The 72089-nt window shown below is 38.0% G+C and overlaps 3 protein-coding genes across 6 annotated transcripts; 2 read left to right on the top strand and 1 right to left on the bottom strand.

Moving 5' to 3' along the window:
- The first annotated feature begins 32042 nt into the window (after positions 1 to 32042).
- On the top strand, positions 32043 to 37086 carry LOC107792404 (uncharacterized). Of its 3 annotated transcripts, none has more exons than XM_016614614.2 (6): positions 32043 to 32404; positions 33047 to 33832; positions 34081 to 34139; positions 34570 to 34698; positions 35023 to 35158; positions 36561 to 37086. In XM_016614614.2, the coding sequence occupies exons 2-6, from the start codon at positions 33125 to 33127 to the stop codon at positions 36879 to 36881; spliced, it is 1353 nt and encodes a 450-aa protein (XP_016470100.1). In that variant the 5' UTR covers positions 32043 to 32404; positions 33047 to 33124; the 3' UTR covers positions 36882 to 37086. The 3 variants fall into 3 exon arrangements, with proteins under 3 accessions (XP_016470100.1, XP_016470102.1, XP_016470101.1); XM_016614616.2 differs by having other exon boundaries at positions 32104 to 32241; XM_016614615.2 differs by having other exon boundaries at positions 32132 to 32368.
- A 6344-nt stretch (positions 37087 to 43430) lies between these two features.
- On the top strand, positions 43431 to 46713 carry LOC107792403 (putative prolyl 4-hydroxylase 12). Of its 2 annotated transcripts, none has more exons than XM_016614613.2 (7): positions 43431 to 43623; positions 44249 to 44356; positions 44590 to 44647; positions 44740 to 44829; positions 45244 to 45301; positions 46012 to 46184; positions 46275 to 46713. In XM_016614613.2, the coding sequence occupies exons 1-7, from the start codon at positions 43553 to 43555 to the stop codon at positions 46623 to 46625; spliced, it is 909 nt and encodes a 302-aa protein (XP_016470099.1). In that variant the 5' UTR covers positions 43431 to 43552; the 3' UTR covers positions 46626 to 46713. The 2 variants fall into 2 exon arrangements, with proteins under 2 accessions (XP_016470099.1, XP_016470098.1); XM_016614612.2 differs by having other exon boundaries at positions 43433 to 43623; positions 44246 to 44356.
- Positions 46714 to 47307: 594 nt separating this feature from the next.
- LOC107792401 (gibberellin 20-oxidase-like protein) lies at positions 47308 to 56834 on the bottom strand. Its single transcript, XM_016614611.2, has 3 exons — positions 54733 to 56834; positions 49050 to 50921; positions 47308 to 48636 (listed from the first exon to the last, which is right to left on the bottom strand). The coding sequence occupies exons 2-3, from the start codon at positions 49403 to 49405 to the stop codon at positions 48033 to 48035; spliced, it is 960 nt and encodes a 319-aa protein (XP_016470097.1). The 5' UTR covers positions 49406 to 50921; positions 54733 to 56834; the 3' UTR covers positions 47308 to 48032.
- Between the last annotated feature and the right edge of the window lie 15255 nt (positions 56835 to 72089).

Here is a 72089-nt window from a genome sequence, read left to right as displayed (position 1 = left end):
GCTGCTCAGTAAGAAAATCAGGTTTCACCACAAGTAGCCCATGTAGTACTCGTCACCTCACGTACACGGCGCTCACATATCACAATAGTTCCAAATCTTAAGGGGATTCTCCCCTCCCACAAAGTTAGGCAAGCCACTTACCTCGAGTCAAGCTCAATTAATAGGTCACAATGCCTTTCCCACGAATATCCAGCTCCGAATGGCCCAAATCTAGCCAAAAGCAATTACGTATCATAAATACAACAATAATAGACTCATCTAATTAACGAAATCAACATCTTAACGAAAATTCCAAAATTAACTCAAAAATCGCATGTGGCGCCCACTTCTTGGAATCGGGTAAAAGTCATAAAATACGAAAGCTCGTTCACTCACGAGTTCACTCGTAACAAAATTCACCAAATTCGATGTCTAAATCCCAATCAAAACTCAGAATTTTGTTTAGGGAATTTTCCGCCCATTTCCCCAACTTTTCAATCCAAAACCGAAATTAAATAGAGAAACCAACTATAGATTAATGAAATACAACCAAAAACGAATTAGGAATCGTTAACCCAAAGTTCTCTCTGAAAATCCCTCAAAGAATCGCCGATTTTCGAGCTCCCAAGTCCAAAAATGGAGAAATGACTCAAGCCCTCGAAACTCTCTCTTTTCTGCCCAGCGAACTCGCTTCTGCAAGCCCAGAACCGCTCCTGCAGTACCGCTTCTGCGGCTAGGATGCCGCACCTACGAGTTTTCATAAAACTCCAAAGCCCGCACATGCACGCCTAAGTCCGCACCTACGCGCCTAAGTCCGCACCTGCGGATGCGCTTCTGCGCTCAATCGTCCGCTTCTGCGGAACCTTGGGTCCTTCTTATCTCCGCATCACTCATCGCATTTGCGACCACTGACTCCCCAAAGTAAAAACGCACCTGCGATCCCAGCGTCGCTTTTACGAGGCCGCACCTGCGGACTTCCCACCGCATGTGCAAAAACACCAGAACCAACAACTTCAAAATTCTTCTAAGTCCAAGCTTTCACCCGTTAAGTAAACTGCGTACAGCTCTCAAGAACCGTGATGTAAACTTCAAAATTTCAAAATGTTGTACAACTATCCAGAACCGTGATGTAAACTGCGTACCCCGATCAGAGATAATAGATACCGGTACACCATAAAGCCTGACGATCTCATGGATGTAGATTCGAGCTAGCTGCTCGGAAGAATAGGTAGTCATCACAGGAATGAAATGAGTCGACTTGGTGAGCCTATCCACAATCACCCAAACTGCATCAAACCTCCGCTGAGTCCGTGGGAGTCCAACAATGAAATCCATAGTGATCCACTCCCATTTCCACTCCAGAATCTCTAACTTCTGAAGCAATCCATCTGGTCGCTGATGCTCATATTTTACATGCTGGCAATTCAGACATCGAGCCACATACTCTACTATGTTCTTCTTCATTCTTCTCCACCAGTAATGTTGTTTCAAGTCCTGATACATCTTTGCGGCACTCGGATGAATAGAGTACCGCGAATTGTGAGCCTCCTGGAGAAATAACTCACGCAGACCATCTACATTGGGCACACATAGCCTGCCCTGCATCCTCAATGCACCATCATCTCCAATAGTGACCTCTTTAGCATCACCATGGTGGACCGTGTACTTAAGGACAATCAGATGTGGGTCATCATACTGACGCTCCCTGATACAATCATAAAGAGAAGACCAAGAGACCATACAAGCCAATACTCGACTCGGCTCAGAAATATCCAATCTCACAAACTGGCTGGCTAAGGCCTGAACATCCAATGCCAATGGCCTCTCTGCTGTTGGTTGATATGCTAAACTCCCCAAACTCTCTTCCCGGCGAATCAAAGCATCGACCACCACATTGGCCTTCCTAGGGTGGTACAAAATAGTCATATCATAATCCTTAAGCAGCTCCAACCACCTTCGCTGACGTAAGTTAAGATCTTTCTGCTTAAACAAATGTTGCAAACTCCGATGATTGGTGTAAATCTCACAAGGAACACCGTACAAATAATGTCGCCATATCTTCAAGGCATGAACAATAGCTGCTAACTCAAGGTCGTGGACATGATAGTTCTTTTCGTGCACCTTCAGTTGTCTGGACGCGTAGGCAATCACCCTACCGTCCTTCATCAACACCGCGCCGAGACCAATCCGCGATGCATCACAATATACAATATAAGACCCCGAACCTGTAGGTAATACCAATACTGGGGCTGTAGTCAAAGCTGTATTGAGCTTCTGAAAGTTATCCTCACATTCCTCTGTCCACCTGAACGAAGCACCCTTGTGGGTCATCCTAGTCATAAGTGCTGCAATAGACGAGAAACCCTCTACAAATCGATGGTAATACCCCGCCAAACCAAGATAACTCCGGATCTCTGTAGCTGAGGACGGTCTGGGCCAACTCTGCACTGCTTCAATCTTCCTCGGATCCACCTGGATCCCATCACTCGATATTATATGACCCAAGAATGCCACTGAGTCTAGCCAAAACTCACACTTTGAAAATTTTGCATATAATTTATTTTCTCTCAAGGTCTGAAATGCAGTTCTCGGGTGCTGCTCATGATCCTCCCGACTCCGGGAGTATACCATAATGTCGTCAATAAACACAATGACGAATGAGTCAAGATAGGGCCGGAACATACTGTGCATCAAGTGCATAAAAACTGTTGGGGCATTGGTCAGCCCAAAAGACATCACAAGAAATTCATAGTGACCATATCTGGTCCTGAAAGCAGTCTTCGGGATATCTGGCTCCCGAATCTTCAACTGATGATAACCTGAACGTAAGTCAATCTTGGAAAACACTCTGGCACCCTGTAATTGATCAAATAAGTCATCAATACGAGGCAATGTATACTTGTTCTTCACTATGACTTTGTTCAACTGGCGGTAATCAATACACATCCGCATAGAACCATCATTCTTCTTCACAAATAAGACAGGAGCACCCCAAGGTGACACACTGGGCCGAATGAAGCCCTTATCAAGCAATTCCTGTAATTGCTCCTTCAACTCTTTTAACTCAGGAGGAGCCATACGATATGGAGGAATAAATATGGGATGAGTGCCCGGCAACAAGTCAATGCCAAAATCAATATCTTTGTCGGGCGGCATGCCCGGAAGATCAGTTGGAAACACATCTAGAAAGTCCCTCACTACTAGAACTTACTCAACTGTAGGGGTATCAATACTGACATCTCTCACATAAGCTAGATACGCATCACACCCCTTCTCAACCATTCGTTGATCTTTGAGAAAAGAAACAACTATGTTGGGAGTATACTCTAAGGTACCTCTCCACTCTAATCGCGGTAAACCTGGCATAGCCAGCGTCACAGTCTTAGCGTGACAATCAAGAATACCATAATGGGGTGACAACCAGTCCATGCCCAAAATAATATCAAAGTCCACCATGTTGAGCAATAATAAATCGGCTCTGGTCTCAAAACCACTAAGAGCAATCAAACAGGACTGATACACGCGGTCCACAACAAGAGAATCTCCCACAGGAGTAGACACATAAATAGGAAAACTCAAAGAATCCTGAGATACGCCCAAATACGGGGCAAAATAAGAGGACACATAAGAATATATAGAGCCCGGGTCAAATAATACCGATGCATCTCTATGACAGACCGGAACAATACCTGTAATGACAAAATCAGAATCAACTGCCTCTGTACGAGCAGGAAGTGCATAATATCTTGCCTGACCTCCCCCTCTAGGGTGACCTCTATCTCCCCGACCTCCACCTCGAGTTGGCTGAGCAGGTGGGGGTGGCAGTTGGTGTTGTAATCCTAGCCTAAGGACCCGGTGGAGCACGTTGTGGCTGAGAAGTCTGTAGAGGTGCACCCCTCCTAATCCTGGGGCAATCCCTCACCACATGGCGAGTGTCACCACACTCAAAATAAGCTCTGGTAGGGTGTGGCTGCTGTGACTGGCTCGGGCCAGGTCTGCTGGACTGGTCACTAGGAACACCCCGTGCAGGAGGCACACTAGATACTGCCGGTGCATAATAAGGCTCCTGGGGTCTAGAAGGAGCTGGAACACCGCTGGCGGCTGGAAGAGTTGAATGAACGGGGCGACTCACATAACCCCTACCTTGGCGAGCTGCTGGGGCACCAGCTCCAGAATAATAACCAGCCTCTCAAGACCTCTTGGCCTCCCTCTCCTCTCTATCCCGGGCAAACATGCCCTTAAATCTCCTGGCAATACTTACAACCTGCTGATAGAAAATATCCATCTCCAATTCCCTGGCCATACTACTCCGGATGCTAGGATAGAGTCCCTCAATAAACCGTCGAACCCTATCTCGAACTGTGGCAACTAAGGCCGGTGCAAGTCGGGCCAAATCACTGAAGCGAACTGCATACTCTGATACAGTCATAGCACCCTAACGTAGCTGCTCAAACTCCGCACGCCATGAGTCCCTGAGGCTCTAAGGGACATACTCTCTGAAAAACATGTCCGAGAATTGAGTCCATGTAAGTGAAGCTGCCTCAGTCGAACTACTCAGATCATAAGCACGCCACCACTGATAGGCTGCTCCTCTAAGCTGGAATGTAGGAAAAGAAACCCCGCTCGTCTCTGCTACACCCATAGTACATAGAGTACGATGACACTCCTCCAGAAAACCTTGAGCATCATCTGTAGACAATCCGCTGAAAGTAGGTGGGTGGTACTTCTTGTACCTCTCAAGTCTGAGCTGCTCGACCTTAGAAGTTATGGCCCTAACCTCGGGCTGAGCTGGAGCTACCGGCTGCATTGGTACAACCTCTAAAACCTGGTCGACCTGAACCCGCTGCTCTGGAGTACCGGCGAAGGGAGTTTGTGCTCCTCCCCCGGCCTGAGATGTGGCAGGAGCAAGTGGAATCAATTCAGCCTGAGCTAAGGTGTTGAACATGCTCAGAAACTGGGCTAGAGTCTCCTAGAGGGCTGGTGCAGAAACAGGTACCTCAGGTGTCTGCCCTCCAACTGGAGCTATTGGGGGCTCCTTTGTAGTAGCTCGTGCGGGTGCTCTGGCTGCACCATGTGGACGTCCTCGACCTCTACCCCGGCCCCGGCCTCTCGCGACTCTAGCAGGGGGTGCGAGTGCCTGGTCATCAGATCCGCTTGTACGTGTCCTCACCATCTGTGAGAGAATAGAATATAGAAGTTTAGAATCTTTGAAGTCAATAATTTTCGCACGACAAGGAATCAAGGTAGTGAAATTTTCCTAACAGTTCCATAGCCTCCCGAAGATAAGTACACACGTCTCCGTAACGATCCGCGAGACTCTACTAAACCGGTTTGTGACTCACGACACCTATGAACCTAGAGCTCTGATACCAACTTGTCACGACCCAATTTCCCCTCCGTGTGACGTCGTAACGAAACCTAGTCTCTACAACTAGGTAAGCCTAACATTTTGCGGAATAGTGAAATAAAAATATAAATTTAACCAACTATTAAAAAATACACAACAAATCCCAAAACCCGAAACATCGTGAATCATAAACTACAGAAGGAAAAATCTAGTGTCTCTATACATCAGAATCTAACAAGGAAAAATACAGAAGATAATGGACATAAGAAAGAGTAGAAGGGGACTCCTAGGTCTGCGGACGCGACAGATATACCTTGAAGTCTCCAAAGCTGTCCCGGCTCATTGATAGTGCGACTGATAAGGTGCACCTGGATCTGCACATGAAAAACATGTACAACGAGTAGCATGAGTACACCACAATCGGTACCCAGTAAGTGCCAAGCCTAACCTCGGTCGAGTAGTGACGAGGTCAGGTCAGGGCCCTACTGGTAAATATATAATAAAAATAATATAGAGTGTAATACCGCAATAAAATAAAGGCTGAAATTTAACAACAATGAAATCATAGAAGGTAACAGCTCAGTACACAGAAACACAACAGGGGATCTCCCGAGATACTGTCTCGTAGTCCCATCAGTAAATGTGTAGGGGGATCTCCCAGAATATCGTTCCGTAGTCCCAAAGTAAATATACAAGACAGGGGGATCTCCCTGGAATACCGTTACGTAGTCCCAAAGTAAATAATGCAGTACATGGGAATCTCCCGGAATACTGTTCCGTAGTCCCAAAGTAAATATGCAGTACATGGGGATCTCCCGGAATACCGTTTCGTAGTCTCAAAGTAAATATGCAGTACAAGGGGATCTCCCGGAATACCGTTCCGTAGTCCCAAAGTAAATATGCAGTACAGGAGAATCTCTCAGAATACCGTTCCGTAGTCCCAAAGTAAATATGCAGCGCGAACGATAGAAATACAACTACATCACGAAATTCTTACGATTTAGACTATATACCAGTCATGGGAGAAGCAGGAAATTCACTAAGCATGCTGCACAGAATTCACATAAACAATTAAGACACGTAGACATGTTGTATTAGACTAAATATGATAGCTACACATATTGGAATTACACAATTAAGAATGAAAATAGATTAGTACTCATTAAAATGGTATAACTCAAAATAACAGGAAAACATATTGCTGCTCAGTAAAAAAAAATGGGTTTTACCACAATTAGCCTGTGTAAGTACTCGTCACCTCACGTACACGGCGCTCACATATCACAATAGTTCCAAATCTTAAGGGGATTCCCCCCCCCTCTCCCCACAAAGTTAGGCAAGCCACTTACCTCGAGTCAAGCTCCATTAATCGGTCACAATGCCTTTCCCATGAATATCCGGCTACGAATGGCCCAAATCTAGCCAAAAGCAATTACGTATCATAAATACAACAATAATAGACTCATCTAATTAACGAAATCAACATCTTAACAAAAATTCCGAAATTAACTCAAAAATCGCATGTGGGGCCCACTTCTCGGAATCGGGTAAAAGTCATAAAATATGAAAGCTCGTTCACTCACGAGTTCACTCGTAACAAAATTCACCAAATTCGATGCCTAAATCCCAATCAAAACTCAGAATTTGGTTTAGGGAATTTCCCCCCCATTTTCCCCAACTTTTCAATTCAAAACCGAAATTAAATGGAGAAACCAACTATAGATTAATGAAATAAAACCAAAAAATAAGTTAGGAATCGTTACCCCAAAGTTCTCTCTGAAAATTCCTCAAAGAATCGCCAATTTCCGAGCTCCCAAGTCCAAAAATGGAGAAATGACTCAAGCCCTTGAAACTCTCTCTTTTCTGCCCAGCGAACTCGCTTCTGCGAGCCCAGAACCGCACATGCGGTACCGCTTCTGCGGCTAGGATGCCGCACCTGGAGTTTTTATAAAACTCCAGAGCCCGCACTTGTGCGCCTAAGTCCGCACCTGCGGATGCGTTTCTGCTCTCAATCGTACGCTTTTGTGGAACCTTGGGTCCTTCTCATCTCCGCATCTACGACTGACCTTCCGCAGATGCGGCTCCGCTCCTACGGCTCACTCGTCGCATCTGTGACCACTGACTCCCTGGCCTAAAAGCGCACATGCGATCCGAGCCTCGCTTCTGCGAGGCCCCACCTGCGGACTTCCCACCGCAGGTGCGAAAACACAAGAACCAGCAACTTTAAAATTCTTCTAAGTCTAAGCTTTCACCCGTTAAGTACCCGAAACTCACCCGAGGCCCCCGGGACCTCGACCAAACATACCAACCAATCATAAAATACCATACGAACTAAGTCGAGCCCTCAAATCACATCAACTAACGCTAAAATCACAAATCATTCTCCGATTCAAACTTAAAGTACTTGAAACTTCTAAATTCGACAACCGACGCCGAAACTAACCAAACCACGTCCGATTGACTCCAAATTTTGTACACAAGACATATTCAACATTATGGACCTATACAACTTCCGAAATCGGAAAACGACCCCGATATAAAAAATTTCACTACCGGCCCAAAACTCTAAAAATTTGACTTTTCGCCATTTCAAGCCTAAATGAACTACAGACCTCCAAAACACAATCCGGATACGCCCCTAAGTCCAAAATCACCTAACGGAGCTAACGAAACCGACATAACTCTATTCCAAAGTTGTCTTCATGCAGTTCTGACTACGGTCAAAAATCCTAAGACTTAAGCTCTCGTTTTAGGGACTAAGTATCCCAAATCATTTCAAAAACCAAAACGAAACCTCCCGGCAAGTCATAATAGTAGAAATAGATATGGGAGAAGCAGTAAATAGGGGATCATGGCTATTACTCTCAAAACGACCGGCCGAGTCGTTACATCTAACTACAAGGTTCTTCTACAAGATTTCCTTCACTCCACAACCCAATCTTTACATATTTGAGCTCAACAATCTTCCCACAAACCTTACTAGTACAAGAATGCATATATAATACTCATATACCCAAGAATCATACTCCAAATCAACCATCTTTTACCCAAATTCGAAATTGAAAATTAGGGTATGGAACCTTACCTCTTAGATGGAGATCTTGTGATTAGCTTTCTTGATTCTTGAAGATTAGTGCAAGGTTGGATGTTTATAATGTTAGGTTCCCTCCTTCTCTCTATAAAATGCTCTTACCTCTCTCTAAAACCCTCAGAAAAATATCCCAAAATAAGCCGCAAAGCCTATTTATCAAAATAGGGTCGGGTTATGAAAAGAGAAAAATTAACCCTCCGAATTCAACTACGTGGTCGCACAATGGACCGCACAATTGGTGTGCGGGTCGCACAAATCGGTGCCCGGAATTGGGCTGTTCTGGTCCATTCGGTGACCAGTTTGCGGTCGCATAACCATTTTGCGATCTCATAATGGTCGCATAATGGTCGCCGAATTTGGTCGCAAAAATCGCATTCCGTCAACCTTTGGTAATTTGGTCATAACTTCTTGTGAAAGTGTCCAAATGACAAACGGTTGGAAGCGTTAGAAACTAGACTCAAAGAAATTTAATTTTATAGGTAATACACCATACAACTCTTCATATAAAGATAGGTATGATTGTTTGAAGTTAGGTCTTGTGCGAACTCACTTGAAACTTTATCCCATCATAAAATTTTCAACTTGCCTTAGCCTTGGGGCTCTTCTTAGACCATAAACCATTCTTAATGCACCTCATACATATATTATAATGATAAATTGATATTATTCATATAATAGTCCTTGTATTCACATAAAATAATATAATTAGCGCACATCAATTTTCTTAATAGCGCTTAAGTACTTCGAAATTTTTCGGGGTGTTACATTCTGCCCCACTTAAGAACATTTGTCCTCGAATGTTTTACAAGTCCCTTCTAAGAATAGAGTTACCATCATTTTACCCCCAACCATTATACATAGGCACTTATGACTACATCATATTATATAGGAGCAGTACTTACGATTTTCTAAAAAGTCGTATACTCATTGACTTAGGTACACGCGCAAAGCGCGTACCATAAGACCAAAAGAGTAGTACTTAAAAAATATGCTTCATATTGGATAAAATAGTAATTTAGTTATTTTCCTAATTTTTAGGACTTCAAAATTAGTTAAAATTTTGGTTATTAAATTCTTCCTTATTTGACATTTGTATCTCTTTGTATAACGATATTAAATGCACTAAATCTCCTTTTATAAATAAACTAAAACTAATATTTATGGTTTGAGATCATTAATGAATTTACTACTTCTATTCTTGAACAAAGAAAGTTCAATGTAAAATCTATATGAATGGAATTTTTTTAAAGCCTACGAACACTAAGGTTTCCAAAAATCCTACCAAATCTGGATGTTATTCACCTAAATATAAAAGTTCACCCAAGGAAGTTTTTCTTTTTCCATTGATACAATAAATGACTTGATGTAGTTTTTCATATATTAAGTTATTTATATTAGTTGATAAATCTTTGAGAAATTGTGATAAAAGCATATGAATTAACAAATATCCATACTTTTAGGATTTAATATTAGGCCACACAAATAGTAGTATTTTTCAAAAGATATATTCAAAGGATATTCTTTGAAAATTCACGTGAAATCGATAAATCAAACCCTTATGTAGTTATGTAAAGTTGAATGACCTTTTAACCTTAAAAATAAGCACTTATTTTATACCATTTGTGTGCAAAAATTAAATACATATTATCAAATTCCAGAAAATACTTAATTAATAAAAAGACTGTAATGACCCGGCCGGTCGTTTTGAGAGTTAGAGCCCTGAACCCCTATTCACTGCTTTTCCCATATCTATTTCTGCTATTGTGACTTGCCGGGATAATTAGTTTTGAGTTTCGGAGTGTTTTGGGACTCTTAATCCCTAAATGAGAGCTTAAGTCTTAGAATTTGGACTGTAGTCGGAACTATGTGAAGACGAATCCAGAATAGAATTCCGTCGACTCCGTTAGCTCCGTTGAGTGATTTTAAGCTTAGGAGCGTGTCCGAAATGTGTTTTGGAGGTATGTAGTAGATTTAGGCTTGAATTGGCGAAAGTTAGATTTTCGGCGATTTCGGCCGATAGTGGAAAATTTGATATCAAGCTTGGAATGGATTTCCGAAAAGTGGCTGTAGGTTCGTAGTGTCATTTGTGACATGTGTGTAAAATTTAAGGTAATTCGGACTAGATTTGACGTGGTTCGGCAACGTTTGTAGAATTTGGAAAATTCTAAGTTCTTAGGCTTGAATCCATGCTTAATTCATGATTTTTGATGTTGTTCGATGTAGTTTTATGGCTCGACTAAGTTCGTATGGTGTTATAGGATTGGTTGGTAGGTTTGGTTGAGGTCCCAGGGGGCCTCGGGTGTATTTCGGATGCTTAACGGAATGAAATTGGACTTAAGAAAATTTGGTGATTTTGCTGGTTCTGCTGTAATCGCATATGCGCAAGGCTGCCCGCATGTGCGAGCAAATTGGCACAGAAGCGGGAAAATGGAGGAGTGCCAGAGGTCGCAGGTGTAGGTGTTTTCCACATGTGCGATGCCCGCAGATGCGTTAGGGGTCTTCGCAGGTACGCAAGGTCCGCAGAAGCGGAAGGGAATTCCGCAGGCGCGCACGCGCAGATGCAACCCTTTCATCGCATGTGCGAAGGCAGAGGGGGAAGTGAATTGCACAGATGCGCACAATATCCACACAAGCGCACCCGCAGGTGCGAGCCCAGGCTCTGCAGGTACGGAAATACCTGGGCAGTGGTTAAAACCGAAGGGCTTCGCGATTTTTGTCATTTTTTGACTTTGCAACTCGGTTTAGGGCGATGTTTGAGAGCATTTTCGAGAGATTTCTTGAGGTAAGTCCCTTGTGTTTATTTTTTATCAATAATCCTGCTTCCTCATGTATTTTTTCACCTAGTTAGTGTGTATTTAAGGTGAAAATTGGGAATTGGAGGCTAAGGATTTGGAAGTTTGATTTGTGGATTTGAAGGACCATTTTGTGTTGGATTTTAGTAATTTTGATATGGTTAGACTCGTGAGTGAACGAGTTTTTATATTTTATGACTTTTACCTGATTTCGAGACGTGGGCCCCACAGGCAAAGTTTGAGTTAATTTCGGAATTTTCGTTAAAATGTTGATTTCGTTAATTAGATGAGTCTATTATTGTTGTAATTATGATATGTAATTGCTTTTGGCTAGATTTGGGCCATTCAGAGCCGGATATTCATGGAAAGGGCATTCTTACGGATTGATTGAGCTTGACTCGAGGTAAGTGGCTTGCCTAACTTTGTGTGGGGGAAAATTCCCTTAAGATTTGGAACTACTGTGTTATGTGAGCGTCGTGTACATGAGGTGATGAGTACATACACGGGCTAATTGTGGAAAATTCGATTTTCTTACTGAGCAGCAACATGTTTTTCTGTTATTTTGAGTTATATCATTTTAATGAGTACTAATCTATTTTCATTCTTAATTGAGTTATTCCAATATGTGTAGCTATCATGTTTAGTCTAATACAACATGTTTACGTGTCTTAATTGTTTATGTGAATTATGTGCATCATGCTTAGTAAATTTCCTACTTCTTCCCTGACTGGTACTTTGGGACTACGGAACGGTATTTCGAGAGATCCCCATGTACTGCATATTTACTTTGGGACTACGGAACGGTATTCCGGGAGATCCCCATGTACTGCATATTTACTTTGGGACTACGAAACGGTATTTCGGGAGATCCCCATATCTTGCATATTTACTTTGGAACTACGGAACGGTATTCCGGGAGATCCCCCTACACATTTATTTGGGACTACGGAACGGTATTCCGGAAGATCCCCCTGCACATTTACGTTTGGGACTACGAGACGGTATCTCAGGAGATCCCCTGTTGTGTTTCTGTGTACTGAGCTATTACCTTCTATGACTTCATTGTTGTTAAATTTCAACTTTTATTTTATTGCGATATTACACTCTATATTATTTTATTATATATTTACCAGTAGGGCCTGACCCGACCTCGTCACTACTCGATCGAGGTTAGGCTTGGCACTTAGTGGGTACCGATTGTGGTGTACTCATGCTACTCGTTATATATATTTTTCGTGTGCAGATCCAGGTGCACCTTATCAGTCGCACTATCACTGAGCCGGGACAGCTTTGGAGATTTCAAGGTATATCTGTCGCGTCCGCGGACCTAGGAGTCCCCTTCTACTCTTTCTCATGTCCATTATCTTCTGTATTTTTCCTTGTTAGATTCTGATGTATAGAGACACGAGATTTTTTCTTCTGTAGTTTGTGATTCACGATGTTCCGGGTTTTGAGATTTGTTGTGTATTTTTGAATAGTTGGTTAAATTAATATTTTTATTTCATTATAATCCGAAAAATATTAGGCTTACCTAGTTGTAGAGATTAGGTGCCGTCACGACGTCACACGGAGGGAAAATTGGGTCGTGACAAAGACACTTAACAATTGTACATCAAGTTCAAATGATATAGTATCCAACTTTAGGGGAGATAAATATATTATTATTATTACATCATTATCATTCAATTTATGTATATCAAATATATTCTATTAAATAATTCCAAAATAAACAAGAAACAGATAACTTTAATAACTTAATCGGAGGCACCAAAAGCGGAAGTCCAAAATCATCACCATTTAGTTTTGAACTTTATTAGAATAATAATTAAAACTATAAATTGTGCGTTAATAAGTAATTATATACTCATTATCATCATTTGCCCAAAATTATCATTTAAGTTTTCCCTAATATTTTGAAGTTTTTAATCAATCAAACTTTGTGCATTTAATCCTTACTTATTTGAATTGTATATAAATTTTTAATGTTAAATACATTATATAAATTCTTTCCTTATTTGAATCATGTAAACTTTTATTTTATAACTTAAACATAATTTTAATATAATACTTATCTAATTATTTTAAACATATCATCAAGATGGGATACACGTGCAAAACACGTATCGTAAGACTAGTACAGCTTAAATGAAGACTATGAGAGAGTAGCGCTCGAATCTTTTCAATGGAAAAGAAATTAGGTAAATCTTGGTGAATTGAATTATTTAGTATATGTACTGATGGAAATGATATTGTTTTGAGTGAAATAATTGAATTGTAAGTAGACACAATTATTATTTAGAAGAACAAGAAAAAGGAAGGTAATCGCAACCACATTGCTCATTGCTGGTCTAACTCCAATTAAACTGCATCATGAAAATTCATTATACTCTAATTCCATGTAAATGACCAACTTTTGACTAAATTCATGGTGAAATTTATTCCGTGAGCAAAACTTGGCTCGAGTATATCTTTAGCCAAAATATAGGAACAAGGATAGAAATATAATTGTACATTATTTTAACTTATATGTATTAATAATGTAAAATATTTTCATGTTATTGTTAGTAGAGTAATTTTATTGGTTTGTAACAAGTCATCTACTGTCTTTTGCTGATCACCAATCCACATGTGTCACGACCCAAAACTCTCATCACAGGCGTCGTGATGGCACCTAATCTCTAAAATTAGGTAAGCCGATTTCAATTATATTTTTGAAACTATTTTTTTTAATTAAATAAGTAACCAAAACTAATAGCGGAACAAATATGAATGTACAACCTCCCAAGACTGGTAGTAATGAGTCACGAACTCTAACTGAATACATGGAATGATCAAGAGGACCGAATATATAATACTGTTTGATTAAAATTAACAGTACAATGAAATAAAAAGACTCCAAGGGACTGCGACGACCAAGCAACTCTACCTTGAATCCTTACGATCACGCTTTAACTCTTCTCAAGTTCGATGTCTCTAATACCTGACTCTGCACAAAAATATGCAGAAGTGTAGTATGAGTACACCACGGTCGGTACCCAATAAGTATCAAGACTAACCTCAATGGAGTTAAGACGAAGTACAGTCAAGACACTCACTAGTTTAATAACCTGTGCAATATAATGTACAAAATAATAGGAGACAAATAATAATAAGGGCAGGATAAAACAACCAGTGATATGCACAACAGACAACAAGAATACCATTAATATTACTCAACAATTAATAGACACAATTACACCCAATTAAATCAAATCCTTCAAATAAATATCTTTCTATTATAATTCTTTCAGATAACTCTCTTTCAAATATAATTTTCTCAAATAATTATTTTTCAAATATAATTCTTTCAATAAATCTTTTCAAATATAATTTTCTCAATTAAATATCTTTCAAATACAATTCTTTCATATAATACTTTCTAAGTAAAAATCCTTCCAAATAAATATTTTGAATATAATTTTTTCTATTAAAAAGTCACCATGTGACACCTCATTTGATAATCATAAAAATACGGGTCTCGCCCCTTTTTCATATTTCTACGGCATCTCGTGCCCATAATTAAATCATCATATTTCCCCGATACCCCGTGCCCTCATTTCATATCTCAACTGCACGGACAATTAACATGCCAATTATCATTATCATTTCATCACAACACCTCGTGCCCACATTTCATATCACAACTGCACGGATAATTCACGTGCCAAATATCTTCATTATTTACTCACGGCACCTCGTGCCCATTTCTTTTATAAACCGCTTGGCAATAGCCACAGACTCTCAATTTCAACATAAATCAGATTGTTATCAATTTACCAACAACAAGACAAATTGCACAAGTTATAAAAGTAAACACAAGAAAATCACAACACCACATGAAAATTATCAACACCACAACCCCATATCATCACATATCGTCCCTGACAATAGCCACCCTTATCGCTCCTATTTCCATCCTTATCACTCCTATAGCCACCCTTATCGCTCCACCCAGACAATACCAATAGTCACCCTTATCGCTCTTATTGCCACCCTTATCGCTCCGTCCAGACAATATTCTAACAAACACAACAGTGAAATGCCACCCTTATAACCACATAATATCAGCATTGAAATGCCACCCTTATCTCCCCAAAATAACAACTCACACAACACAATAATTTACAGGGTAAATTATCACAGCAACATAACAAATCAATTCATATCACAATTTGCCCAATGACCACAACCAAATTCTAAAGCTACAACCAAGTCAATTAATTTTATAACAAATAGCCAAAAGCTTCACACAATGTGTCCAACACCCAAAAATAATCAATAGAGATAGAAATTACTCAACATAAAGCAAAATCTTCATTAAATTCAAATTTTCAATAATTATATAAACACCTCTTCTTAAGCTCATTTAATTAATTATTTACAGAGGAAAAATCCATAATGAAATTAAATTCCAATAATTATCAAACCAACAAATTCACGAAATTACATAAATAATCAAGTAACAATCACATCAAATTGTCATATAACAACAGATTCAACAACAACAAGGATTTAGGTACGATAATTAGATGATTAAATATATACCAACAATTACCCAATTTACCACACAATATGCTCAGGACTTTAACTCAATAAAATTTACACATATAAGCCGAGTACGTACTTGTCACCTCGCGTACACGACTTTCACATTTCACAAATGGCACATAAGACTCGATGCCTAAGGGGTAATTCCCCCACTCGAGGTTAAGCAAGTCACTTCCCTTTTTAAAGTTAGGCCGATATTCCAAAATAGCCTTCTTGCTTGAATTGACCTCCGGACAGCTCAAATCTATCCAAATTAATTATATAACTTCATTAAAATTCATCAGAAATAATTCCGGATAATAATACGTCGACTTAAAAATTTATTCCAAAAAGTCAACAAAAGTCAACGCGGGCCTGCCCCTCGGAACCCGACATAATTTTTATGAAATCCGAACACTCATTCCGATACGAGTTCAACCATACCAATTTTATCAAATTCCAACAACAAATCGACCTCCAAATCTTAAATTTAAACCAAGAGAGTTTTCTAAATTTTTCAACACAATTCACTAATTTAGTGATAAAAACAACAATAGATTCATGTAATTTAACTAAAATCAAGTTAGGAATTCTTACCCCAATGTTTTCCTTGAAAAACTCTCGAAAAATCGCCTCACTCGAGCTTCCTTGGTCCAAAAATGGAAGAATGACACGAATTTGGACTTTATTCTACTGCCTAGGGGTTTTGTTCTTTGCGTTCGCGATGAACAAATTCTTCAAAAGTCATTTTCAAACTCTTCTCAAATAGCCTCTAGTATAATGGTCATAAATTTTTGTACAAAACTTCAAATGATGAATAGTTTGACTTTCTGAAAACTAGACTCCAAGGTATATAACTTTTATTTGTTGCTCATCTCCCAATTCCTTATAGCTTATGAGATATAAGCTCCCAAAGTCAGCCCTCTGCAACAGAGATTTCCAACCTCTTTCCAGATAGCCTATAGTGTATCCACCATAACTTTTTGTATACAACTCCAGATGACAAATGGTTTATATTTATGAAATTTAGACACAAAGGGTTACAACATTTATTTTTGGATCATCTCCAAATTCTTTATAGATTGTGATATATGAGCCTCTAAAGTCAGACGACCAACAACAAATTTTCCTTCTTCGCGAACGTGAAGAACAAAGTCCTAACAACAAAATCCTTCTTCGCGAACGCGAGAGGCTCCTCGCGAACGCGAAGAACAACACCAGAACCAGCAACCAGCAGCATCAAAACACCCAAACTTGGTCCGGAACCACCCCGAATCAAACCCGAGGCCCCCAGGACCCCGTCAAATCGTACCAACCAGTCCCAATACATAACACGAACATGCTCGAGGCCTCAAATCACATCAAACAACATCAAAGCCATGAATCATACCCCAATTCAAGTCTAATGAACTTTGAAATTTCAAATTCTATATCTTGTGCCGAAATACATCAAACCAATCTGGAATGATTTCAAATTTTGCACACAAGTCATAATTGACATAACGAAACTATTCCAATTTCTAGAATCGGATTCCGACCCCGATATCAAAAAGTCAACCCCCCGGTCAAACTTCCCAAAAATTCATCTTTCGTCATTTCAAGCCAAATTCCTCTACGGACCTCCAAATAATTTTCCGGACACGCTCCTAAGTCCATAATCATCATACAGAGCTATTGACTAATCAAAATTCCATTACGGAGTCGTCTTCACAAAGTTCTGACTACGGTAAAAATCCTAAGACTTAAGTTTCCGTTTTGGGGACCAAGTGTCCCAAATCACTCCAAATCATCCGGTAACTGAATTCACCACGCACGCAAGTCAATACACATAATAAGAAGCTGCTCATGACCTTATGCCGCCAGGCGAAGCTTAAATTCTTAAAACGACAAGTCGGATCGTTACAATATATGCTACAATAAGGTTACTATCATTGATTTTTGAGTGAACAGATATTACATTATCAACATATAAGAATTAAACTACTGTTTAATATATCTAACAACGATTATTACAAGATTGTTTGTGTTACTAATTAAATAGTTTTGTATTGATGATAAAGCCTTGATATTTGTATCATGCCCTTATACAAAAAGATAGCTTTGGTTACACTTCAGCAAATTGATAATATTTGGTTTATGACCACTACTAGTTTAGTTTATTAGTTCGTAACAAGTCATCTACTGTTTTTTGCTGTTCACGATCCATAAGTGCTGCAAAACGATACTGTAATTAATTTTTGTATGGTGTAGTATTAGTACACTATCAATATATAATTATTAAATTATTGGCAACGTATCTAGCAACTATTATTTATAAGATTTTTTGTGTTACTAATAAATAGTTTACAATTGATGATATAGTTTTACTCCTTATGTCATGGTCATGCATTCCTTATACTAAAAGATAGCTTGGATTGCACTACAAATAATTGATAATGTATTTTGTTTAAAGGTATGCTCTTAAATAACAGAGTGCATATTAGCTTCACGTCACATTATATAAAATGGAGACACAACGACATCCTTACATGATAAATAAAATATCTAGTTCTAATTTTTTAAATAATCGTTGAACTAAATTTTATGGTAATCAAATAGAGTAACATTCAATTTTACAAATTATAAGAGTTGAATTATGTTTTTTTTTCTTTTTGAGCAGTGCAAAGAAACGGTGACATTTTTCTGATGATCGGGAAATAAACCTGCTCAAAGCGGCCAATCTCCCTGTGAGCCTTTGAACTTATTTCACGCTTGATAGCTGATCCGGGATGTCTTCGATGGCTTTGATCTTATCGGGGTTTACCTCAATCCCCCTTGTGATACCAGAAATCCTATGAACTTGCCGGAGCTGACCCCCAACGCGCACTTCTCAGGGTTAAGCTTTATGTTATGCTTCCTTAGGATGTCAAAAGTTTCTTGCAAATGCGTAAGATGATCACCTGCGTTCAAAGACTTAACAAGCATATCGTCTATATAAACTTCCATGGGTTTCTCTATCTGTTTTTCAAACATCCTATTTACGAGTCGTTGATAAGTGGCTCCGGCGTTTTTTAGCCCGAAGGGCATCATATTATAGCAATATGTGCCGAAATTTATTATGAACGAAGTCTTTTCCCGATCCTCAAGGTTCATCTTAATTTGGTTGTACCCGGAATAAGCATCAAGGAAACTTATTAACTCGTGCCCGGCCATTGCATCAATCATTTGATCGATGTTTGACAGTGGGAACGGGTCTTTTGGGCACGCTTTATTCAAGTCCTTATAATCTACGCATATATGAAATTTATTATTTCTCTTATGAATTACTACCACATTAGCTAGCCAGTCTGGATACTTTACCTCTCGGATCGAACCGATATCAAGTAGGTGAGTTACCTCTTCTTTGATGAATTTTTTCCTGGCCTCCTCAATAGGGCATTTCTTTTGTCTTACTGGAGGGAAGTTGGGATCCAAGCTTAGCTTGTGTACGGCCACTTCCGTCAGGATATATGTCATATCCGCATGCGACCACGCAAAATAATCGGCATTATATTTAAGAAATTCAATAAATCCAGACCTGAGTTCGGGGTGCAGTCCAGTCCCCAAGTGGAATTTTCTCTCCAAAAATTTTTCAAACAATGTAACTTGCTCGAGCCCTTCCGCTATGGACTTTGTTGTATCCGTCTCTTCTGGTACCTAGAAGTATCTTCGCACATGGTAAGATTCTAACGCTTCTCTCCCCTGGTTGACTTTACTTAATTCGGGAACAGGCGTCGGTTCCTGTAATTGCTATACCGCATGCTCCTTCCCTTTGCTACTAGAGATCGAAATCACATTCATCTCCCTTGCTGCCGATTGATCGCCTTTTATCTGTTTAATTCCCTTGGGAGTTGGGAATTTCAGCAACTGATGAAATCTTGATGGTACGAATTTCATCTCATGCAACCACGGTCATCCCAGAATAATGTTATAACCCATATCACCGTCCACAACTTCGAAAAGGGTCCTTTTCATCACCCCTTCGGCATTCGTAGGCAGCAGGATTTCTCATCGCGTTGTCACACTTGCGAGGTTGAATCCGGCGAGGAGTTTTGTGGCCGGAATTATGCTTCTAGTAAGTTCGTCTTGCTTCAATCCCCTCTATTTTATGATATTGGCCGAATATTGGCCGAACTTCCTGGATCCACCAGAACGCGTTTGATTTTAAAATCTAGTACATTTAAAGAAATTACCAATACATCGTTGTGCAATAGCAACAACCTGTATGCGTCCTCCTCTGTAAAAGTGATGTCGTCTTCAGCGACTTCCCAGAGTCTCTTGCTATGGGTTATAGACACCTTCGTCATCTTTGCTGCTGAGAAGGTAACCTCGTTGATCTCATTCCCCCCGAAGATCATGTTGATCGTCTAGCGCGGGGGTCTTCCCCTGGTTTTGAGTTCTCCGCGTTGTCACAGTTGCGACCGTAATTGTTCTTAATCCGGTCGCTTAAGAATTCCCTTAGATGGTAATTTTTCAATAGTGTCGCCCCTTCTTCACGCAGATGTCGACATTCCCCAGCCCGATGGCCATTTGTCCCGTGGTATTCCCACCACAAATGTTGATCCCTCTGACTGGGGTCGGACCTCATCGCTTCGGGAACCGTGCTTCTTTAATGTTTCTCATAGACGATGCCAACTTTACTATACTGACGTTGAAGTTGTATTCTGATAGCCTCGGGTAGGAAGGGTCCCGCGTACCTGATGCTTCTTTGTCCTGTAATGACATGTTATTCCGACCGCGATCAATTCTTCTATCGGTAACGAACCTGACTGCTGACCGGAAACCTTTGCCGCGTCATTAGGCCCGTTCGTAGGGCAAAAACTGGCCCCTCGAAGACCGTCTATCCGTGTCGAAATCGTCTTTTGATTTTTCTTTACTCTTCTCCTAACCTTTTTGCCGACGCCGAGAAGCCAATCAGATCATCTTCAATCCTTATCTTAGACTCGTACCGGTTGTGAACATATGCCCAAGCCGTCGCTTGGAACTCAAGCAAGCTTTCCTTCAATTTCCGGGAAGCATTAGGACTTCTTGGATTCAGACTCTTGGTGAATGCTTCAGCCGCCCATTAATCCGGAACAACCTGGAGCAACATCCTCTCCTTTTGGAACAGGGTGACGAATTCTTGTAATAATTCGGACTCTCCTTGTGCAATTGTGAATATGTCGGCCTTTCGGTCCTGTACCTTTCTGGCCCCGACATATGCTTTAATAAAAGAATCCGCGAGCATCTCAAAGAATCTATGGAATGTTTGGGTAATAGCGAATACCACGTCAAGGCTTCCCTCGTGAAAGTCTCTCCGAATTACTTCAGCAAAACAAATTCAATCTCGTGGGGAGCTAAATCGTTCCCATTCACCGCCGTTGTATATGTGGTAATATGCTCCTGAGGGTCCGAAGTCCCATCATATTTCGGCACGTCGTGCATTTTAAACCGCTTCGGGATTAATTCTGGTGCCGCGCTTGGTTTATACGGCAAACTGAGTATACTTCTTTGAGTCTGACCCTTTCCGCACTCGTGGTGCACCCGGGATTTGGTCCATGCGGACGTTCACTTCCCTCATAAACCGCAGGAGCTCACTTTTGAAGGGATCGCTCTCGTTGTTGTGACCAGAACCACTCCCCCGGCCCCATCAGAGCCGACCTCGCCTCTCAAGGTGTTGTTGTTGACCCTCTGCGTTGTTTGATTTGCGGGAGCACCAGGAGGAACTGGACCTTGTCCATTTGCGTTATTGGAAGCACCCGACAACGCCTACTTTATTTCTGTCATAACCTTATCCTGCCGTGTGAGATGGCCTAGAATGACCTCTTGTTGCTCTTGTAGGACCCTTATCGCTTCAACAACATTGTAATGACCCGGCCGGTCGTTTTGAATATTATAACCCTATTTTCCCATTTACTGCTCAATTTATGCCTTTCTATTGATTTATGACTTATCGGGTTAGTTGGTTCGGGTCCGAAAGGAATTCAGAGTGAAATGAGATACTTAGTCTCATAATTGAAAAAATATTAAGTTAGAAAAGTGGACCGGATATAGACCTATATGTAAACGATCTCGGATTCAAATTCTGATAATTCTGATAGCTCCGTATGGTGATTTCGGACTTAGGAGCGTGTCCGGAAGAATTTTTGGAGGTCTGTAGAGGAATTAGACTTGAAATGTCGAAAGTTGAATTTTTGGAAAGTTTGACCGAGGGGTTGACTTTTTGATATCAGGGTCGAAATCCGATTCTGAAAATTTTAATAGGTATGTTATGTCATTTATGACTTGTGTGCAAAATTTGAGGTCAATCGGACGTGATTTGAAAGGTTTCGGCGTTATTTGTAGAAATTAGAAATTTCAAAGTTCAATAGGCTTGAATTGGGCCGTAATTCATGGTTTTAGCGTTGTTTGAGGTGATTTGAGGATTTGACTAAGTTCGTATGATATTTTAGGACTTGTTGGTATATTTGGTTGAGGTCCCGAGGGCCTCGGGTGAGTTTTGGATGGTTACATATCAAACAATTTGAACTACAACAGCTGCTGCAATTTCCTTCTATTGGAAATTTCTTCTGCCACATTCGAGCCTAGAAATCTCTCAGAATCGAGGGCCACGATCGAAACCATGATCGAGCCCAGGGTTGATGGCTATGATCGAAGCCATGATCGAACCCAGGGTCGAGGGCCGCGATCGAAGCCATGATCTAGCCCAGGGTCGAGGGTCATGGTAGAAGGCAGGGTCGAAGACATGATCGAAGGCTAGGGTCGAGGGCCATGATCGAGGATCAGGATCGAAGCCACGATCGAGGCTTAGGATCGAGGACTAGGATCGAAGCCGAGGATCGAGGCCTAGGATTGAGGACCTCGATCGAAGGCCAAGATCGAAGGCCAAGATCGAGGCAGAACTGAGGTTGTCTGGGCAGAATTATAAAAATATGGACTTCGTCCCATTCGCCATTTTTGACAAATTGGAGCTTAAGGAGAGGCAATTTTTGATATATTTTCAAGAAAAACTTGAGATAAGTTCCTTGTGATCATTTGTACTCCATAATATTGAATTATCATCCAATAATCCGACTAGATTACATGATTTTGAGGTGTAAATCGGAGATTGGAACTTAGAAATTTGGAAATAAGATTTGTAGTTTTGAGGGTCAAGTTGAGGTCGGATTTTAGTAAAATTGGTATGGGTAGACTCGTGGTTGAATGGGCTTTTGAATTTTATAACTTTTGTCGGGTTCCGAGACATGGGCCCCACGGGCAATTTTTGAGCTAAATTTCGGATTTTTATGAAAAGTTAGTATTTTCTTATGAAATTAATTTCAATAAATTTTATTGATTGAAACGAATTATTTGTGACTAGATTCGAGGCATTCGGAGGCCGATTTGCGAGGCAAAGGCATAGCAAAGTAAATAGTTTCACGTTTTGAGGTAAGTAACAATTTTAAATCTCGTCCTGAGGGTATTAAACCTCGGATTTTGGTATCATGTGATTATTTTGGAGGTGATGCACATGCTAGGTGACGGGCGTGTGGGTGTGCACCGAGGAGATTATGACTTGGTCCGTCCCGAAAAACTGTAAAGTTGAATAATTTGTTGTTAGCTATATGCTCTCTATGTGTTGATAAAATTTGACTGTAAATCATGTGAGAAATCATGCTTAGGCTATGTGATAGTACTGTTGGGACCCACAGAGGTCGCGTACTTGTTGAATTGCCTGCTAAATGCTATATGTACTCAGTCTCAGTTTTTACTTGCACGTTTTATCTCAGTCTCTGTTATTATTATCGATACATCATATCATTGTTGTTTGGGCTGATTTCATGATTAATGAGAGCCCGAGAGACTGGAGATATTTATGACTGAGAGAGGCCGAGGGCCTGATTGTGAGATATTGATATCATAGCATGTGAGTTGTCAGTGCAACACGTGAGTTGGCCGTGTAGATCCTTATATTATACTATAGCATGTGAGTTGGCCGTGCAGCACGTGAGTTGGCTGTTCGGATCCTTATATTATACTATAGCACGTGAGTTGGCCGTGCAGCACGTAAGTGGCCAGTGCGGATCCAGATATTTATATTATGGCACGTGAGTAGTCCGTGCAGATTATAGCGCTTGGGCTGTAGGAGCCCCTCCGGAGTCTGTAAACCCCCAGTGAGTGCGTGTACCCATTGAGAGTGAGTGATGAGGGCTGGGAGCCCAGTGAGAGATTGTTGTCCTAAGAGGTTGTATTCTATTTATTGTTGCACTTAGTTGCTATCTGTCATTGTTGTGAAATCTCTGAAAGATTGTTGATATACGGATTACATGAACAGGAACTGTAAAAAAATTGATTTGACATTAAACTGCCAGATTTGATAGCATGTCTATTCTTTGCTGGAATTACTGAAAATGAACCATAAATGTGTAGCTCGTTACTATCTTCAGTTCCTTATTTATTATTGTTACTTGCTGAGTTGATTGTACTCATATTACACCCTACACTTCGTGTGCAGATCTAGGTGTTCCTGGACATAGCGAGTGTTGATCCTTTCGCGCGGTTGGTTTTCAGGAGATTTTGAGGTAGCTGCCGTGTTCCGCAGACCTTGTCTCTCCTTCTCTATCTCTTTGTTTACTGTATTTGGTCTCAGACTATTATAGACTATATTTTCCAGACTTGTATTCATATTAGATGCTCATGTACTCAGTGACACCATGTTTTGGGGAGTGTTTGTATTGTATTTAAATATTATATTTTTAACCTTAAAGAGAAGTTTTTGGTTATTGAGATTATCGGCTTGGCTAGTATCGAGATAGGCAACATCACGACAGGTTGGGATTTTAGGTCGTGACAAGTTGGTATCAGAGCCTAGGTTATGTAGGTCTCATGAGTCATGAGCATGTTTAGTAGAGTCTTGCGGATCGGTACAGAGACGTCTGTACTTATCATCGAGAGGCTGCAGAACCTTTAGAAAAATTTCACTTTCTTGTATTCTGTCGTGCGAATTTGTTGATTCTGGAAACTAAATTTCGGTTATTCTATTCTCTCACAGATGGTGAGGACACGTACTACCGGATCGGACGGTCAGCCACCAGTTAGGGCCGCGAGAGGCCAGGGCCGTGGTAGAGGTCGGGCCCAAGGTAGAGGTCGAGTTGTAGCTCGTACCACAGTTAGAACAACACTTGTAGTACCACCAGTTGTTCCAACTCAGGAACAGATTCCAGATATAGTTGAGCCGACAGGATCAGCTCAGGCACCGTCTGTGCCCATTGAGATTGCATGCATTCAGGAGACTTTGGCCCAGATATTGGCAGCCTGCACTGGTCTTGCTCAGGTGGTTTCGGCTCAGGCCGCACCTGCCACTTCTCAGGCTGGGGAGCTACTCATACCCCTGTTGCCCGTACTCCAGACTAGGTAGTATAAGGACTTCAGATACCGGGGGCACTACCAGCCCAGCCGGTTGCTGCTGCTCAGGCCCCGATAGTTCCTATTATGGCAGACGATGAGCAGAGGAGACTTGAGAGATTTGAGAGGCTTCGACCTCCACCATTTAGCGGTACCGAGTCAGAGGATGCTCAGGATTTTATGGATAGGTGCCAATGGATACTTCGGACAACAAGTGTTCTTGAGATCAATGGGGTCTCATTCACAACTTTTTAGTTTTCTGGGGATGCACTTAGATGGTGGGAGACTTACGAGAGGCGTAGGCCTGTTGGCGCAACACCCCTTACTTGGCATCAATTCTCCGTGGTCTTTTTGGAGAAGTTCGTACTTCAGTCCCACAAAGAAGAGCTGTGCAGACAGTTTGAGCAGCTTTGCCAGGGTGATATGTCCGTGACGCGGTACGAGATGAGATTTTCTGAGTTGGCTCGTCACGCAATCTGGTTGGTTCCCACTGATAGGGAGAGGATTAGGAGATTCATTTATGGCCTCACATATCAGCTGCGGTTACTTATAACTAGAGAGATAGTATTTGGTGCTACTTTTGATGAGGTAGTGGACATTGCTCGGCAGATAGAGATGGTTCGTAGCCAGGAACATGGAGAGAGAGAGAGACTAAGGGGCCTCGTGGTCCGGGTGATTACAACGTTGTTCCTTTAGGGGGTCAGTTTCACCGAGGCAGGGGTCGTTCTTACAGACACGCTTAGACGGGTCATCCAGCTCATCGTGGTGCATCAGCTATCCATGGTTATTACAATGCTCACTCATGCCAGTCTTCATTTAGTGCACTACCAGCGCATAGTTCTCATCATGCCTCGTCCGCATAGGATTCTACAGTTCATTCCTCGGGTTATCAGGAGAAGCAGTTCCGTCAGAGGAGGGGTTGTTTCGAGTGCGAAGAATTTGGTCATTTCAAGAGAGAGTGCCCTAGGCTGTTGAGTGGGGCTTCACAACAGAGTTCTCGACCGACAGCACCAGCACCAGCAGTTATACCACCCGTCCTGCCATCTCGGGGTAGGGGTCAGGCAGCTAGGGATCGCCCAAGAGGGGGAGGCCGATCAGGTGGCAGGCAGGCTTGATTCTGTGCTTTTCCTGCCACGCCAGATGCTGTTGCCTCAGACGCAGTGATCACATGTATTGTTTCTATGTGACACAGGGACGCATCTATATTATTTGACACTAGTTCCACTTATTCATATGTATCATCGTATTTTTCTCATTATCTAGATATTCCCTGTGAGTCCTTAGTTTCACCTGTTTGTGTCTACACCGGTGGGCGATATTATTACTGTGGATCGTGTGTATCGGTCGTGTGTGGTAACTATTGGGGAACTGGAGACTAGAGTTGATCTCTTATTACTCGGTATGGTTGATTTCGATGTAATCCTGGGTATGGATTGGTTGTCTCCATGTCATGCTATTCTGGACCGTCACGCAAAAATCGTGACGTTGACGATGCCGGGGTTGCCAAAGGTTGAATCGAGGGGTTCTCTAGATCTTGTTCCTAGCAGGGTAATTTCTTATTTGAAGTCCCAACGTATGGTTGGAAAGGGATGCTTGTCATATTTGTGAGAGATGTTGATGCAGATACTCCTATTATTGATTCAGTACCGGTCGTGTGAGACTTTTCGGATGTATTTCCTGCAGACCTGCCGGGTATGCCACCCGATAGGGATATTGATTTCGGTATTGACTTGGTACATGGCACTCAGCCCATTTCTATTCCTCCGTATCACATGGCACCAGTTGAGTTAAAAGAATTGAAAGAGCAACTTCAGGAACTCCTTGAAAAAGGGTTTATTAGACCTAGTGTGTCGCCTTGGGGTGCACCGGTTCTGTTTGTGAAAAAGAAAGATGATACTATGTGGATGTGCATTAATTATAGGCAGTTGAACAAAGTTACAATCAAGAATAAATATCAATTGCTGCGTATTGATGATTTATTTGACCAGCTTCAAGGAGCGAGGGTGTTCTCCAAAATTGATTTGAGGTCTGGGTATCACCAATTAAAAATTTGGGATTCAGATATTCTAAAGACGGCATTCAGGACTCGTTATGGCCACTATGAATTTCTTGTGATGTCTTTTGGGCAAACCAACGCCCCAACAACATTTATGCATTTGATGAATAGTGTATTTTAGCCATATCTTGATTTATTTGTCGTGGTATTCATTGATGATATTCTGATGTACTCACGTAGCTAGGAGGAGCATGCACAACACTTGGGTATTGTATTACAGAGGTTGAGAGAGGAGAAACTTTATGTCAAATTCTCTAAGTGTGAGTTCTGGCTTAGTTCGGTGGCATTCTTGGGACATATAGTGTCCAGTGAAGGTATTAAGGTGGATCCGAAGAAAATAGAGGCAGTTCAAAATTGGCCCAGACCATCCTCAGTTACTGAGATTCGGAGTTGGCCGTGCGGATCCAGATATTTATATTATGGCACGTGAGTTGTCCGTGCAGATTATAACGCTTGGGCTGTAGGAGCCCCTCCGGAGTCTGTACACCCCCAGTGAGCGCGGGTACCCATTTAGAGTGAGTGATGAGGGCTGGGAGCCGAGTGAGTGATTGTTGTCCTAAGAGGTTGTACTTGATTTCCATTTTTTGTTGCACTTAGTTGCTATTTGTCATTGTTGTGAAATCTCTGAAAGATTGTTGATATACGGATTACATGAACATGAACAGTATAAAAATTGATTTGACATTAAACTGCCAAATTTGATAGCATGTCTATTCTTTGCTGGAATTACTGGAAATGAACCATAACTGTGTAGCTCGTTATTATCTTCAGTTCCTTATTTATTATTGTTACTTGCTGAGTTGGTTATACTCATACTACACCCTGCACTTCGTGTGCAGATCTAGGTATTCCCGGACATAACGGGTGTTGATCCTTTCACGCGGTTGATTTTCAGGAGATTTTGAGGTAGCTGCCGTGTTCCGCAGACCTTGTCTCTCCTTCTCTATCTCTTTATTTACTGTATTTGGTCTTAGACTATTATAGACTATTTTTTCCAGACTTGTATTCATATTAGATGCTCATGTACTCAGTGACACCAGGTTTTGATGAGTGTTTGTATTATATTTAAATATTATATTTTCAACCTTAAAGAAAAGTTTTGGTTTATTGAGATTATCGGCTTGCCTAGTATCGAGATAGGCGCCATCACGACCGGTTGGGATTTTGGGTCGTGACAAGTTCAATCTCGTGGGGAGCTAAATCGTTCTCATTCACCGCCGTTGTATAGGTGGTAATATGCTCCTGAGGGTCCGAAGTCCCATCATATTTCGGCACGTCGTGCATTTTAAACTGCTTCGGGATCAATTCTGGTGCCGCGCTTGGTTTATACGGCAACTGAGTATACTTCTTTGAGTCTGGCCCTTTCAGCACTCGTGGTGCACCCGGGATTTGGTCCATGCGGACGTTCACTTCCCTCATAAACTGCAGGAGCTCACTTTTGAAGGGATCGCTCTCATTGTTTTGACCAGAACTACTCCCCCCGGCCCCATCAGAGCCGACCTCGCCCCTCGAGGTGTTGTTGTTGACCCTCCACGTTGTTTGATTTGCGGGAGCATCGGGAGCAACTGGACCTTGTCCATTTGCGTTATTGGAAGCACCCGACAACACCTGCTTTATTTCTATCATAACCTTATCCTGCCGTGTGAGATGGCCTAGAATGACCTCTTGTTGCTCTTGCAGGACCCTTACCGCTTCAACAACATGCTCCATTTCAGCATCAACGAGAGTTGCCTCCCGAACATGTCGCGGGTACCGCCTGCCATGGACCAGCATAGCATCGTTTCCCTTATTGCGGGTGTCACTGATTGAATCATCGTGCTGAGGCTGGTTTCCTTGGGCCTCAGGATTGTGTGTGTTGTTGACACCATTATCTGCCAGTTTTTGTGATTTTTTGCTAAGAACAAATAATCAAAACACGTTAGTAAAAGAGACAATGATCAACTTAATTACACGACTGTCTAGGCCCTACGGTGGGTGCCAAATTGTTTATCCATAAAAGATACAGTTGAATTTATACATGGTTTCTAGACAAGTGAATTAATTCGATTCTGAAATAATACAAGAATTGAAAAAATATACAATACTTAGCCTTGAAATGAAGACGAAATAATAGAAACAGTAATTCCGGGAGCAAGGCTTTCGGGCAAAACAATAATGAAATCAAAAAGTAAAAAGGTAAAGTTGTATAAAGTTTTGAATAGATTATAGTGTCAGTTTGCTAGAAAATTTGTGTCCTTTTTACAATGACAATAGATCTCACTATTTATAGGTGCACCTAGGGAACAAGGTCTCAGGATCATGCCCCTCTTTAATGTCAATTATGAGGGTCATTGAAGAGTGTGTAACGATGAGCATAAATGATAAATTTATTATAACGGACAATGTACTAAATGCTGTAGAATATTCTCCATTAAATGCTACCGGGTGGTAGACATTTATTGCATCTTTATGAGCATCATTCTTTCCGGTAATAAATGAAACAATTGTCTTCGATTTTAGCTATCATCTGCTTTCGACTCCACGTGTCACTCTCTTATGCAATTACTTAGCATAACATATTTTTACCCTATACAATGTTCTTTTTTTCCTGGTCGAAAGTAAAAAAAAATAAAAAAATCAACCAAGGGTATACAAATGTATATCTACTAGTTCGTGGGACTCTATAACTAGACATCTAAGACCTCGTGAAAGAAACCATTTCTATCTAAGAGATACATAGCATATTCATCAATCTTTTTTTTCTTCTTTTTTTTAATCAAATATACCACTGGATTATTCACATAGTAGTTATTATATTAAATAAATCCCACAGGGTCCTATTATTACTATTCATCAATCTACTCTTACGCATGATATCTATTTAATTTATCAAGTAATTATTTTCATTTGCTCTGTGATGTGTACTTGAATGGCAATCTCCTTCAGCCTGCTATTGCTTTCTCTTTGAACCCCTTGAAATCTTCTAGTATTCCTTTCATTCCAGATGTAATAAACTGAGACAACAAATAAGAAGTTCAATATCCATACCCTAGCTCTGTTGTTATTTATCCTTTTCGATAACTAGTGCACTTCATCGTCCCAGCTTCCCATCTATATGCTTTCTCCCATCCAAACTCTTTTTTTGTTTCTTACTCGGTGTCCGGTACCCGCATCGTGGCATGACTAAATTCGAATTCACTCCGGGAAGTAGGTAAAACGCTCCCTAACAAAGTTAATTCCATACTCATGCCTCAAACCCGAGATCTTTGATTAAGGATGAATGAGTACTTACCACTCCACCACAACCCTTGTTGGTTCTCCCGTCCAACTCAACAGGGAGCACCAAATATGTATTTGGAGTAGGTACATGTGAAAAAGAGATGTGACAGAGTATCCTCTACTCCTACATTCTTTAGGAGCTTGAATTTTTCACTTTTCTAGTATATCAACCGTAGATAATCTTCCTTGAACAGTTAGCCATAGGATAAACTGGCGTCTTGGCATTAGACCTGGTTTCATGCTTTTCCTCTGGACCTTCTGAGACTGTTTTGAGAACTCCCTTCCAGCAATAAGTCTGCAGAGCTGTCCCAAAGTTCATGCTCTATTAAGAAACCACTTTCTAGCATCCAATATATTGCTCCAGCTGACTTGTTTAGGAGTTGGTAAAACTGTTAGGTCTCTCCCTTTTTTATATAGAAGTTATGCACCCATTGAATCTATAGTGTGAAGTTATGCACCTATTGAATCCATATTGTGTCCGATAATGCCCCAAAAAGTAAACAAATTGCAGCTCTATTCCATATATAAAAATTAATGATGTTCAATCCTCCTGATGACCTAGGCATACACAATCTCTCCCAATTTTTTTTTTTTTTTTTTGTCAAAAGTGTTTTTTTCTTTCTAAAATTAAGGTGTTTGACCAAGCTTTTGAAAGGAAAAAAAGTGCTTTTGAAGAAAAGCAGAAACAGTTTTTGAGAAGCAGAAAAAAGTAGCTTATCTTCAAAAGTACTTTTTAATATACTTAGAAACAGTTTTTTAAACCTTGGTCAAACACTAATTGCTGCTCAGAAATATTTTTTAAATTAATTAGCCAAACACAAACTGATTCTCACCAAAAATATTGTTGAGAAAAATACTTTTAAGAAAACGCACTACACAAAATAAGTTAATTTTTGCAGCTTGACCAAACGGGCTATCAGCCTTTTTTGAAGTTTCATAAATGCCCGTTCAAAAAAGATCCTACAAATATTTAGTTTTCTCCTTTCAAGTTTATCGTTGCAGAATAAAACATCAAAGTAGGTCAATGTGCATAAAGAGGCATATGAATATAATTGTTTTTGTCTGCACCAAATGGTGTGATCTTATAATCAATTATGTGGGCGAAAGTTGTGGAAAATTAGGGTTCAAATTATAACAAAAAATTTAGATAATTTTTTCTCATATGCTAAATTAACTAAAAACATTTATATAATTTTTCTTTTCCTATTTGTTGTCAATCTCCTTTTAAATTGGAATTAAATCGATAGGAGAAGTGGACACTACAAATCATATGCTAAATTAACTAGAAACATTTATATAATTTTCATTTTCCTGTCCGTTTTCATCTCCTTTTAAATTGGAATTAAATAGAAAAGGAGAAGTGGACACTATAAAAAATTCTACATTATTAGAGTTTTCTCTTTTTCTCCTTTTCAATATTTTTCCAGTTTCCCTTTTTCCCTAAATCCACTTCCGGAGAACAGGGAAAAAACACGAGTGAAAAAGGACAACGAAAACACCAAACACGTGATGAACGATTATAACTACGGTCGGTGAAGGAGCAAAAGTGAAGACAACATCTCGGCCTTAAAAATACTCGCCACGTTATTAGCCGAGTCCAAATTTTGACTTTCAGCTAGCTCATAAGCCACTACATACTACAACTCAGCAATGATTGGTACACATATGTCCTGATAACGAGGCTAAGTTTGTGCAATTTCCTTGATTATTATTCTGGCCAAAAAAAAGAAGAAGAAGCAGGGGGAGGGTGCTGACTGCTGAGAACTGAGAAGTGAGAATTCACGGCGTTGACTCCAGAATTCTCCCTCCTTTTAATTCTCAGTTTGTTCGTTTTCTTGATCATTACCTGAATCTGCTACTTGGGCGTGTCAATTCTATGCCTATTCTGCTTTCTTTAGGTATTACAACGTGTTCAATTGCACACTAGCCCTAAGGTAGATGGACCAATTCAGCTAATGTTTAATGTTGCAGAGCTAAAGCTGTTAATCTTTTTATTGCTCTTTCCATTTTCTCCTCTCTCTTTTTCCCCCCTAATCATAGTTCATGTTACTGGGTACCAATGAAATGTGAAGAAGGCTCTTTATAGAATCAAATTCTTGTATTTTCAGCATTCTTGATACATGTACAACTTGCATAGTTTTAAATTTATTTTTCGGCACCAAATTAGATACTCTTAGCATGGATATGAATATCACTGTAGGAATAAGTCTCTTTTGTTTAGTTAGAGATAATTGTAAGATTCTCTAGTTTTAGCAAACTCCCATTTTACCTCTAAATAAGATACAAGACATCTCTAGTTTTAGCAAACTCCCAATTTAACTGTAAAGACAATTCGGTAATGTTCGAATGAAATGAGCTCAATTGTAATTGGAGTGGATATAAAAAATTCATATAGCCAACCCCAACTAGCTTTCTCAGTTTTTCTTTTAAAAAAGAAAAAAAGAACCCGACTTTTAACCTAGTTGATTGATTGATATTTGTTTATATGATTGTGAACTACTCATCTAAGTTGTGGGTCTTGTGGCATTTATGTTAAGACATCTTTGAACTTATAATCTGCTATCTTGACATTGCAGATTTTTTCCTTGCTTATGCTGGATATATACTCAAGGGCATTCTTTCTCAATGGTTTGATGCATAGGCTCTAAGTAATAATGTCAGTTCTCTGTGGTTTACCCCCTCTCCTTGAATGTGTATACTGTGTAGCATGTGCCCGCTGGGCATGGAAGCGGTGCCTCCACAGTGCAGGGCATGACAGCGAAACTTGGGGCCTTGCCACAGCTGAAGAATTTGAACCTGTTCCTAGGCTCTGCCGATACATATTGGCCGTATACGAAGATGATCTTAGACAACCTCAGTGGGAACCACCTGAAGGATATGGAATTAATCCAGATTGCTTAATTGTGAAGAAAAACTATCCAGATACCGGTGGCCGAGTACCACCATATCTCTTATATCTGGATCATGAACATGCTGACATAGTTCTCGCTATTAGAGGTCTTGATTTGGCGAAGCATAGTGATTATGCAGTCTTGTTGGACAATAAGCTGGGTAAAAGGAAATATGACGGTGGATATGTTCACAATGGGTTATTAAAAGCGGCTGGATTGGTGTTAAATACAGAATGTGAAATCTTGAGGCAATTGCTGGAGAAATATCCAAACTATACCTTGACTTTCACTGGACATTCACTTGGGTCAGGTGTAGCAGCGTTATTAACAATGGTAGTAGCACAAAATCGTGACAGACTGGGCAATATTGACAGGAAAAGAATAAGGTGCTTTGCTATTGCACCAGCTAGATGTATGTCATTGAATCTGGCAGTGAGATATGCAGATGTCATCAACTCCATTGTGCTTCAGGCAAGTGTACTCTCCGTCCTTCTTACTAGGGGAAGTTGATTTATTGGCTTTCGAATTTGTACCTAGAAAGGAATGAGCTTCATTTATTATGGATAATGGTTGAGATGTTTGCATTATTTTCCTTTCTCTATTTTGATGTCCATCATCAATATGTCTCCTGGCTTTTTGGACTTCCTTTGATGTTTTTGTCTGATCGTGCTGGTTGCAAATTCTTTCAATCTAACTCCATCTTCTTTTTTCTTAAATAGGATGATTTCTTGCCACGTACAGCAACCCCCTTGGAAGACATATTCAAGTCACTATTCTGGTAAAAGATATTTGAATTTGATCTTCTACTTGCTTTCAAGAGTCCATTCCCTTATTTATAATAAGAACTTCGGGTTCCTCGTCTATAACTCTCTTAAGAAGCATTAGATTGGTGGTTCCCCATCAACTAGGAAGATTGAGCTCTTCTTTTTGTTTCTGCTTTCAGTTTTTGTTCATCTCCTCTTCATTGTGTTTACCCCCAGTGGACTTACTAAGACTTTATTTAATATTAAAAAGAGACAGAATCATGTTTTTGTAAAAGATAGGAAGGCACTACATAGTAGGGATGCGATTGTTCCTACATTAAGATGAGATTTCCTACGGCAGTCATTAAGTGGAGGGTCCACTATTATTGATTCTTTTTTACATGCTGATGTTTACTATTCATGAGTAACCACATTTATTTTCATTTGCTTATTTATTTTTTGCAGTTTGCCATGCCTATTATGTCTGAGGTGCATGAGAGATACATGCATCTCAGAAGAGAAGATGATCAAAGATCCACGCAGACTTTATGCCCCAGGTCGCCTTTACCACATTGTTGAGAGGAAACCTTTTAGGTAGTTTCAGACTTAAGGATGTGCTACATGAAATTGTCTTGAGTCGTTTAAACACAACCCCATCAATTAAACAAGTTCTTTGATGTTGGTTCTGTATAATAAGCCATTTATTGTACATGTTCAATCAATTTTGTTATGTTTCTGTTTTGAATAAAAGCATCTAGTGCGGCAGGTTTGCCATAAAAACCACATTGTCGGTTTGCATACTGCATAGTACATGCAATCGATAAGGATACCATTTAGTCTGCAGTATTTTCTAGTCTACTATTAGGCAAATAATTTGAACTCTGATTCCTATACTACCATGACTGTCTGTCAAAACAGATGTGGACGATTTCCACCTGTTGTGAGGACTGCAGTTCCAGTGGATGGGAGATTTGAGCACATAGTTCTCTCTTGTAATGCTACTTCTGATCATGCAATTATTTGGATAGAGAGAGAAGCACGAAGGGCCCTCAAAGTAAGTTGTGTGCACTTTTGTCTATGACGATTGATGGATTGTGATATAATACCTAACAAATTGTTTTTTACACTTTATTTGATAAAAAAGAAATTGTCTTTGCACTTTACATCGTTGTAACCGTAGTTTTACTTCTACTGTGCCTGCTCAGCTGTAGCCTATCTGGAATGAATTTTCAATAAATTCATGGTTTTTGCATATGCCTGCTGCTCTATGCAGTAGACACAATCACAGAAATAGAAATTTTACTGCTGCACTAACTTTGAATGGTGATGGTTCAAAGTTAAAACTAGTATGAACATGTTTTCACTCATGGGCTCTCCACCTTATTTCATTGATGGCGTTGTCTGTACCCAGTCCACCCGTGTGAGGCACTTATGATCTACTTTCATTGTCAGTTAAGACAGTTTCAGTGGTAATTCTTCTTGTCACAAGTTCATCACTCTTAATGGTGGTTGAATACGAAATGCAGCTCTATTGATAAAGAGTGGGTAAACTTTTTTATTGCACAAGTCGTCAAATAGAGAAACTGAAAGCAGAAAAGCGTGGTTGTGTCTATTGGTTCCTGTAGTCTGTGGATTGATGCATTCTTATAAGGGAAAAGGTTCAAATGTGCCCCTGTAGTATCCGTAATTGCTCAACTTTTCCCGCGGCTAAACTTTTGGTCCATACATACCCTTGCTTTGCTGTTAGCAAGTATTTGCCCTTGCCATTAATAGAGATCCAGCGTGAAATGGGTGGAATCCACATGTACAAATTCTTCGAGAAAAAATGTCCAAATTTACCCCTCAACTTTTGACTATGGTTTAGTGCCCTCAAGTTGGAGCTTTCTTAGGGGGTTACGGGCAAAACGAGACTTTGACTTAACAGCAGGGGTAAAATTAGACCAAAAAGTCTAATGGAGAGCAAAGTTGCTCAATTTCGGACAATATAGGGGCAAATTCCCTTCTTTAATATGTATTGTTAATGTAGGTGCATTGAAGAATTTTTGCAACTTATATGCCCTTTGGAAATATATAGAGGATTCATATTGTCAAACCGAGTAGCTTGGCATTGATGCATAGCTTATTGATTGATTTATAACATATTTAAATATTTACGGGGAGCTTTGGTAGTCATTCATTTAGCTTATGCAAATATTGTTGAATTCACTTATGGCTAGTTGTTCGGGCTTGAAATATGAGGGTAATTTGGCTTGAACATACTTTAAATGAACGACCTGTATCTTGTGATGCCCCTATTTGTGAGTTGGGAATTGGAATTCAAATGAATTGTAAAATGTATCTGCCATTCTATTCTATTGATGTGGTCCAAAAGAGTTCTTCTATGTATCCTTGTTACGTTGTAGGTATTGAAGCTTAAATTGGTTTTGACAACATTCATATTTATTTTATGCATCTAGTTGATGGAAGAGAGAGATCATGTGATGGAAATTCCAGCTAAGCAAAAGATGGAGCGTCAACAGACGTTAACTAGAGGGCACGGCGAGGAGCATAAAGCTGCTCTACAGAGAGCTGTCACCTTGGCTGTACCGCATGCTTTTTCACCTTCTCATTATGGAACTTTTGATGGAAAAGAGGATGAACATTCTGATAAATCAGTTGGTGATTCATCTACAGGGTCGTCGACTAAAAGCAAGAACAAAGATAACTGGGAAGAACTGATTGAGCGTCTCTTTGAGAAGGATGAGTCAGGTCATATGATTCTGAAGAAACCACAGTGATAAGCAAGCAATGTTGTAACTTAAGCATCCTATATAAGTAGTGATACTTTGGATCATCATTCTTTAATTAAACCTTATAATTCTTTTTTCTCAATTTCAACTTGATTGACACTTCTTTTGTGTGTGCGTGTCAGCCAGTGGCTTGTATCAATGTATTCAGAGAAACTTTCAGAATATATGCTAAAATTGACGTATTTATTGGTCTTCTTTTTATGTAAGATTAATGTGTTAAAGATTCTTTTCAGGGGGCTGCTAAGTAGGTAGGAGTAATAGAGAGCATAAGGTGTTAGATTTTTTAGTCATCCAATGTTAGAGAAGCTTCTAATAAAGATACATCATTTCAGGTTTTTTCTGGAGATGCGTTTTTTTTTAAGAGAGGATATTCTAAATGTAATTAATCTTTGTTTTCCGAATGAGACGATAAGTGTAGAAATATCCACTTTTAGGCTTAATATAAGTACTGGAAAGAAACTCTCCAGACTATATTAGCCATTTATTCTTTTATTTTTCTTCTTAAAACAATCTTAAGAAAATTATTTCGCGATGTAATTGAAATTCTCTCGTACAGTAAGTTATAAAGAAGCTAATTGAAATTATATGTAAAAAACTCCATTTGAATAGGTGATGATATTATAGAATTATGAGGTTTTAGGTTCAAATTTCTGCGGAGGCAAAAACATTAGTTAACTTGTTCTTATATGTTTAAATCTTGATTGACAAATTATTTGGTATTGGTGCTAGTGGGAGGTAATAAATATATCGTGAAATTAGTTGAGGTAGGGCATTAGTTTGCGACAAAGGAGCAACACTCTACCAGTTGCAATAAATCAAATCAAAGCCTATTTGCGGTGCGAAGCATATCTTAAACTAAAGTATGTCGGACAGAATAAAAAATTGGCTGATTGACCAAAATTAATTGCATTCGTTAGCTAAAAAACATATAAAATATGTATATTTTTTTTGTATATAGGTATATTATATAAAAAATATATTTTGTCCGCTTTTTTTTTTTTGGGAACTGCTAAAATTATACATTTCTCAAGTATATTATTTACATTCATTAAAGATAGCATTATGACAGACGTTATTATTATGAAATTGCAATTTGTTTTAAACTATTTGAGAAAATTACAAACCAAAGACATTATAGTTTCTCCCAAGAAATAAGCGAAAAGAATTTAAATCCTATACACTGATAATAATTTTAATAGGTTATTAATCAATTATGTACGTACATATGCTTATAATTATTTTTTTAAAATGGCAAAATATATAAAGACCCATTAAACTTGTCCAAAAAACAGGTTTGAACACTTTAACTAAACGAGTGTTCTTTTACCCCCTAAACACATTGCAAGTGAATTTTGTTCCACTCTCCATGACCCCAGACCCAACGCGTGGAAACATTTGATTTGTGAGCGCATTTTACACTAAAATTAATGGATAAAATGAATTTAAAAAAAATCATTATAAAATAAAGAGACCTAATGGTAAAAGAGACTTTTTACTTTATAAGGAGACCCAAAGGTAAAATCTCCAATTATCTGATCCAATTCTTCTTCTCTTCTTTACGAACCCTAAATCTCTTCTCCTTCAATCACTCACAAATTCTGGCCAAGACCTACAATTTCGAATCCTTTTATCTGAATCAAAGCCTTATTCTTCTCTATAATCTTTTGGTACATATGATTTTAGGGCTTATTGAATGTTTCGAATTTCTTCTTATTTGAGGAGTTCATCTGCTTTTAGGGCCTAGTCGACAATGCGGTCAACTAACTTGGCTAGGCTTTGCATGGAAGATGATGATCCTGGGTTGAATGAAGAAGTGCGCTGCAATCATGGTTATGTGCTGCCGATAATGACTGTTTGGACCCCTCGGAACCCCGGTAGAAGATATTGGGTGTGTCCATACTATGAGGTAAGTTTAATCTTTTTAAATTAGTTGAAGCTTTCACTGATTGACCTTTAATTAATTCCTTGTGTTTCATCATTGTAGGATCCAAGATCTTGTGATTTTTGGCGTTGGAGAGATGTAGAAATTGATCCAAGATCGAAATTTGTTATTCCTAAACTTGTGGAGAAAATTGGTGAACTTGAAAGTGCATTGAAAGTGTATGAAAGTGTTATGAAGCCTAGGGGAAAAAATAAGTGGAAAGGAAGATAGAGATGCAATTAGAGAAGTTGGAGGGAAAGATTGAGAAGATGAAAAGAAGGGAGAAGAAGTGGAGGATCAGTTTGGTTAAGTCCAAGATTAGGGAGAAAGTACTTTATTTTTTTGTGTTGTGTGGATGTGTTATAGCTATAAGCTATTGGTTTCATCCAGTATATGTGAAGAATCATTCAATGAAGTTGCCTTAGGATCAGTTATGGCAGTAATATCTTTAGTGTTGCTTAACAAAATTGCAATATATTTTGTAAAAATTGGGTGTAACTTTTGTTGTAATATAATGCACCTTGTTGATATAGTTTGTGTTGTGAAAGCTGATAATATGTCTGTTACAAATACATGCTTTATATTGACTTAGAAATCTGCAGCACTGCTGCATATTAGCAGCATAATTATGCCGAAAAATAGATCAACAATTTTGCAGTCACTACTGTATATTAGCAGTATATTTATGCAGAAAACAGATTAACAACTTTGCAGCATACTTAAACAGAAAAAACTGAAAACCGACTTAACAAAATTTCAGTCATTGCTGCATATTATTTCCAGTAAACAGACCTACAAATCTGTAGTAACTGTTGGATATTGAAGAAAAACAGACTTAAACAGAAGCACAAAGAAACTGACTTAACAAAATTGCAGTCATTGTTACTTATCATTTCCAGTAATAGACCTACAAATCAACAGTCGTTGCTGCACATAATACCATAGACTTAGAAACTTTCAGTCATTGCTGAATACAGTTACATACCAAAACATAAATTCATATTGTCTTTACATATACCAACTTCCAAAAGGCAAACAAAAAAACTAAAGTTCTAATATCTACTAGGGATTGTGGTGCTGATGAACTTGTTTGGCTCAAACGAACTCTTTCAGATGCCTTTGACCTTGTCTTTATTCTTTTCTTAGCTTGAATATGTTGAAGATTCCTTGAGGTGATAACTTCTTTACCTTTTCATTTCACCCTTGTTCTTGGCTTGTGTCCAATATCTCCAGTCACTACTGCAGAGTTCATAGGCACAGCTGACACTCCAGGCTATATTCACAGAAACAAACTTAGTTAGTTTACATCCAAGTTTGATCAAAATGAGTTCAACAGTTGACACTATACGCTTACATTATAGATGGAAGCTCCACTTTCTGTTTATAGAATTCCCATACCAACCATTCTTGGCCTTTTATAGGGTGTCCCTCTTCCTATACCAGTAACAATATCCTATAAAAAGTATAAATTATTAAGAGGTTAAACATAAAACAGACCTACAAATATGCAGTCTATATAAGTAACTTCAGAATAATTACCTGTTTTGTTAAACCTCTTGGTCTTCCTCTTCCTCTTCTTGTTCCTGTTTTTGGTACACTTTGTACTGAAGGTGTTGATGAAGGACCAACACTTGATGACTTTGCACCACCATTTGATCTTGCAGTACCTTGTGTAGCCTTGTGAGAACCTTTCTTGTTATGGCCTTTAGCATGACATTTGTTACAGGTCATTTGGGTATCTCTTTTGGAAAGCTTTCCTATTTTGTTTTCAGTTGGTTCCTTCCTTCTCACTTTCTTGGGCCTGCCAGGCATTACTTTTACTTCTGGTGGTATAATTGAAGGGTTTTATGATTGTGGACACATCTTCATATTTTGTACAGGCTAAAGGAAGTGACTGTAGGTTTTCATATAAGTCTCCCTATGGTACCAATATGCAATATCCAAGAATCGAAAGTTTCAGCCATATTGTTGTCAACACTGTCACAATTACTGAAATACCTGAAATACACCTTGCATCACCTCTCTTTGTTTTAGTATAGCAGGTCCTCAACTATTTTATCTCATAGTTTCTCCATGTGATCAAGATTTTCTTTATCTCTTGTTCATAAGTTGACCTAGCATATCTCCAAAAACAGTTCCTTCTCTCAATGCCTCTTCATTTTTTTGACTAGTTTGCTAGGATGTGCTTGGCACACGTCCTATGTTCTGCTTGTGGGAGGATCTCACTAATTTCTTTGTCAAGTCCCTACAATATATAAAAGATAAATAGTGACAATATAAACAGTTAAAAGAATAAATAGAATTAACAGATTTGAACAACACATTTAATAGAATATAAGTTACTTTCTGCATGTCTGTAATAACAGTTAACTCTGTCCCATCTCCAAGCTCAAGATCATTCATTAAAAGGTTCACAAACCATCTCCAATTAAATATATTTTTAACTTCAACTACTGCCCAAGCCAATAGTAACATCTGTTTATTCCCATCCTTACAAACAACCACAAGTAATTTCCCTTTACATACACCTTTCAAAAAATAACCATCAAACCCAATACACCTCCTACATCCATCAATGAAGGCCTTATTCAATGCATCAAAGTAGATATAAAATACTACAAGCATTTTCCTCCCATCTTCTTGTGTTTCTTCACTAAGTCTCACAACACATGTGCTGCCTGGATTAGTCTTTAGTAGCTCATCTCTATAGTCCAGAATTCTATCAAACTCCTTAACATAGTCTCCCATAATCTATGTTAACACAATATTCTTGGTTTTTCTTGCAACAGTCCTTCCAATATATACTTCTAACTTCTTTTGAACTAACTCCTGAAACTTAAAGATTCTAATATTTGGTTCAGAAATTATTCTGTCCTTTTATATTTCTACTAAGTACTTTGAGTTGCACAGTTTTTTCTTGGTAGTACCATTGCACTTGTGAAATGGATTATAGTTCTTCACCATAAAATCTTTTGTCCTAGAATCATAACTAGCAAACAAGATCCATGGACAGCCAACACAACACTTTATCCTCACCTTTGTTGGTTCATTAATATACTTATCTAACTCTACATGTTCATCAATTGCATACTTAGTAAGTGCTTCTCTAAACTGTCTAACACTCTCAAAAGAAAGTCCAATTTCCCAAATAATTAACTTACAACTAGGATCAAAGATAACCCCATTTTGCTGCTTTCTTCTTGCTCTTACTGGCTTTTGGACTTCAGCTTCACCTTCATCATAAGCAGTTTGATCAGGATCTGTTTCAAAACTAGCAGCTTCATATGAGGGATAGTATGGCTTATCTCCAGCAATCTTACCCTCTAAAGAAGTCTCTTTCCTAGCTGCATACTCATCATATCCTACATCTCGACCTTTTTTTACCTAACTTGGCATGTCTAGTTTGAACCTCTTTCTCTTTTCTCTTCCTTCTATGCACATTTTTCCTCTCTTCTCTTAAATTCCTATACTCCTCATCAACATCACTACCATATTCTTCTTCCTCATCCTCAAACAATTCTTCAATTTTTGAATCTGTACTATAGTTACTGCTTTCTACATCAATTTCAACTAATAGAGTATCATCAAGATTAGAAAGACCACCTTCATCCCCACCAGGCACACTATGAGCATCAAGGACACTATTTTGTGGTTCTTCAAACCCTACACCTTCACTGCCCCTAACACTTTGATTTATCCCTTTATCAAAAGACACACTAGATTCCTCATACACATGGCTTACATATTCAATACCTGGAGGGACCACTAATGCTTCATCTACAGAGTGGGACACATACACTTCAAATATATCCCCATTTTTTAATAGAGGCACAATACCCGTAATATCCCTATCAGTTAAATTTTTTGCCAAAGTGCTAGAATTAGGTGATCTCACATAATTGTCACATGCTTCACAATTATACCTATTTTCTTTCACATAGTCTACAAACTCAAAATACGAAAATCTGTCAACATCAATATCAAAGTACTCTGTCATAATACCTCCTTCGTAGTTGATATGATACTGTTGTAACTGGCCTCCATGGAACATCTTCAGTGTAACGAGCTCAAAAGCCATTTCTTCGAACTGAAATTAGTAAATAAGAAAAATGTCCGTAAATATTTTTTACACTTCAAAATCAACAAGAGATTGAAGAAAACAAGAAGATTCTATAAGAGAAGCCAACGATCTTCAGTATCTACGCTCTAATCGACGAGATTTGGGAAAAAATCGACACTAGGTTTTGACTTCATTAGCCCTTTTCTCTTTTTGTTTAGAGATAAATGAGGTTGGGTAATTCAGCCTAGGGTAAAAAATAAAAGATAGAGGATCAGGTATTTTGATCGGATGGGTTTTTAAGTAATGGACCAGATCATTAAAAGGTTTGAGTTCATTAATGACATGACATCACCAGAAACAACGTGGCTCACACTCGTTTCATGGAGGGTGGTAATTCACTTGCAATGTGTTGAGGGATTAAAAGAACTCCGGTTTAATTAAAGTGTTCAAACCTATTTTTAGAAAAGTTTAATGGGGTATTTATGTATTTTGGCTTAAAAAATGTACGCTCTTGATTGATACCATTTTGCCACGTATGGAAGCAGCACGGAGTTTCATGGCCCTCAAGCGAGAGAGTGAGTTGAAACTTCGCAGATCCCTCTCGAATAACGCTGTTAGCGAACTCTGCGTTTCCCCAAAAAAGAAAGCCCTCACTTTCCCATTTTCTCAGGTTCAACAATGGCGAGCTTTTTTTGGTTTTTTATCTTCTTGGCTTTGGGGATCAGTTCTCAGGCTCTCTTCGCCCAAAAGTCAGTAATAAATTTCCTGCATTTTAGTTCATTATCTTTGATTTCTCTTCTTCTTCAATAATTGTTTCCTTGATACTCATTAGTAATTGCTACTTTCATTATTTTGAACACAAACCTCTCCTGATCTGAATTCATGATATTACATTATCTTTTTTTTTTTTTTTTTTTCCTTTGGGTATTCATAGGTTTTCATGTATTTAGTTTTTAGAATTTAAGGTTACTTAGCATGTTTAATAACTATAACGTATTCACACTTGAATCCAAGCCCAGATTCTTGTGGGGGTTCTGAACACAATGTATAACTTGCCTTTTTCTATTCCTTGTTTCTCCCCCCTTAAGTTTCGGTCTTTTGAGCTAAAAGTTTGGCAGCTTCTATGGGTCTGTCAAAAATACTGATTTTTATTATTGGGAGTTTGGAAAAGAACCTGATTTATCATATTATCCTGTACTTGTGGTTTCGAGTGGTTTCGAGAGAAACGATTTTCGACTGTACTGTAGAAGGTGTATTGCTCAATTAGTTGTAAGTTGCAAAAGCTTAAATTTAAGAAGAATTGTAATAAGCACAAGTTTTGAAGTGATTTTCGTAAATGGTGCTTTACATGATTACGACAATTTGTTTCAGAAGCCGAAAAGAATTGAGGGGCAAGGAGGTGAATGGGGATGACACTGTAAAGTTGGGCCATTCTAATAGATTTGATCCCTCACAAGTCGTTCAACTCTCGTGGCGACCAAGGTCAGGTAGTCAATTCAATCATTAACCTTGTTGCTTCTTCAATGTGTTGTGGCAAAAAAATTTCACGAGCGCAAAATTATGGGGTATAAGTGATTACACCCAAAAAGAAGAAGAATTTTCTTTGTTACTTCGGTGTATTGAAGGCATGTTTGTTTTGTGTCCTGATTTTCTTGATGAGATTACTTGAATAATTCTCTGTATGGAGGAATAATGAACATTTTTTCTTGAAATAGGGTCTTCTTGTATAGAGACTTTCTCTCAGCAGAAGAGACTGATCACTTAATCTCCTTGGTAAATCAGTGCCTCACAACTTGTAGTGCAATTCTTTTTTGGCTTAGGAGGTTTTTTCTAAAATGTATGTTAATATGGCTGCATTTGTGTAGGTGCATGGCAAGAGAAATAGCTCCACAAGTGATAATGCTTCATTGGGTGGGGAGAAGTTTCCAACCATGGGTATTCCTTTAGATGCGGAGGTAAGTTCTTTGTTATCTACACGGTGCTTTATACGAACTAATGCTTCTTTGGAGCATACATGTGACATTTGTATCTTAGATCATCTCTCTACACCTAAAATACACTACTTCATGTAGAAATCTTTAACCTTGTAAACTGAAGATATTAGTAATAATGCATTAGCGTTCTATAAATTCTGCTTACCATGATAGTGGACGGCACGCTCACTAGCTTTGCTGGCAGAGAAAGATATTCGTGTTGATTAAAACTCCGTACTCAGTACTCATAACATGTAAAAATGCAAGGTAAGGCTGCCTACATAAGACCCAATGTGGTCCGGCCCTTTCCTGGACTCCACGCATGAATGGAGCTTAGTGCACCAGGCTGCCCTCGAACTTGGTACTTATAACATGTTTCTTGTCACCATTCTGTAGGATCCTACTTCCTCAAGGATTGAAGAAAGGATCTCGGCTTGGACCTTTCTGCCTAAAGGTAGTTTCTATTGCCAAACATATTAATAGCCTGTTTGGTCAAGCTTCTCACCATGCCAAAAGTTTGCTTTTTTTTTTTTTGGGAAAAAAATGCTTTTGGCTAGAAGCAGAAGCAATTTCGAAGAAGCAGGAAAAAGTAACTTATCTCCAGAAGCAAAAGCGGTTTTGACTTTTCTTCCTACCAAAAATACCCTTTGCAAAATATTATATATACCTAAATAACTTTACTTAGTTTAAACTATTAAGTAATATAAATGATTTTGGGATGAACTTTCATATTTATTGAATGATTTTTTGACATATTTAAATTATCTTGAAAGAATAAAGTACTTTTCAATTTTATTTTTATATTTTACTTAAATAAAATAAAAAACTTAATTATTATCTTTAATAATAAATATTTGTAATTATTTATCTACTTATATAATATTAACTATTAAGCAAATCTTTAATAAAAGTACTTTTTGAAAAGCTTGGCCAAACACAAGTTATTGTTTAAAAGTGCATTTCAAATTGATTAGCCAAACACAAATTGTTTTTCTCCAAAAGTACTTTTTTGAAAAGCACTTCTCAAAATAAGCTGATTTTTCTAGCTTGGCCAAACAGGCTATAAGTTCCACTTTTTTTTCTTTCTAGGTACCCGTCCCAACTGAAGGTTTTGAGTCTATCTTTCTGTGTTCTCTGACTGACCACAATCACCCTTGCCTTTAGGAAATAGCAGGCCATTGCATGTTCTGCGTACTGGGCGTGAGAATTTAAAGGGGAATTATGGTTATTTTGACGGGGACTCCGCACTTAAATCCAAAGAACCATTAATGGCAACCATCATTTTGTACCTATCAAATGTGACGCATGGTGGTCAGATCCTCTTCCCTGGTTCGGAGGTAAAAAAGAGTGCTTTCTTTTCTTATTTTCGTAATGCCATCTTTGCTGTTTGTGCTGTTATTCTGATTCATTAGAACTCACTGGTGCAGAACAAGATCTTGTCCGACTGTATCAAGAGTAGTGACACCTTGAAACCAACGAAAGGAAATGCAATCCTGTTCTTCAATGCTCACCTTGATGCATCTCCTGACAGGAGTAGCTCCCATGCGAGATGCCCTGTTATTGAGGGTGAAATGTGGTATGCAATCAAATTCTTTTATCTCAGAAGTATTACTGTACAAAAGGATCCACTACAATCGGGTGATGACACCAATTGTACAGATGAGGATGATAACTGTGCTCAATGGGCTGCTACTGGAGAGTGTGAAAGAAATGCTGTTTTTATGGTTGGTTCTCCTGATTATTATGGTACATGTAGGAAAAGTTGTAATGCATGCTAATTCTTCATGTAATGTTATATGTACCTTAACTGGTTTTGTTTTTGACAAAACATCTTCTCATTATATCTCTTTTCTGTTTTCTTTTTGCCAACTATTGTGTAAACATGGCATCCAAATAGACTATTGGCGCTTAGCTGCTGAATCTTAAACCTTAAATTACAGAAAATTTGGCGGCGATAAATGTTGCTCCTTTCACCTGCAATGATCATTGACATTCTCTCAAATAACCTATTTGATCTGCCCAATTCGTCCAAGGTTGGGCCGGACATTGACCCACCTATTTGTTGAATTTTAGTGCCCGTTTCGACATAAAATTTGGTTGAAGTTTTTTCCAAAAAAATTTCACTTTTTTTCAAAATCAGCGTTTGTTCATAAAATTTTCAATTTTCGTATTTTGGAAATTTTTGAAAATTTGAAGAACTCCAAAAAATTGTTTTTCAGAATTCACTCAAATCACTCACAAAACTTAAAAAACAACCAAAACTGAAATTTATGTTCAAACACAACTCTAAATTTCAAATACCATTTTCACTTAAATTTGTTTCACCATTTTTTCGAATTTTACAATTCTTATGTCCAAACGCCTACTTAGCCCAACCCATCTTAGCTCATCTAAAGTCGACTTATTTTTAGCCTAAATTGATCCATAAGTAATTTTGATAAAATATATTTAAAATAATTCTTTTTTGGTTTGATATATTATATATGATGATAACAAAAGAAAAAAAGTCTTATTTGATAATTAAACAATTCATAAGAAAACAACGCACGCTTGATAAGAGTTGAACAGGTTGGGTTATGACGCAAAGTTTAACATATTTTGACCCAGTCTATTTTAGCTCAAGTAACTTTTGAGCGGGTCAACTCGCCCAAAATCAACTCAACCCGCCCATTTGACACCCTTAAAAAAAAAAATTCCTTAGCTGCCAACGAACTAATAAAAAAAGTCCCTTGCCGCCGATGAACTTATTAAATTAAATAAAAAAGTCTCTAATCTAAATGAGGAGACAATTTTGCCTAAATCCCTTGGTTGACTAATTATATTCCCAATCATTTGGTGGTCTGGTAGGCTCTTTTTTTTTTTTCCTCTTCCAAATTTAGATGTTTCATTTCCAGCTAAGTTGATAAAGCCTTTTTCCTTTTAAATAACCTCCATTAGAATATGCATTCAGGATTGTGTTTGGTGACCTATAGATGGTGCAAAAGGTCAAACTTCAAGGATTTTTGTGACAAAGTTATCGGTACTTGTGCTAGAATATGCAATAAAAAATTTAAGATACAAAGTAAACCATAACTTAAGACATTGAAAAAGAAGAAGGACAAATTCAGCTGCCAATAACAAAAAATATTGTTATCACCTGGAGACGCATCAATGGGAAGAAGAGAATGCTATAATGAAGATAGTAATTATTTACCTGCGAAATGTTTTACTGTGAAACCAACTTTCTCAAACTTGCCTTTCTCATTGCTTTCTCTAAACTTCAAATAATCAGCACAAAGAAAAGGCTTATAGACCCTCAAATTTTCGCTACGAACAATCTCTTTGGGAGCAGCAATCAGTTTGTCATCTTCAAAACACCAAAAGAAAGCAATGGAAAATCGACTTACAGGCTCTTTTAGGACAACTCTGTGCTCAGATGACCTTAATTTCCCATTACTCCAAGCCTGCAAAAGATCACCAACATTCACAACAAGAGTGTCTTGACAAGGATCAATGTCCATCCACTTACCTTCTTTGGATCTAACTTGAAGACCACCAACTTCGTCTTGATACACTATTGTTATGCAGCTCATATCAGTGTGCATCCCTAGCCCTTCAACTTCTTCTTCCTCTTGTACATTTGTCGTGAATTCGGGTGGAGTGTAGTTGTTTACTCTTAGATAGCCATGACAATTCTTGAATTCAGATGCAAATTTCTGCTCAAATTCAGGGCCTAAGCTCATCAGTATGACCTCAACAATGCTTTTGCACAGTTTCTCCATTTTGCTCCCATACTCCTCCATTGCATGACTAGGGGACATAAGAAATTTTTAAAACAATAAGGGAATAGCTAAATTCTTACCAGAGAGACAATTCATGTGACAAACAATCTTAAACCAGTTTGTGATGTATACAAGAGAAGAAAAAGATTCTTCTGGACCATAAAGCACAATAACAAAAACTTAAAATAAAAATTTAGCGATAAGTGCATTCAACGGTGTGGCCTTGCGCTCAATGAAGCACACGAAAACCAAGGGTCAAGTCCAAGCCGAGACAAACCCATCTGCCAAAGCTTTAATGGACAAAGTTACCCGGTACCTATGCTAGTGTAAGGTAGCATGTAGCGGATGAATAGTCGAGATGCATGTCAGCTAGCCCCGGCATCACCATTATAAATAAAATAAAATAAAAAGAAAAGATGTTGTATTTTTTTTTTGTTTTACCTGAATTCGGGAATTGGCTGGTTGATGAGGGCATGGCAAGTGCTTTGTGCAGAGGCAAAGAAGTCAGGTCCGGACACCCTCAGACTCTCAAAGAAAGGGGAAGCAATGAAATGGGGAGTGTAGGTTCTTATATTTGACAAGGGTCCAGCTTTCAGCTTTACATCAGAAGGAAAACTGAAAGTCTGTTTGGAAACGAAATGAAGTTGTCTGGATAAATCTTTGGGAATTCCATGGTTGCGGATGTGAAAGAAACCCCATTCTTTACAAGCTAAAGAAAGGGACTTAAGAGAAGATGAACCAAAAGGCCTCGAGATGTCGAAAATGGGAAGTTTTACAGAAGTCTGAGATTCAGACATGCTCAACAAGTAATGAACAGCAGATAGATAAGTTAGTTTCTTCAGTTGGAAACAGTACTAAGGTAAAAGAAATGCATGCATCCTTCAGTTTAGTTAACTGTGTAAATAAACTTATGTAATAGAATGAGTCACAAGAATCTCAATTACTCCTACATTATATATATATTTAGGGATGAGGACAAAATAGATGTGTAAACCAGTAATCCTCCAGAGAAATGGAAATAAATAATTATGCAGGATATAAAGAATGTTAACTTGAACTTAAATTAATATTTTGCAAGCTACTATGGACATTCACCAATTTATTAAGGTTTGACAATTTCTGTTTAGTGTTTGCCAACTCTTCTTCCCATTCCTTACAGCTCTCCTTTATTTTAAGAAGGTCAATGAAAGTGGAGAATGAATTTAAGACTCTGTAAGCAATTAGGCAACAGCGGGCACAAATGATGGAGCTGTGCTGGTCAAAACGGCTGTGTTGTTGGTTCTCAAGCTTAGATTCTTCAATATCAAGCCATACTTACTCGCACTCGATATTTATATCAAATTAAACAATTTAACCTAAAGAGTAGTATAAATTAAAGTAAGAATATTATATCGCTTAACCATGATTATTAGAGACCCTGGCCTATTTATAGATGTGAAGACTTGGGCAGGGGAGTCAAATGTTTCAGCCTCTCTCTATTTGTCGCTACTGTTTTTGACCTTGCTAATTTTTATTTGGAGCGGGCTCTCGCCTTATTTTGCAGTAAATCTTTTAAAGCTGGGAGAGGGGCGCAAGTCTAATTCTATTGATTTGTCTTATTCTCTCATATTCATTACTCTGACAAAAAAAGCACGACAATTAAGCAAAGCATAATTTATATGCAACCGAGGACATTGTGCCTTTGTTTTCTCCACACATATAAATTTAAAACCTAAAACACTTGAGAGAGAAATAGGAAAAAATAAAAAGAGCTGGTCCCGGTTCCTCCCTCACCCTTGAAAGTTTGGGATTCATCAATGCATGATGACACATTCTATACTTGTTTGTTCCTTTACTCCAGCAAGGAAACATGATTGACTTTTGGTGATGGCATAGTTTTACATATATTTTGATCAAATCCAAAGTTTCTGCATCTTCAGAAAGAAAATAAAGACCATTTTTTCTGGCAACTTATCAAGGAACTGAGGCACTAATAGACAAATATGCGGACTTCACATTTGACATGATGTAAGTAAACGCATAACATGCTAAAGCCATGCAAAATCTATAATTGCCATCCAACAGCACTTATTTCCCTCTCTTCCTTACTTACCACAAACCACATATTTCTGGAATCACTGAATATGTGGAAACAGGTTAAAGCTGAAGAAATTAAAAAGATGAGAAACCTATAGACTTAGTTGTGCACTTTTACAAACAAGGCAGTGAATTGTACTTAGAATCTTCTTTTTGGCTTTATTACTGCTAACAGCAGAAGACAGGGCTTTGGTCTTCCAATCTTCATTCAAGTTGCTTATCTGAGGTCCTCTACAACTGCAAAGGGAAGGTAAAATGATTATACGCATTTGAATACTTCACTACATGAAAGCATTTTTCTTAGATATAGATCACTTGTCAATTTTATATTGCCTTTCTGAAGGCGCAGCTTTTTAACAAGTAAAATGTCATTTTTCTAGATAAAGTGAAATCAGTTGCAATGGTGAAGTGAGAATTAAGTGTAAATTACACTCTCATTTTGAGAAACTTACATGCAAGTAGGAATGGCAAACGTGGGGTCGGGTTGGATATGGTTCGGGTCGAAAACGGGTAATGAAAAAACGGATAAATTATCCGACCCAACCCATATTTAATACGGATAAAAAACGGGTTAACCGACTATCCATAACTTCTTGAATATGAACATTTTTGGGAGAATTCCTAGTCTCCCAAACTTAAGGAACCCCCAATTTGAGGCTTTACAAATGTAAAAGTTAAACCCATTAGTTATCCATTGATTACCCATTGGTTATCCATTTTCTAAATGGATAATATGGTTCTTATTCATATATTTGACCCATTTTTAAAAAGTTCATTATCCAACCCATTTTTTAGTGGATAATATGGGTGGTTAACTGTGTTCTTTTAACCATTTTGCCACCCCTACATGCAAGTATATAGTTTTGTCAAATACACAAATGCTCCTAATCATAGTTTTAATGACACCAGTGGCAGCTATCCAAAAGGAAACAAAGAAAAATCATACAAAATTAAAGAAAAAGCACTAGCCCCTGGCAGCTGAACCCAGAAAGATTCCAATCTGCTTAGATAAGAGAACAAGAAAAATACTGGACATACGAAAGCTAGCTAAATTATTTTTGGTCGTAAGTGAGCTGAAGTAGCAAACAAATCCAAGCCAATTGGGGTTTTGTGATACTTTTATTTTTCTCATTTTTGCTCCATAGATCGTTACTTTCCATGGACTAGAGAGAAATTTAATAGACACCATTGGAGATTCAGATATTGAACTGCAACAAGTCTCCAACTGTCCACGGATCTATGCTTTATGGACTTTTCTGTTGAAGAAAAAATTACCTTGTGATACATGCAACACTTGCAGCTATGGACAATTCCCATCTGGTATACACATGGCAATTAGTGTATTATAATATTGGATATGGGACTATATCGAGTTGAATGAATCACCTCCTCTAAAAGTTTAAACTACTAGAAAGAGAATTGAAAAACGGATATCTTTCGTCACTTCCATTCAATAGGCAAGCAACATAAATCGCTTTCTTGAGCTTGCATACCAAGTTAGGATTCCTAGGAGAAGAGAAGCCTGGAGTTGGAGGAGGCTGAATAGAAACTTATTCTTGCCCCCTTCCCTTATGTTGTTGAAAGGCATTCTATTCTTCACGTCAAATTGAAATAAGGCCACCTTTTGATTGCAGCCAAGGCAAGAATGCCACGAATGGTGCAGGCTATCGTCTTCTCTCCCCTTTGATGTCTACTCAATCTATTTTCCTTCATATACCTTACCTCGACACTTTTATTTATTTGTTTATTTAGGTCAACAACGTGCCCCCTTCTCAAGGCCGGTTTTTTTTATTTACGTGGAACAACCATGTGAAGTATTTCGTCGATGGGTGGTGGTAAGACTCGAGCTCTTGACCTACTCTGATCTGATATCATATTTGCGTGAACGCCATCTAAAAGCCCAGAGTAGGGGTGTTCAAAACCGAACCGAAACCGAAAACCGAACCGCAAAAATGACTTATTAGCTTATTGGTATCGGATTATCGGATTAACGAGTGGTGAACGGATTAAAATTTTATAATTAAGGCCTTATCGGTTTAGAGACGGATTATTCAATTTTCTTATCGGATAAACCGTTAACCAGTTAAGAATTTTTATATTTATATTTTTATCCCTATGTATATTAAATATCTCTTCCGCTAATTTTGAAACCCTAAAATCTATATTCCTAATTTCTCCTCCATGAACTGTTAGTTGCATCAATTGTATTTTGGATTTCTCCTCCAATTGTTTTAAATTTATTTCTAAATTTCCATTTCCATAGTTTTAGATTTAATTAACATTAGTGATTATAACTTATAAGTGTCTTTGCAAACAAGAATATCAGTTAAACAAATAGTTGTACTAACAAATAGTGGTACTCCAGTAACAAAAAAAGCATCAGACTTTTAGGCAGGTTTAGATCAAGCAAGTTAATATAAATGGGTTTAAATTTAATGATTTAATGTCAAGTGGTATATGCACTCATATTCTATTAAATTTAGCCGATAAACCGCCCGATAATAGCTAAACCGATACCAATCCGTCCGATATCTTATCGGATGGCTAGCGGATTAATACATTTACAAGGCGATAACCAATAAGCCGAACCGTTAGGCGTAAATAACCGCCCGATCCGCCCGATAAGCAACCCTAGCCCAGAGTGTTGTGAAGGGATATATCATTTATTCAGGTCCTAAATAATGTGCCCACTTGAAAGTTAAGAGTAAGCAGCATTTTCTGTCCCCAAATTGCCATTAAATATCCATAAATCCAACAAAGATGCATGCATCTTACACCCAAGTCCATGTGACAAGTGACATTATACAGGATAGTGACTATAATTTATAAGGAACAGCACTGAGAAGCATCAAGGACTAAACCTGCAGCAATTATTGAACTAATCTGACAATCATCAGAAACTCCCAACCCAAGTTGGCAGGCAACTAATTAGTGATCCAAATTTGAAGTCACTATTTTAAACAGCAACTTGAGTGAATGCTCCCTTCACATAAAATGTGAGCATAGAAAAGACATAAATCGAATTAGTTATGGCAAAGAAAGATCAAGCAATCATTACTTTGTAAACCACACCTCTCCTCATCAATATTTTCAAGCACAACTTTTACTTGCTTTTCTTGGATAAGCCAATAAAACAGCATAACCAATATATAACACCTAATCTATTAGCAAACAAAACAATTGCACCCCTCCACTTTTGTTTTCATTAAGATTGCTAATTTCTGAATGGGTTAATATGCTTGAATCATAAATGACTAATCAGCAACTGAGAAGCTTTTGCTGGACGTACCAGTTTTGGAGTAACAATGTTAGTTTACACCCTGAGCAAGATTTATCAACCCTCTGAAAATCCTGTTCCTTTCTTTCCAAAAGGCAAATCTTGCAGGAAACTCATTTAGAGCCTTACGAATGCGTTCAAGTCATAGACCAATATGTGTTGGCAGACAGTGGTGCAGTGTACTGAATGGGGTTCAACTGAATCCCCTTCATCGAAAAGTTACACCATGCAAATAGGGCAAGAACAATTTTTTTTATATATATAAAATAATTTTTGAATCCACTTGATACCTAAGTGCCTTCACACAATCTGCAAGTTTTGCATTATTCTAATCCCCTTGTTACAATTCCTGGTTCCACCAGTTGGCAGAGCCAAGGATTACAACTAGACTCGGTTACAAACATCCCCAGAGTACCAAAAAAGTCTCTCTTTCACAAGCAAAAACCCGAGGCATTAGTATTTGTGAAATAAACTGACCTTGGGCACAAACACTTATCAACAGCAATTGGAATTGAAAGACTCTTCTTTCACAGTAAATCAAACCTTCACTATTATCCCAAAACAGTAAAAAAAAGCTCTAATTTTCATAGAAAACCATTCTCTTTGCATTCAAGCTTGCAACTTGACCAACTTTATCAACGACAAAGAATAAGCTTTTCCAATATTGCACGCATAGCTAATAATTACCAACATTATAATGAAAGAAGAAGTTAACGAAAGCTGTCAGTATCAAATTTCAAGAAGTTATAATCATAGGATCGGAATCCGAACCGGAGCTGAGTTTTGGGGGCTATTCTGAAGAAGAATTAGGGTTGTTGATGGAGCAAGATGACTTAAAAGCTTCAATATGAGACTGGCATTTCAAATAGTCGCCTTTATTTTCTTCCAAACACTTCTTCAGAGCCTCCACATCGCATGCTTTCTTCTTCACACTCTTGTTTTCCTTCTCCGTTTTCCCCTCCATTTATCTCACTTCTCGCTTCTATTTCCACAAAAAGATTTGGAATAAAAATAAAAAATAAAAAGGTATATACTCCAGGAAAAAGAAAAGAGAAAATGATGGACAATTGGACTGGACTCCTCTTTGTAATATGCTGGACTGGACCTTTGACGTAACCCGGAACCAGCCCAACTGACCGGTTAATTTTATATTTTAAAAATATACATTTCTCAAAAATTTAAAAGAGCCCTTCATTTTAAGAAATTCATAATGAGATTATACTATGAGAAATACTTACTGATCATTGTACCAAATTAAATAATTTAACTTTCTGAGTTACATAATAAAATAAAAATACATACAGTATCATTAATTATGTTTAATCGATATAAAAAATGCATATCTTGTTTTTATTAGTTTGATGCAAATATGAATTTCGTAAATTTTTTGTGGTTTTACCCTTTCAATACGAAAATGCATTTGAAAGTTCAATATTCCATAAGTAATGATGTTGGATGTTGGGTCTAAGTCATGGGTCGATCCATATGGGTAGACCTGATCCATCCTTTTTGTTGAAGGGATCAGATGAAATAACTTCTCAAAAAAAGTTACTACACGTAAGTGTAGGGGACAGTTTTTGTTGGTAACTGCTATATGAGTGCTCTTAATTATTGGGGTTTTGATCTTTGGCAAAGTGTGAGAAACGCAAGAAAGGAAAAAAACAGAGAATTAAGTTCTCTTCTTTCTTCCACATTAACACATAAAAAGACACTTAGTTTGTAAAAATTTTGCTTTGTTTCCAAGAGATTCAAAGAGGACGTTGGAGCACTTTTCTGGGTTGTAACTTTTACTCCGCTGTATTAACAGGTGACGAGTGTCTGGCGTGTATAAAATTCTAACTCGTACTCTGTCAAATAATAGTATAGAAAGATATCGAACCAACAGAGATTGGTTTATCTATTCTACAGACGTTTCTTGTTTTAATTACTATTTGAGAAAATCAGAAAGAGTAGAGTTGTGAATTAACTAACTAAAAATGCATGAATAGAGCAATAGAAAATATTATTTTTCACAAATATAGTAAAAAGGTGTTGGGAAAGTTTACTTCACTTAATATTTTTATTATACAATAGATATATTTATTCTTCAATTTTTATTTCTCGAAAATGTATAAATGCCTCTCACGATTACATTTATATATTATTACTATAGTTGAACAATTAATTGCACTCCTCTCACTTATACGAATTAATCGTTAGAATGGTAATATTAAAGAACCAGAAATATATACTTGAACTAAAACATGCTCTTTTTAGTAAGTCCCTTTCGGTTACCCTACTTGTGATAATTGATTACTACAATATTTGCCTCTTTCGGTTACAAATAGTGTTGAGTCAATTTTAACATATAAGAGATAAATGTCACTAAATAAAAGTTAACATCTATCAATACCAAAATTAACTATATTACTTCTTCTGCCTCTTTCGATTACAGAATTAGTAAAAAGTTAATATATAGTACGAAATAGATAGATGTTAACAAATTAAATAACACCTAACTATAAAAGCAGATAAAATTTAAATGAAAAGCTTCAGCTCAAATATGTGAAATTAAGAAATAATATCTACTATTATATTGAAATATTAAGATCTGTCATTCTCCCAACACAAGAAAAGTTACTCTATAATGGAGTTAGTACTGACAACGGAAATATTCTTGCCCATTAAATAAGAATATAGAAAGAAATATTCGAGAGAATAATTCTCCCTATTTAATTAAAAACAGGAACTAGAGTAATTTCTAACATTATAATTTATTTGGAACTAGAAATGATGTGAGTGTAATGGCTAAAAGAAGAAACAACTGAAGAAGAAAGAAAAGAAGAAGCTCGAAAGAAATGAATTCCAAACCGTAGCTATAAGCTTTCTCTCCCTTCATTTCATGTCTTGGAGCAGCTAATCGTGTCCCTATTTATAGATGTTTCCAAGAGTAGTGTGCATTGAATGTTTGGCAACTTGTTATTTTAACTTGGCAAGTTACAAGTTACTTTGGATTTAAAAGATGAATTCACGCCAATTTCTTTTTTTCTTTTTTCTTTTTTCTTTTTTAAAAAAAAAACCAAGTTGGCAGTAGCACATGGGCTAATTTTTCTCTTTTTTATTATTAATTCTTTCCTTTTCTTTTAATTTGTATAGTGAAGAAAGACCTTAGGTATGTGGGTCCCTTTTCTCCTCATAATTGATATAATCTAAATGCTTTTACAAATCCAATTCTCAAGTAAGATATGTGCTCCTGTCTTCCATATCTTTTCTTTTCTTCTTTCAATACCATGAATCTTCATTGTAAAATTTAGCTTTTTGTATTCAGATTTCTCCAAGGTCAGTCATTTCCCTTTTTTCATTAGTTAATTATTTCCTGCAAAGAAAGTAAAAATATTACTACTAAACTTTAAAGATAATAACTAAATTTATCCATGATATTTTTTTCTTGTCAACTACATAAATTTTGTACTGATCTTGAAATAATCCATGTCTCTGTTAATTATGTTTTTGCTAACAATGGTATCAGAGCATATATTATTTGTTTCCAAGTCTAACACTGATTCTCTTGAAATACACCGTCGTTGTAAATCTCTGTTAATTTTTTATTTGTCCGACCAGAGAAGAAATAAGAGAAGAAATAGGTATAGTGTACTAAAGCTAAGAGTAATAATAACTATGAATAGTACTGCAATCCATATATAACCATCAAAGTTGTGGGTTCTATTATTCTAGCTATGTGTCAAATGGCTTACTTTGTAAAGGATATATAAAGAGTACTCATATATAAAAGAATAACAAGTATTGTATTGACTAGTCAAAAATAGTTTGGTACAATTATGATTTGTGTCAGATCAATCACGCGAAGCCTTTCTTTATACATGAGTCAAAAGTAAGAATTGTTTGTCCTTATTTGCTATGAGAATTGATAGCTCTCTAGAAATACTTTAAGAATATAAATAATTACTTAATTTACTGCGCTACTATTAAGAGTTACGCCATGTTAAGCATGTTCAAATTTTTGTTACTTCGGTTATTTGAGAAGTGTACAAATATTTTTGTAATTGATTCTGTATATTGTTCTACGTACGTGAATAGCCATGGTGCTGCATCATTAAGTGATTTTTCGTTTGTTGTTTTTGATGTAAAAGCTTGAAGCTATGAATTTGGTCTATGTAAGGCAAAACAATGCATTAAATTTACTTGTATGTTTGGATTTAATTTAAGATGTGAATTGTTTGTTAACTTATGTTATGAGTCACCCAAAGAAGGGTAATACTGCCTAACACAAGAGGGATCTAGAAACTTATAATATTTGAAAAAAGAAAGATTCCACTGCACGTGGAATTATTGTAAGTTCAGTTGATGATGATCTCATCCACGAATGTGAGCAATATCCTACCGCTCAAGCCATGTGGGCACATTGAAGAGAGGCATATGGGGGTACAATTGTGACTCACCTTCGACAGCTGGCATCAAGTTTGACACGTACTATCACGACCCAAAACCACGTGACCGGTACCCGGCCCACTACCCGACTCGAGCGAACCAAACTATGTGATGCACCCAAATTATATGCATGAAATCAATTTAATTGCGGAAGCTCCCTGAAAATTATATATATTTTCAAGTTAAATGATAAAATATTTTTCAATTCAAAATTACACATGACGTCTTTTATGATAATAACAATGAGACTAAGTAAAATAAATATACTTTCATGTATGTCGCGTACAACCTCGTTACTACAATCTTTCACAATTATCTATGGAGCCTCTATATCAAAGAATAGAATCAAACACTTGGGCTAATATCCGACTAGCATAAATTAAGGAAACAACATGATAGCTACCACTAAATAGGAGTGGTGCCTCACCATATACCTCAGGAAGAGAGTCATCCTAGCCCTGACCGCATGCCACGTATCACTCATCATCCTGAAACATGTAAAGTAAGCGGGACCCTGGAGGGAGGGGGGCTAAGGGCTGAGTACACCACAACGGTACTCAATAAGTGTCATAGACTCTCTCTAACTTAAGTTCTTGAGACAAACTTTATAAAAAATAATGCCTCAATATTTGATATAAAATGATAAGAAGTTTTATCAATTCATGATCCTTGTCATTTTAAATAAAAGACAAGTACGATATAAACCAACATATAAACTTTTAAAATGTTTACATCAATCCAAGATTTTGGATAAAATCATACAAAATCATTCCATTTGTTTTAAGTCATTGAAATCACTTTTGGCTCCTTAGTCCTAAACATAAGAAAACCATCCTTACCTTTCACTAGGAGTAATATACCATCACCGTCATAAGAAGGTCAACTAGGTTATGTACCTAGCGGCAAGTATCATATACCCTACTTGCTCATATCGTCTCATCGTAGTGCCGTACGAATCGACTCAGGCATGCTAATAATAGCACAAAATAGTACTCTCTTGAGGGAGAGCACTCTGCCGTAGTCTAGACCACAAAGTGACCATCTACTCCTACACCAGCACAAGTAGTTTCATGACAACGAACATAATATATCCAAAGTCAATCTCGGTGAACACAAGTAACTCCCAAAATATTTGATACTTCAAAAATAGATTCATAGCATAATAGCTTCAAATGATCTATTTTTATCAACTCATAGCATTTATAGAAAATCTAAATCATTTGAACAAAAATTAAATAAATAGCCTTTTACATGCTAAAGACTTTAGCAATTAATGATGTGTTGGGTTGATTCTTACTCAATATACATGAGTTCTAACATCATTCTTGCATCCAAAAGCTCGACTTCATCATCAAATCCTCAAGAACACTAAAATCACCAAAGTTGTGATTTTTCAAGATTGAGCTACTAGAGGTAATTTCAATACTTCAAACTCATTTATTATGAGTAGTTAGAAGTATTTGAAGCATTTGTTACAAGTTTTAATGGTTGAAAGATTGGATTATAAAACTCTAGTTCATGGCATGAATAGTACTTTTGAGAAAATAAGAGGGAAGATGAATGTTAATCTTGACGATGAAATTTATGGATACAATGAACCTATGAAATTATTTATTAGCAAAAGATGGAAGTGATCAACTAAGTAATTACCCGAATTGTATATTTTTGTAACGATCCGGCCGGTCGTTTTGGGAGTTATTACCCCGTTTCCCTCATTTCTATTTCCTTTATGTTCTTAAGCTATATTATAATATACCGGGTTAGTTGGTTCGGGTCCGGAGTGGTTTCAGAATGGAATGAGACACTTAGTCTCTTATTTAGAACCTTAGGTTGGAAAAGTCAATCGGATATTGACCTATATGTAAACGATCTCAGAATTTAATTCTGATGGTTCTCTTAGCTCCGTTAAGTAATTTTGGACTTAGGAGTGCGTCCAGAATGTGATTTGGAGGTCCGTGGTAGAATTAGACTTGAATTGGTAAAAATTAAAAATTTAGCAATTTTTGGTCAATAGTGGAAAATTTGATATCGGGGTCGGAATGGAATTCCGGAAGTTGAAGTAGGTTCGTAGTATCATTTGTGACGTGTGCGCAAAATTTGAGGTCATTCGGACGTGGTTTGGTTGGTTTCGGCATCAGATGTCGAATTTGGAAGTTTAGAAGTTCTTAGGCTTGAATTCGAGGGTAATTTGGTATTTCGATATTGTTTTGAGTGATTCGAAGGTTCGATTGTATGTTGATATATGACTTGTAGGTATTTTTGGTTGAGGTTCCGGAGGCCTCGGGTGTGTTTCGGGTGAGTTTGAGCGAGTCTGGGCATTACCGGAATTGAGGCATGGTTCTGGTGCTTAAAATTCCGCTGAGGGTAGCAAAAATTCCGCTGAGGGCGGCAAAATTCCGCTGAGGGCGGAGGAGGGGGCGCGAACCGCGTAAATTTGGTCGCGGAGGCGCTCCAGGGCAGATCTGCAGATTCGCAGGTCCGACTTCGGAAGCCTATATATTTTGATCTACAAGGAATTTTGAGATGATTAAAAAATAAAAGTTGTATTCCTTCGTGTCTAGTTTTCAGAAAATTAAAGAAATTATCATTTGGACATATGTAGAGAAAGTTATGGCCAAAATATTAAAGCATGTCACTACAACCACCAGAAGTGCGGTCAGCGCTACCTTTTTGTGACCGCAGGGGTTGGATTTTCGCGTCCGCGCATGGATTTTTGCGGTCAACGTAGTGGAGATCAGGGAGTGCACTATATAAACGAGAGCTCAGTTTGTGGCAATGTTTTGAGGGTTTTTCAAGAAATTCATCGAGGTAAGTGATTCTAACTCGGATTTGGTTAATGTACATGAATATATCACTGATTTCATCATTTGATTAGTACTTTGGGGTTAAAAAATTGGGGAAAATAGTAAAAACTTCATAAAATGGGTTTTGAGAGTTGAATGTCGATTCGAAGTTGGATTTTGACAAATTTGGTATGGTTGGACTCGTGAGTGAATGTGTTTTCTAGTTTTGTAAATTTTATCGGATTTCGAGATGTGGGCCTGGGGGTCGGGTTTGAGCCAATTTCGGATTTTGGGCTAATTTGATAGTTTTTCTTGTGGAATTCATTCCATTAACATATATTGATGGTATTGTACTGATTGTGAATAGATTCAGAGCATTTGGAGGCCGCGTCGAGAGGAAGAGCATTTCGGGGTAGAGATTTGACCGGTTTGAGGTAAGGAACGATTGTAAATCTAGTCTTGAGGGTATGAAATCTCGGATTTCGTATCATTCTACTATTTTTGAAGTGACGCACATACTAGATGACGGGCGTGTGGGCGTGCACTGTTGGGGATTGTGACTTGGTCCGTCCAGTAGAAAATATAAAGTTGCATATTTTGTTGAAATTATATGATACTTATATGTTTTAGAAAGAGTTTATGTAAATTGGGCTGAATGCCATGTTTGGGCCTTGTGCCAGTGCCGTTTGGACCTTTAAGGGCCTTTTCTTACTATCCTCTCACTGTTTTCGATTGAAAATTTATACTCAGTCATGATTATACTTGTTTATTGCATAACTCAGTTTTATTACTCTATTTTGATGCACATAAATATTGTTTTGGGTTTAATGCCCTGTGTTTACTGAAATGCCCGAGTGGCTTGAGAGGTTTATGACTGTGTGAGGCCAATTGCCTGATTTGTGAGGATAAATATGGGATCAGACTGCATGCCGCTGCATGTTCGGATAATTATGGGATCAGGATACATGCCGCAGCATGTTTGATTTAGGCCGAGGGCCTGAGTGATTTATGCCATGATTTGGCTTGATATAGTGCTTGGGCTGAAGGAGCCCCTCCGGAGTCTGTACACACGCCCAGTGAGCACAAGTACCTACTGAGTGTGAGTGCCGAGTGACTGGGAGGCATGAGTGATTGTGAGATATTCCCTAGTGGCAAGAGTGATTGTGAGGTATCCCCGATGGCAAGAGTGATTGTGAGGTATGCCCGAGTGGCACGAGTGACTGTGAGGTTTGCCCGAGGGGCTGTTTACGATTTCATCATTTTTGCTCACATTTGCATTTTTTCTCTGTTTGAAAATTATTGAAAAATATCTTTAAATGATTTTACTGGAACTGGGTTTAAACGAGATGTTTTGATTCAAATCCTGATTTTAAAAACATGAGATATTCTACTGAGAGTTTCCTAATATGAACGTTATATACTTTATTGCTCGTCACTACTGCTCAGTTTTTATTTATTGTTGTTACTAACTGAGTTGGCGTACTCATGTTACTCCCTGCACCTTATGTGCAGATCCAGGTGTAGCTGGACATGGTAGCGGTTGTTGATTAATCTGGTTGCAGATTTTTCCTCGGAGATAGCAAGGTAGCTGCTTGGCGATCGCAACCCCTGCTCTTCTCCCTCCTATCTTCCTTTAGTTGTATTTAGCTATTTTCCAGGCTGAGTTAGCCCTGATATTGTTAGACATATTGTAATAGATGCTCATGACTAGTGACACCCCGATGTCGGGCTTTTCTTTCCGCACTTTTGTTTTGATTTGAACTCCTTTACGGAAGTTTTTATGTTAATGGCCTTGGAATTTATCCTTGAAATAAAAATATTGGTTTGTTTTTCTTGGAAATGAGTCGGCTTGCCTAGTTCCACGATAGGCGCCATCACGACAGGGTTAGTTTGGGTCGTGACAATTTTACAAGTGTTGATTATGGAAGACGATGAATAGTAACTTGGTGGCATTGGATAATTGATGTAGTATCATTAATGACTTCGAATGGATATTAAAACTTAAGAATGAAGTTGAACGGTCTAGCATGTAAATCTATTTGGTGATTTGAGTTGTTGGAGGCTTGTAGCCAACTTATGAGCCATATATGGATATTGATCAATATCTTATGTCATATTTTGATGCAATTAGGATATATAATTGTAGATATCGGTTTGTTGGTGATGTTTGAGCATTTTAATCAACACTGGAATGATGGAAGAGGATTGAAAGCTTATGAATGTTAATAAAGCGAAAGCGAGGTAAGTTGATTAAAACTTACTCTTCTTGAGGGACTTTCTCTAAAAGCATGTTTCAAGTTAATACTTAAGTTGTTTGCAAATGTGCTTTCGTGCTTGTGGGGACAAACAAGTACGGATGTCTCCATATACTAGAATATTATGTTGCATATGTAGTGTCATGCCGTTTTATAAAATTTTATTTTAAACCTTGTTGGCATAATGACACTATCCTTGTGGTTCGGCCCTTCTCCGACCCCGCGCATAGCGGAAGCTTAGTGCACCGGGCTGTCCTTTTTTTGGCAGAATGACACTCAAGGTAAATGTTATAAGTTTTTATCAAAACTTACGCATTGACAAGAGTATACATATTTGAGCGCTAAAGATAAGTTTTCATGGAAAGTATTTTTTTGGAAATTGACGAACAGAATAGCACTTGTGGTATCTTTTAAAGATGATGTTAAATTGCTAAAGGCTTTAGAATGTAAAAGGTTGTTTATTTAATTTTTGTTCAAATAATTTAGATTTTCTATAAATGCTATGAGTTGATAAAAATAGATCCTTTGAAGCTACTATGCTATGAATGTATTTTCGAAATATCAAATATTTTGGTAGTTACTTGTGTTCACCAAGTTTGACTTCGGATATATTATATTCGTTGTCATGAAACTACCCGTGCCAGTGTAGGCGTAGATGGCCACTTTGTGGTATATACTACGACATAGTGCTCTCCCTCGAGAGTACCTTTTTGTGCTATTATTATCATGGCTGAGTCGATTGGTACGACACTGCGATGAGACGACCTGAGCAAGTAGGGTATATGATACATGCCGCTAGGTACAAAACCTAGTTGACCTTCTTATGTAGTTCATGCAAATATTACCCTTTACTTTGTAAATTCTATTTCATACTATTTAATTAATGAAAATTATGATTTCAAAATACTAAAATGAGAAACTAAGTGATCAATCATTGTTGGCTTTTCTGACGGCGGTGTTAGGTGCCATCACGACCTTTAGTAGATTTTGGGTCGTGACAGCTTGGTATCAGAGAGTTAGGTTTACTTAGGTCTCACGAGTCATGAGCAAGTCTAGTAGAATTTTGCGGATCGGTACAGAGACGTCTGTACTTATCTTCGAGAGGCTACATGGCTGTTTGGAGCACTTCCCTTCTTGATTTCCTCATCGCGCGGTTTGATTCCATTGAGGCTTGTCCCTTTATTTCCTTCCTACTCAATCTTATGCGATGCGAAATTCTTGTTATCAATTGGGTGTCGAGGAGTTGTAGTGGTACTGCAGACGTGGTGCAGGATGTTTTTCATTCCGTGTTCGGGTAGGCTGTTATCGTCGCCCTGCGGAAGGATATTATTTTGTTCTAACTCAGTATCTGTATTTTCTATGATTTTGAGACTGTGCACGGATTGCTACGATGTCTATGCGTTGTTATCGCACAATGTTGGTGTATTGGTAAGGTGCTCGTTTATGTGTTGAGACAGTGGATGACTTGAAAGGATTATTTTAGGTGCATGACTTAAAGGTTTAGCATTTAATTCCAACAAACGAAAAGCACTCGGACTATGGATGTTCAGGTTTTGGCTGATGGAGTAACGAGACTTGGTATTTTTGAGCGTGGTGGAATTTTTATTGTGATACAGCGTCGTCGTCCTTGTTTAAATGCATTAAGGTTCGTGTTGATGTCCAATTGTTCCCTAATATTTTAAAATAGCATATTTGCATCATCATTTAGTTTACAAACCCATACAAGCAATTTTCATAATTTTTCATAATCTTTAGAAGCTCTAAATTAATTTCTTGCTGCATTTTATTATTTTTATTAGTTTACAAACCCTTCAAATTATTTTTATGATGATTTAATCATCCAAACTTATTATTTACATCAACATGTATGTTTTATAATATTCTACTTCATTTTTCTATAATTGCATTTGCATTTTTAGGCTAATTCCACGTTTTTGCAATAATAGCCTATATTCACGTATAATTACATTACTTGTGCCAAAATAATTTTTTATATTAATGTTAAGTTATTATTTCCCATCATTTTAGTGCACAAATAATATTTTTTGTTATTTATTAATTACTTTTATAAATTATTATTTTTGATAATTATTTGGTATTTAAACAACAACCCATTTTTAAACCGATTTCGGACCAAATAAATAGCCCAAAACCCTGAAACATCTAGCCCAAATACCCCAGCCCAAATCAAATGACCCACTAATCCAAAACCCGATCGGTGCCCCATCTCCATGACCCGCCCGTTCCAACTTTTAATCTTAGTCGTTGATCTCTCAAGATCAACGACCCTTATTCACCCTTCCCTTTTAATTAACCCAACCCCCAAACCCTAACCTATTATCCCCTAACCCACCTCCCTCACACTCTCTCAATCTCCCCTTCTCTCTCTGAAGAACCCTAAACCCCCCTAAATCCTTCTCCTAATCCTACTAAATATGGGATTTGACTACCATTTTTTGCCATATCTGACCCCCTTTTGGTACTGGTTGTTCTCTTATGGTATTACCTAAGTGCTTTCCTAAACATGGCAAGCAAATCTCTTCCAAAATCGAACCAAAATGGTTCAAATCTCCTATTTTGAATGCTATTCTGTCTATATACGTTCTATGCTACTATGTGAGTCCGATTTTTTGTTTACATTCTATTGATTTACATTTTCCCTAAAAATTAGGGTTTACAGATTTCTCTCTTAAATTGATTTCAGATTGATTTGCATGTTTATTTTCCTTGTTTGTTGCTTAATTTACTCTGTTTCCTTGATTATTGCTCGATGTTTTCACTACTATATAAACCCCTCCCCCATTCCCTTTTGGACAGACTTCGAATCACAAACTCCCACTAAAAATCTAAAGATCTTCACTCTGTTATTCGCTTATTCTCTTGTTCTACTCTGGCTCTTGGCCAGCTGAAAACCAAGGCAACCGAAATTCCTATTTTTTGATCTTCCTTGGGTGCGAGCATTGCCCTGGGTTTCTCGAAGCCCTTGGGAACTAGACGCATCTAAGGTCCTGGGTTATACTATTGTGTTTACGTTTAAAGTGTTGTGGAGTCTGTTCTTGCTTGTTTTGTCTACTTGTCAATCAGTAATTGGTGAGTTCTTTAGCCTTTGCAATATTCATTCTCTTGTGTTCATGATTTGCATATTCACATCTCTAAAATTTCATAACCCAATGTGTTTCTGTGATGACCCAAAATGTCATCTTTAAATTTAATGTGTAGTTCTGTGTTTTAAGACCTCGAAAAGAACCATTAATTATTCCTCGACTTGCGTGCGTAGTCTGTAAAATTTTTCGGAAAGTTTTCATGTGAAAAATGGATTAAAATATGAAATAAAGCTTTAAAACTCAGTTGAGTTGACTTTGGTCAATATTTTTAGCAAACGGACCCGGATTAGTGTTTTAGCAGTTCTGGTAGCTCCGTATCGGGATTTGGGACTTGGGCGTATGCCCAAAATTTAATTTGGAGGTCCCTAGCTCAAGTTATGACCATTTAACGAAACTAGCAATTTAAAGGCTAAAGATTCTAAGTTTGACCACAGGTTGACTTTTTGATATCGGAGTCAGAATTTGATTCTGGAAATTTGAACAGCTCTGTTATGTCATTTATGACTTGTGTGCCAAATTTGAAGTCATTCCGGATTCATTTAATATGTTTTGGCACGAGTTTTGCAAATTGAAAAGTTTAAAACTCAAAGTTTGAATCGGGGTGTGAATTATAATTTCAGCGTTGTTTGACGTGATACGAGACCCCGAGTAAGTCCGTATTATGTTATTGGACTTGTTGGTATATTCGTAAGGGGTCCCGAGTACCCCGAGAGTGATACAGATTGAAATCGGATCAAGAATTGGACCTAAGAAAAATCTGAATTTTTTTCCTTCTGTTGTAATCGCACCTGCGGATATTTGCCCGCAGGTGCGAGCTCGCAGATGCGAGCCTTCCATAGCAGATGCGCCCAGGCATGTCAAGGCTTAGATCGTAGAAGCGGAAACCTTCTCGCAGAAGCGTGTCTGCAGATGCGCACCAAATCATGCAGATGCAGGACTGGGCTGGGCTGGGGTCTTCGCAGGTGCGACCATTTTGCACAGAAGCGGACGTCGCAGGTGCGACAGGAGTGTCCGCAGATGCAGAACTTCACCTGGCAGCCTAGCATCGCAAATGCGAGCTTTGTCTCGCAAATGCGAGTCCGCAAATGCAGAACTTTTATCCGCAAATGCGAAAATGCTGGGCAGAATACATAAAATCGGGTCTTAGCCATTTTTACTCATTTTTGAGTTTCAAGTCTCGGATTTGGGCGATTTCAAGGGGGATTTTTACGACTTTGAATTGGGTAAGTGTTCTATAACCAAAAGTGATTATATTTCACAAATCCATATCTATATTCATCATTTATTTCGGATTTAGATGAGGAAAAAATCAGATTTTTATAAAATCTTTCAAAAACGAAAAGTTAAGATTTGAAGGTCCATTTGATATCGGAATTGGACAATTTTTGTATGGTTGAACTCGTAGCGAAACGGGTGTTCGGATTTCATGAGTTTTTCCGAGATTTGAGACATGGGTCCCACTATCGAATGTTTTCATGAATTTTGAATTTTTATCCGGAAGATTTGTAAATTTATATGGAATTAATTCCTATGATTAGTATTGAATGTATCGAATTGTTTGTGAATTGATTTGAAGATTTCTGAGACAAAATTAAAAGGAAAAAGTTGTGGTTGAATAATTGATTGGAATTTGCAAAGCGGGGTAAGTGTCGTGGTTAACCTTGACTTGAGAGAATAGGACCCTTAAATTAATTGTTATGTGAATTGCATGTGAATAACATATAGGCGAGGTGATGAGTGCCTATACGTCGTCAAATTAATTTCTTACATAATTATTTGAAAATCCTAAATTTGTTTTAATACATGAATTAATTATTATAATAATTGTTTCTCTCATATTCTTTGCCAAATATTAATTCTTAAATTTCTGTAATAATTGCTACATGCTTATTTGAATTATGTGCACTAATTGCTACTTGCCTATTTTCTTCCTGATTTCCAAAATAAATTGTTATTGTCATTGTTTGTTCATAAATAAATTATAATTATTGTGTGCCTTGATGCTTAATAGTTTCTCATTGGACGTGGTATTTATTGGAGTAATTTTTATTTACATTATGAGCTGTTTAAAGTTATATATATTGGGGAAACGGGTTGCACGCCGCAACGGAAATGAAAGTAAATATATATATATATTGGGGGATCGGATTGCACGCTGCAATAGACTTATTTAAAAGTCAATATTGGGGGATTGGATTGCACGCCGCAATAGACTTATTTAAAAGTCAATATTGGGGGATCGGATTGCACGCCGCAACAGACTTATTAAAAAGTTTATATATATACTTGATTGAAATAAATATATGACAGACTTGATTAAAAGGAATATATATTGGGAGAGCGGGATACACGCTGTAACTGAATTAAGTGTGAATATATTGTGAGAGCAGGTTGCACGCTGCAACAGAATTGGTTGAAATGATAATGGATTATGACTGCTGAGTTGGCTTCAATTATTATAAATGAGTTACCTGTTTTATTTCTATTATTTGTTGTTGTTATTAATATTGCGTACAGGTTAATATAAGTGAACCGCCTTAGCCTCGTCACTACTTCGTCGAGGTTAGGCTCAGCACTTACCAGTACATGGGGTCGGTTGTACTGATACTACACTCTGCACTTGTTGTGCAGATTTTGGAGTTGGTCCTAGCGGCGTACCATAGACTTGCTCGAATTTCAGCTACCAGAGGAGACTTGAGGTATAACTGCATGGCGTCCGCAGTTCTGAAGTCCCCGTCTATTTTACTTTAGCTGTGTGTTTATTTTCAGACAACTTTATTTTATTCAGACCTTTATTTGTATTTATTCTAGAAGCTCGTGCACTTGCGACACCAATTCTAGGATGGTATTTAGACACTGTTGTTTTTATGGGTTATTTCACTATATTTCAAACTTTGCTTCCACATTTGTTTCTTTGATTATTAATAATTTAAAGATTGTTTAAAAATTGGTTTATATTATTCTATCATTCTCTTGTGTTCATGATTTGCATATTCACATCTCTAAAATTTCATAACCCAATGTGTTTCTAGACTATCTCTATGTGCAACCCTGCTAGTATCGAATCTGTTTGTGATATGAACCTCTCTAGCATCTGCTTATGCCTAAACTGCCAGTTCTGAAATGTGTTTATGTTTAACTGGAACAATTTAGACTGTTTGAAGTCGTTTAGCTTAATATATTGGTACTTTGAGTGTCTACATTGGTTATATGACATCAGTTTGTTTCCTACCTTGTCCTGGATTTCTATAGTGATTGATTTGTATCTGTGATATGCACCAATCCATGTTAAAACCCTCATTCTAGCTATGATTTGCTCCTATGATCATTTTATCACTTAGTATATCCTTACCCTGCCTAACTCTGCACTCCCTAGCAACTAGTTGGAACCTTTTAGAATAGCTTCTCAACTTGAGTTTCCCTCATGACATTTGACTGTGTTTTGCCTTGTTGCTATGAGTTGGTCTGTTTAACTTCTGGTGTGCAGCATAATTTTATCCTTAGGTTTGAACCTGTTAGGTTAATATTCTATTGTTTAGCTTACTGGCCTAATGCACATTTGCTTATTAGTTTGCAATCCCAGAAGTCATAATTCCCCCTTGCTTCCTACAAATGTCCTCTGCCCCAATATGCTAAGTGTGGACTCGTGATATCAACCTGTCTTTTAAGTTTGTTTACCCTCTTTGCTGATATGTTCATTGTGTGATCACCTCTGCAATGCCTGTTTCTAAAAATGCAAATGCACTTCTTCAAATTCTACCAGTTGATCACTATTTTTCATTCTCATTGGTTATTTACCCTATTCTGAACCTATAATTCTCGGCCGGCTGAAAGCCAAGGCCACTAAAGCTTTCTCTATTAACCTCCCTAGTGTGAGCACTGCTCGGGGTCCATTTTGAGACCTTTGTGAACTCTGACACACTAGGACCTGAGGTTCTTTGGTCATTTTCTTTACTACTCGGCTCTGTCCCTCTTTCTGTCTGTTGAATGTGCAAATTGATTTGTGTGAGTGATTGATTTCTGGATCCTATGATCAAACCATGCCTGTTTGGTTTGGTTTGAGATCTCCTATGGTTTCTGGGCTATGTTGAGATCTGTGTGTGCTAAAAGGTGGAGAAAGAGCTTAGTTGAAGGACTGGCAGTGCTGGGTATCTCTTTGGGCCTGTCTTGGGCCTATTGTTATTACTTGTACCACTTTGTAATTTATTCATTATTGGGTTTGTAATAATTCTGTAATAACAATTGGGGTAATAGTGAAATTGGGAAATGGGTATCTCCTAATCCTTGCATGAAAAGGGTAGAAAACATGCTCATAGGATTTGTGTGATACATTTGCTTTCCGACCTATTATATTTAAATCTCTTTGTGCACTATTAGAGATCATGTTATTTGGCAATCACACACTCACGTAATCGGTGTACTGTCAAAGCATGAGTGCTCTATTTATTCCCATGTCTACTGCTATATGTTGCTAGATAGCATGTCTATAGGAAATAATTGCTAACAACTACTCTTTAATCCTCACCATGTTCATTAGATACCATGCCTATAGGAGTTTAACTAATTAATTCGCTTCATTCATCTAGACAGCATGCCTATAAGAGCTAAAGGTATAAAATCAGTTCCAATCGTCAATCTCTAGAAATCATGCCATAAGACATCACTGCTCACTTTTCAAACGCTGTTTCATTTCTCATCCACGCAATTATTAGGAAGCATAGGTAATTTTGAGCATTTCCAATAAGTTTCACTATCTGTGTAAACCATTTAGAGATCATGCCTATAGGTCTATTAACTTATAATCTGTAATAAGTGACTTAGCAGCAACATGTATTCACAACTGGTAATTTAGAAGTCATAGGTCTAAAATAGCCTACATATCTGAATCAGATCATCTAGAAGCTATGTCTATATGGCTTAACGACTTCAATCTCCCTCAATTCTGAAACTGCCTAATACCCTACATAGAAATCTGTCTGCGTGCCTTTGTTATCTAATCGCGGAGGCTAACTTGAGCCTTTAGTTGTATTTAATTGCAGTCCTATTTGTTTTGAACTGTCGCCTAGTTTTAATATTGTCGGAGCAGCCTAAGTCAAGTCTAGAACCACCCAAAATAGAGGTCCAAATGGCTCCTGGACCATAGGTATGGGACGAGTAGTGCACGCATAAGGTACGATTTAGAATCAACTAGTGCGATTTAGGTAATAACTTAAAGATAGTAATCGGGTAGCAGGAGATGATAGTCTATATTCGCTGAATAATACGAGTAACACCCCATCTCGAGGGAGTTACGATGTATTATTTATGTTGCACGGGGTGATCCTTTAGGCTAAAAAACTTAGGACCCCTCCCCATCTTATTCTTGTTTATCTTTGAATCAAGTGTTCGTATTTACTCAACGTCTTTTAATAAATTTCCCAAATTTCTTGTTTTTCTCTGTCTTCATTTATCTGACTAATTCATATAATTCAAGTTCGACCGGGACCCACAGTTGTGGACCTCGAAGAGTGCCTAACACCTTCTCTTAGAGGTAATTTCGAGCCCTTACCCGATCTTTG

The sequence above is a fragment of the Nicotiana tabacum genome, chromosome 4, assembly GCF_000715075.1.
Source record: "Nicotiana tabacum cultivar K326 chromosome 4, ASM71507v2, whole genome shotgun sequence".
Lineage (NCBI taxonomy): Eukaryota > Viridiplantae > Streptophyta > Magnoliopsida > Solanales > Solanaceae > Nicotiana > Nicotiana tabacum.
This window is presented reverse-complemented; position numbering and strand designations above follow the sequence as displayed.

Excerpts from the sequence above, each read along its gene's own strand:
- LOC107792403 (XM_016614612.2), top strand. The coding sequence starts at position 43,553 with ATGGCGAGCTTTTTTTGGTTTTTTATCTTCTTGGCTTTGGGGATCAGT. Across the intron at positions 44,830-45,243 it reads GTATTCCTTTAGATGCGGAG|GATCCTACTTCCTCAAGGAT; the intron begins GTAAGTTCTTTG and ends ACCATTCTGTAG. Across the intron at positions 46,185-46,274 it reads TCCTCTTCCCTGGTTCGGAG|AACAAGATCTTGTCCGACTG; the intron begins GTAAAAAAGAGT and ends TCACTGGTGCAG.
- LOC107792404 (XM_016614614.2), top strand. The coding sequence starts at position 33,125 with ATGTCAGTTCTCTGTGGTTTACCCCCTCTCCTTGAATGTGTATACTGT. Across the intron at positions 34,699-35,022 it reads GTTGAGAGGAAACCTTTTAG|ATGTGGACGATTTCCACCTG; the intron begins GTAGTTTCAGAC and ends CTGTCAAAACAG. Across the intron at positions 35,159-36,560 it reads AAGCACGAAGGGCCCTCAAA|TTGATGGAAGAGAGAGATCA; the intron begins GTAAGTTGTGTG and ends TTATGCATCTAG.
- LOC107792401 (XM_016614611.2), bottom strand. The coding sequence starts at position 49,405 with ATGTCTGAATCTCAGACTTCTGTAAAACTTCCCATTTTCGACATCTCG. Across the intron at positions 48,637-49,049 it reads CAGCCAATTCCCGAATTCAG|TCATGCAATGGAGGAGTATG; the intron begins GTAAAACAAAAA and ends TATGTCCCCTAG.